Source organism: Epinephelus fuscoguttatus, linkage group LG18 (genome assembly GCF_011397635.1).
Source record: "Epinephelus fuscoguttatus linkage group LG18, E.fuscoguttatus.final_Chr_v1".
Taxonomy (NCBI): Eukaryota; Metazoa; Chordata; class Actinopteri; order Perciformes; family Serranidae; genus Epinephelus; species Epinephelus fuscoguttatus.
The window spans coordinates 27,278,401-27,350,489 of record NC_064769.1 but is presented as its reverse complement, the minus strand read 5'-3'; the positions used below and the strand labels follow the sequence as shown (position 1 = coordinate 27,350,489).

The 72,089-nt window shown below is 40.9% G+C and overlaps 2 protein-coding genes and 1 long non-coding RNA gene across 3 annotated transcripts in view; 2 read left to right on the top strand and 1 right to left on the bottom strand.

Annotated features, from left to right (window-relative positions):
- The window catches only part of LOC125905953 (uncharacterized), a 9,564-nt gene extending 7,194 nt beyond the window's left edge, over positions 1 to 2,370 (top strand). The window contains exon 7 of the mRNA XM_049604289.1: positions 2,074 to 2,370. Coding sequence (XP_049460246.1) covers positions 2,074 to 2,321 — 248 coding nt within the window. The 3' untranslated portion in view covers positions 2,322 to 2,370. The remainder of the gene's footprint in view (positions 1 to 2,073) is intronic.
- A 13,794-nt stretch (positions 2,371 to 16,164) lies between these two features.
- Positions 16,165 to 20,273, bottom strand: LOC125905983 (uncharacterized). Its single transcript, XR_007451725.1, has 3 exons — positions 20,170 to 20,273; positions 18,099 to 18,187; positions 16,165 to 17,977 (listed from the first exon to the last, which is right to left on the bottom strand). It is a non-coding gene; the product is annotated as an uncharacterized LOC125905983 (long non-coding RNA).
- A 20,353-nt stretch (positions 20,274 to 40,626) lies between these two features.
- Positions 40,627 to 52,879, top strand: parm1 (prostate androgen-regulated mucin-like protein 1). The gene is made up of 4 exons (XM_049604634.1): positions 40,627 to 40,755; positions 43,180 to 43,839; positions 49,495 to 49,573; positions 50,120 to 52,879. Exons 1-4 carry the CDS (start codon positions 40,722 to 40,724, stop codon positions 50,199 to 50,201), a joined length of 855 nt encoding a protein of 284 aa, XP_049460591.1. The 5' UTR covers positions 40,627 to 40,721; the 3' UTR covers positions 50,202 to 52,879.
- The last annotated feature ends 19,210 nt before the right edge of the window (positions 52,880 to 72,089 follow it).

The window sequence follows — 72,089 nt, the reverse complement described above, 5'->3', positions numbered from 1 at the left end:
AATCATGTCATTAAATACAAAGATTAAAAGTCACAATTATGACATGAAAATTATACATTTCAGGTAAAAATGCAAAATTTGATAAAATTATGAATTTATGAGGAGATGAGACTTTTATAATTCATGATTAAAAAGGTTTAATTACATGATTATATTTTGCTGTTTGTCTAGCCATGTACCTACTCTGGTTTGAAAACAAAGCTTCTAACAAGCAGAGAAGAGATTCCCACTCACATAATAACTTATCCCCTGTATGGATCTGCCATGAGCTTTGTTGAAATCTCAGCTGAGATTCTGTAGCTCTTTGATTTTGATTTAGGCAACACAACTGCAGACTTCAATGACATAGCCACAACAATACTCAATCTCATATTTAAATGATATTGATATTATTCAGCCCCTGAACTTAAACTTAAAATGTTTCATGAGGGCATCAGCGCTTACCTGAGAGTCTACAGCTCAACAGCTGTCGGTGTTGCTAAGGCTGTAGCTGGGAGGATTTTCAAAATAAAACAAAGCCTGGCATTAAACAAAACAGTTGACATGCTGTGGCCTATTAAACTTTTAAATAACGCATATGTCTCAATAACCCATATGCAGTAACAACTCTGCTCTTGATCCACTCCCCACAGAGGAGGAATAATGAATATTTGTCATACTTATTTCAAAGAGGATCGATTTTGGATTGATTACAGAACCTTATTATCTTAGCTCAGCTATTAGGTTTAATTTTTTTTTCTTTAATAGGAGCCTGCTGTCTTTATCCGCTGTTTGCTCAGCAAATAAGCACTTAAACAGTATAATTTTAATGTAATTACTGATATTAATTTAAAGCATAGATACTTATCATTACTGATTCACCATCAAACTTAACAACCTCCACTGCTGCTACTTCAGGGCTGCAGTTCGTCAACAGGGCTTAATGCAGTTGGAGGTTATGAGTTGCCAAATCATGGTCAAGAATCCCTTCATCCAAGATGATAACTCTTCATCATCAGAATCAACATTTGGCAGAAAACACTGAATTCACTTCAAATGGCTTTATATCCATGTTGTAAACACCGTTTTAAGAAAGACTGAGTTTAACCTCTCTAACTCCGTTCAGACACCGGCGTTCGCCCTCCCTCTCTCCTCTGTTAAATGGTATCTCCTAGGCGCACTATGTCATCAAACCATGTGATGTTTGTTGTCACCGGAAACAGGAAGCTCTCTGCTTTCTGAATCCGGCATCATTTTTCTTTTATTCCTTATGGTTTTTGCATCAGAGCAGCCTAAATACACGAAGTCCAAAAATCGCAGTGAGTGGTGACAAGTCATGTCATGCCGTTTTTCGAGAGAAAATGTTAAAGGATTACTCGCGATCTCATGTGGAGCGGCGAGTGGAGACTTAGATCTTTTATAAAAGGTAAGAGTCTCACTCCTAACCCTATTTTTGGCTGAGATACACTGTCTAGAAAGTGGGATCATAACTTTCACGTTTCATATGGCTTTATTTGGCGATATTTTATGGTGTTTCTGTCATAAACAACATCAGCTATCATAATCACACCTGATTTTCAATAAGGTACAATGTTTGAAGCTGGCTGAGTGTTGTTTGATCACTGACAGTACTGTTTTGAAGCAGAATGACCAACTTGTCATTTGGGGCTCTGCCTGGATCTTTTCATGGAAAAAACACTGTAGAATGGTCATACTTTGAGCAATTTTCTTCAAACTTGAAACAAATGTTCACTGATGAATGTTCACTCAGATGAAGCCACAGACAGTTATTCATCCTGAAAATGATTTTTTATTTTATTTTAGGCAAAATCTTCAACTTTTTACTGACTTCAGAGGCCCATTACTCTGTCTCTGTATCACCTAGTGTGTTTCTGACACTTTCACAAGAAACTTCAGGGAGTTTTCTTTCTGGCAAGACCTCATGCATGCATGTAGTCAGAGCGGTTCAGAAGCTACACAGTCATTTTAATTTGGGTATGTCATTTTAGGTGTTTTCGCTACAAAATGGGGGTGGAGTCAAGAGGTTAAAATAGTGAACCTACCCAACAGTTAACCCTGTTTTCTTATTTTTAGGTGTTCCAAAAGTGCGAACAAGGCGACGCTGGTCTTTTGAGGAGAGGACTGCAGTCCAGCGAAGGATGGCACGGTTTGTTGCTCTCAGGAAAGTACCAGCAAAGAATGACTGCCTGCTCTGCATCGAGAAAGAGTCTCCAGTGCTTAGCACCAGAACATGGAAGGATGTTAAATACTGTGTCTATAACGAAATTCTTAAAGTGGAGAAAATGCTGGGGGTCTATGACTCATGTTTCTCTAGTGTTTAGAGATTTGATGCAGATATGTTCTTTAAGATCCAGTCTGCTGGCTACAAGCTGCCAGTGTTCAAATTTTGTATTGAGTTGGCAGTAATAAGTACCATGTTTCTATTGATCAATTTACCAACAGTTTGTTGAGTTTTTCATTGCAATTTTTGCAATAAAATTAACAGTTATGTGCTTGCTTACACTAGCTGTGTTTCTGTCTTTGACAAATAATCTTCCATTTTCCTGTTCATAAAGATTCAGCAGTCAAATAGCAACAAGACCCTCTGTTGTATTTGCCTCCTTACATAATAAATTTATGAATAATAAAAATGGCTATTCAGAATTGCAGAGTCTAAAATTAAACATTTCATTATTGCATATTCAGTATGCAACTTTACTATCACTAAATGAAGTTAAAATGTGTAAAAGAGAGTATCATAGTATGCAATTATGCTAAACTTGGCCTCAATAAACCTGTAGTAAGCATATCTCAGTTAATATTCCCAGTGAAATACTTTAAGTTTCCAGTCCTCACTTTGTTGGTTAAAAACTTTTTCTGAAAACTTTGTGTTTCTCAAAACCTGAAGGGGTGTATAGGGTAAGGGTGCCACCTACTGTCCAGAAATGCTATTTTCATGTTGATAGGTAAAGCAGAAAGGCCGGTCCTCACTTTGTCAGTCGATTTACTCGGTCCTCACTAAGCAGCAAGTACAAGAATGTGTGTGTGTGTGTGTGTGTGTGTGTGTGTCAGCACTTGTGAACCAGTAGGAGATTTGTTACTGCGTTCAAGTCCTGGGGAGGATTCAGTCAATTAAAAGTAATCCATTAAAGGTAATTGGGTTAGACTGCAATGACAATATGGGACCTTAATTAAATATCAGATACTATCTCTGATAAAGATAATGATATTCTAAACAATTTTATAGCTACAGATAAAATAGGATTCTCATTAGCATAATGGAGGTCAAATTAATGAACATGCAGCACAAAACAAAACTATGTACACTTTAAATTAGATCCAAAGACAGCGGCAATTTTACACAGTGATCACACTATAGAGCGGCGACAGCGTCTCTGTTTCTGTGTAAAGATGCAAAGGCAGCATAAAGAAAACAACTCCAATGTGTCATTTGTAGAAAGCATGCCGACATCACAGAAGCAAGAGGCGTGACGGGTATGGCATGTAACACAACAGTGTTGGCCTCTAGTGTGACATAACACATGCATTGGCAGCGCTTTATAAACAATAACAATGGCATTAACATGGCAATAACAGTCATTTACCTTCTCTGTTATATGGTGGCAGATCTCATCCTCAGCTCAGAGGGTAAGGAGCTCCTAGACTGCTAACTGTTAACTGCTACTTTTCTGCATTGGTGGGTTGTTGCACGGATAACATGTTGTCAAAACGTCACACCCACATGATCCCAAACTGCCAGGCGTCCCTCTTAGGGGGTGATCACACAGAAATGAGACGCTAGAGACGCGGACGCTTCAAAGACGCTTGAAACACTGGAAGCGCTTATTCAACGCGCGCTAGCTACTGGCATCTGACGCTGAAAAGTTAAAAATATTTACTTTTCAGCGTCTATGCACGTCTAGAAACACGCGTCTAAAAAGACGCTGGAAAAACGGCCGTTTAAAAAGACACTTGAACGCCGGTCAGATGTGCCGTATCATAGGAAAACAATGGTTTTACTGGCGTCGCGTTTCTTGCGTTTCATCTCAGTGTGATCGCTCCCTTAAGCTCTGTTTCCACCCTATGGTTTCCACCGAACAGTACGGTTCAGTTCAGTTCAGTACATTTTTTTTCTTTTGCTTCCACTGTGAAAAGTTGTGGATGGTACCAATGGAACCGTTCCCTACGGTCCCCATTTTTGGTCCCCCCTCTGTTGGGCTACCTAGCACACAGATCTGGTACTAAAAGGTGGAGCTGTGAACACCGCAGTCTGTTGATTGGTCAATAGAGGACAGTCACTCTGCTCAGGGCTGAGTTGTGGCTGGTTTTGAGGCTCATGTAACCACTGTTTTATACACTAGTAAACTGTACTGCTGTAATGCTACTCTATGTATGAGTTGACGACATGAATCAATCAACACATCTTAAATTTCAATGTGACAACGTGACCATTACTTTAGTTTTTTATTCTCTCTCTTGGATGACATACATTTTTACTAATGAGTTCAAGCATTTAAAAATATTAATTTCGATCGCATTCTGTGAACGGCATATATCCCAATCCTCACTCTGAGGGGAAAAAAGGGCATCACGGGGCATTGTTCCTGTGGGCTCCAGCAACACTAAACCCCTGAGCTTGCCTGAGAAGGACTAAATGCACAAATCTGCGAATTCTAACTTTCCCATGGAGAGAGAGACTCTCACTGCAGCCTGTTCTAGTTTGTTATGAAAATGTCAGCGTGCAGCCCCGTTTTGTGGACGATAAACGAGGTGCAGACTGATATATGAGGAAATACAGTGAGTGCTGGACGGAGCAGTGAGTGACAACAACCCTGCCCACATAAAATTGTACTAGGGTCTTGGTACCATGTCTGAAGGGTTACTTTTCGTTGCAAAGACACTGTACAGAAAGTGTTTTGTGGAAATGGGGCTAGGCGGCATCATGGCATAAAGTTCCCATCTTAACAAGGCAATTTAAAAGGGGCTAATGGTGGAGAATATTCGTCACAAGCATTTACAGTTTATACAGTTTAAATTTGATGACATTTAAAAGTCTTATCTGCCTTTGTTTTTGTTGCTGTATCCTGTCTGGTTTGTGTCTAAAAAAATGTGTTGCAAATAAATTGTATAACAACAATAATAATAAGAAGAATCACTATTACATTTTTTTAATGATGTGTGTGTAAGTGTTGACTATCTTAGTGTGTTACAATGCTAATATATGCTAATTAGCGCTCAACAACAAGTGCAGCTCAGGCTGATGGGACTGTCATTACTGTTACATCACAATAATTACAATTCATTCTGAGGGGAAAATTAATGTCTGCACCAAATTGTTATGGAAATCCATCTTATAGTTGTCGAGACATTTCACTCAACTGTACATTTGGTGAAGTAGAGGAAAATCCAGCGCATCAGTAAAGTGTTTTAGATACATTATATGTCCAGGAATGATCAATGTCTGTACAAAAGTTTGTGCTGGTCCATTTAGTGATGGTAGTTTAGTAGATGCATGAAATCTTAATGCTGCCTGGCTACCACATTCCCTCATGTGGATTTCCAGTGGTTTTTTTGTGGAGTAAGTCAGCCTTTAAAAGCGTTTAGTTAGCCCAGGTCAACCTCTGAGAGCTCCTGATGGCTTGTGTGATGTTTTGCTGCCACAGAGGAAATAAATCCCTGACAAGCGAGTCAAAAATGTCTCCCGATGTCTCCGCTGTAAGCGGACCGGGGACTGAATCATCTGTCAAGCAGGTAAGAATTAGCAGTGTCACAGTGTCGTGACAGGAGGGCGTGTAAGTGTGTGACTGAAGAATTAGCTGCACTTGGACAAGCTACACCGATTGGATTTATAGTATGCTTTAATGGAGGTCACTTTTCCCTATGACAGGAAAAAATTCAAGGTTGAGGATAACTCCTCCTTTGAACTAACAGTAAAGCAGAGACACTTTTCCAAGAGGCCCACTCTGCAAGTTTAAGTGTAAATGTGACTCTCTTTTAGCTCTGCTTTAGGAAGCCCGGTCACCAAAAGAACATGTTGGTATTGTACGTTTCTGTTGGTATTGTACGTTTCTGCAAACCACAGACGGCTCTGTATTCCCTGTGCTGTTGTCCCTTTTTCCTTTTCTTCACAGGTGTGCTGCATTGCCTAACAAGCGAGGAGCACCTGGCCTGGGAGGGAGGGGCTTAAGAGCTCCTGTGCCAGCAGCAGAGAGGAGAGGCATCGGGCATGGGGACTGCTGGTCCTGCCGCCTCTCAGCCCTAAATTTTCCTGTCTTGTTTGCATGTCATGTGGATTTTATTGTTTAAAAGCTGTCTAATGTGGTTAATTTGGACCAGTGGTGAAGTGTTATTCAACCCAGGGCTGCCCAACGGTGGGACGTTACACATCATATCAACAGTTTCATAGAGGGAGGTGGAGGAGTGGCAGATGGCGGATGGCGTGTCACCCAAGCAAAACAAAACTGCAGACCACTGTCTGAGACTCACAAAAAAACAAAGCAGTTGTTTTTTATTAAGCTGTTTTTGAGTTTCCAGCTGCTTTTTGGACAACAAATGTGATTGTTTTTGAGCAACCTGTTGCTGTGATTCCACCGGGGATAGTGTCACGAATAGCAGTTCCGAGAGAGTGCCATGCAAAGCGGTGTTTTTTGGGTTTTTTTACAGAGCCATCGTTGCATTTTCTCCCAGGATAGTAACACCAAAAGCGGGTATTTCCCAACCATAACGTGGGGGTTTTTGTGCCAAAACTTAACCACATTGTAACCACATATCTTTTACATAATAATGTACATATCCTTGGTTTGCAGAAATGTACAATGCCAACATTTATTTTGGAGATTGGGTTGGATTTTGGTCTCTACCAACTCCTGAGGGAAATATCTCGCTCTTTAGTTGCTAAGTGATAAGCGACACTATGTTCACCAGCTAGTCTCTGACACTGTGTGTGTCTGCTGTTTGGTGCTGAGCAGCTAGCGTACAATGAGTTTTTAAAGCCTTTAAAGCTGCCTGCTGCGGCTGATAACGAGACCATGAAAGTGATGAAAGAGAACCAAAACAGTAAAGTTGCTGAAACTCACTTTAAAGCTCCTTAAAGCCAAAAGTAGCTGCAGATACAAACGAGTGACCTCTTGGACACTGTCACATTGTTTTCACATTGTCATTTGATACATTATTATAGAAATAGCAACTATATCTGCTTGAAGAACTCCCTGCGTTATTGCTCTTATTGGTTGAGGTGCTGTGTCACTTATCAAAACCCTTTTTTTGTGTTTGTTATTAGCAGTGTTAGAAAGAGCAAAACTCTTCAATAATGCCCCTGCACTCTCTCATATTGGTTTCTTCTCCCAGCAGCTATTGATTGATCATTGCCATCGACCCCAATCTCCACGACGACCTTTGGGACTTCATCAGAAAAATGTGTGAAACAGGGAAAAAAGTCGTCTGCTGTCAGCTTGGCTGGGGAGACCAAAAGGTGCCCAGATGATCCAATATGTCATTTTATCTGACTGTGTCCAGGCTGCAGCCGCTGCAACCACCACTGCATCAATCAACACATTCCTCCCGTCAATATAAATGCAAATCATACAATCTGGTAAGGCCGTGTGGATTATGACTTAGCAGTAGACTGTCTGTGCAAAACGATGCTGTGAAAGGTCACTGGCTCATTAAGTTCGGGCGATTGCCAGGACTGGAACAGCAAGCATAAGGGGATGAGCTGACTCGTCTGTACACTGTAAAGAGCAACAATATTGCCGGGCCTTTTTAAGATGTTCAGAGCTGGGACTGCTGCATCGGGTAGCAGCTGTATGATGTGTCAAATCACTTGCAGTGAGGCAAACCTGCACAGGGGAACTGTGTGACCTTTTGTCATTTGATTCAGTATACTGGAAATTTAGCTTATTCTCCATCTTGTTTTATCATTAGCATGACTTTCTTTATATTAACTTCTTGACTTTATGTCTGCCGTTAACGCACGATGCCTCATTACCTTGGTTTCAAGAAAATCCCAAATCAGGTGATAAGAATTCAAGAGAGGAAAACTGTTGGGAATGATTTTACAGGGAACATAACATTTTTTGCATAATAAAAAGCACATGACTTGAATGACTAATATCCAAAAATACCCACTGCATATATTCAGGAGTCCCGTTGGCCAGATTACATATTGAAAATTAATATTTCACCACATGACTGGGCTGTGGATAAGTCCCCTGGTGATGCAGTGAGGCACACACACATAAACACACATGCACTCATATCAGGACGGTTCTGATTGACCCACTTTCCATTTTAATTATGAATTTTTTTAGTACTTGGGATGTGTGTTTGGTAGTCTTTGTTAAAAGGAAATGACCACTTTAGAATGAAAATACAGACAGTACTTACTGACCCTCATGCCGACAAGAAGTCCAGTGTAGTTTTTTAATCCACAAAACTCGTTCGGGGTATCAGAGGATAACAACTAGCCGGATTTTTCCATACACTTGAAGTGCATGGAACCCACGTCCAAAATCATTTTGAAAATGTAATAAACCTCCGCTAATGCATTTCAAAAACGTCAAAACAGCTCGTCCATCATAATCTAAGTGCCCTGAAGCCACAGTATGCAAAATTTGAGAACATTCAGATACGTTCTTGTTCTCGAGTCTTGCAAGTTGCCATGTAAACACAGAACACCTGCGGGCTAACTGACCACGGTGAGAAATTATGCTATAATATGTCTATATTTTCATTCTAAAGTGGCCATTTCCTTTAAAGCCCTAGATTTCATTTAGCAGAACTGAGAAGGAACCATAAATCCTGCACTTTGTTGCTCACTTGCACTCACTTATCAAATAGACCATAATGTAACTATTACCCCTTATACCACCAACATTAGTACGTGTATGCAGGTTTTTCAAATGTGAGAAAACAGAAGACGAGAACCTCCTTTTTTTTTTCCCTGGTGTGTCATGTTCTTCATCAAGGATGTGCCAGAAAACGGGGTTAGTAAACAGTAAAAAGCAGCATGGACGCCAGTTAAAACATTATAGTGGTTATTTCTTTTTCATGTCTCTTCCTTATTCTATCTCTGTTCCAAACTAGACTAAATTTTTAACAATGTTTGAGCACTACTTAGAGAGACAGTATTTTCATGGTGGCGCGTCACTGCATCTAACCAACCTGGGTGTCTAAAGCCCAGCTCAGACCAGTGATTTGCGAGGAGACGAAACCATTTTAGAACGTTGCAGAGAAAAGTTGCAGTGGTGTGAACTGGCTGTCTGAGCTCTACTCAGGCCTGCTGATGGTATCACCTGAAGCTCAGCACAAAATATTGTGCCAGTTTTTTCCAGAAGATGAATCGAAATGAAAAGTTTCACTCAGGTTAGGCCATATTCTAGATTCGAGGATACTGAAATTTAGTGTGGGCGGCACGATGGTGTCGTGGTTAGCACTGTCGCCTCACAGCAAGAGGGTTCGATCCTGGGTTACTCCAGCTTCCTCCCACAGTCCAAAGACATGCAGGTTAATTGGTGACTCTAAATTGTCCGTTGGTGTGAATGTGAGTGTGAATGGTTGTTTGTCTCTATGTGTCAGCCCTGTGATAGTCTGGTGACCTGTCCAGGGTGTACCCCTCATCTCACCCAATGTCAGCTGGGATAGGCTCCAGCCCCCCCGTAACCCTCAAGAGGATAAGCAGTTAGAAAATGGATGGATGGATGGATGAAATTTAGTGGGAAAATTCTCCTGAGATTCACTCAGCACATTCAGGCTCCAAGGAGAATGATCTCTTTTGATTTTTTTTGAAGACCCTGGGACCTTTATTCTAGAGCCACCTTTAGCAAAACACAATGTTTGTCCAGTCCGACTCTTCCATAACTGTTAGTATACATACACACAAGAACAGACAGAGGCGCACACACACGCACACACAGATGGACACCTCCTGGACTTAATCTAGTGGTGGCTAAACTCCAGCCTCAATCAAACAGTCCATTTAAATCGCAGACCTTTCTCCACTCCATGGATAATTACCCCCATTATTCTATTGATGAAGTGGCACCTGAAAAATCCCTTTAATGTTTTACCCTCTTTGTATTTTGCAGCAGCAACACGCCTCCTGTGCTGCATAAAGCAAAAAGTTCTTTAAAAAAAAAGGTTGTAATGACTGTGTGGGCGCTGGTTCAACCTCCAGAAAAACCAAATGTCCACCTGTGTCAAGCTGTGCTAAAGGAACACTAAACTCACCTGCTGCGGCTCTGTTGCATGTGTCTTTTGAAAGCACAAGTCCTCATCCTCTCTTGTACCTTCTGTGACCATCGATATAAAGCACAGAAAGAAATATGAAGTTATTGCTCAAACATTAGAGAAGTATAGGTCTTGTTATTCATTCATGCCAGCTCCTCTTTCACTGCCCTTCCCCACAGAGGTTTCAGTGGCACGGCAGCCGTCCTCATTTGTTTTGCAAACTAATTCAGGGCTATCAGCAGCCAGACCGATTAATTAGGCAATCGGTCGGGAGCGGAGGGAGTTTGTCACAGCGAGGTCACTGCATGAGGTGTCCATTATTCCCATCTCCCACTGAGGTGTATGTAAACCTCCCACTGCTGGCCTTTATCAGGGAAAACAATACTAACTCACAGCAGAAATGTCTTAACATTACTGTGCATTTATGGACTTTAGTGCAGGTGTTATCCATAATGGTTCCAGGTTCTCACTTTTAACAGCTGGAACTAGCCTGAGTGTCAGACTGAAGCTCCCAGAACCTTCAGTCTGACATGGCTTCCACTGAAGGCGATTTACAAGGGGGAGGGAATTTGATTTTTTCCCTAACCAATCAGTAGAGATCAATGACTCACCCAGAATCTGACGTCATTAGTATCCATGCCTCGGGGGTGCCGAAAACAAGCGAGCATTGCCCGTTTAAAATGTCTCCGTTGTCATGCACGCCCAGCTGCATCGCCATTAAATCCAGTTTAGCAGCTTCCTAAATTTGGTCCTCCATTAACACGAGTAGTGGCGAAATACCTCGATAGCATCGTTAATGTGGTCTGTAGGATCTGTAGCGGTCACCATTGTTGCTATCCTCACCAGTTACCCACCGGCGTACAGCTTGACATCAGCGTGGCGCTGATTGGCTAATCGCTAGACCCGCCCCCACCCCCGGCGTTCATTGGTCCGTCTATCGTTTGGACAAGATAAATCGCAAATTCATTGAAGTATGCCAGACCAGAGATGCAAGCCTGCTCAGTTGAGTGGGCGGAGTCTATGGTCTGGAATCCACTATCCACATTCACACTGTTAAAATAGCTGATTATTTTCTGTCCTGACTTGTTGGTCCGTAAACAAATGTTTCAGCACTTAGGAATACTTATTCACAGAATCCTCTGATGCACATGCAAAGCAAAAGGCAAACACAGTCAGTTTGACATGCAGATAGAAAACCTGTTTTAAGACATCTGAGACAGGGGGGGTTAAGGGGTTAACAACTTTATAAAACAACAGGAAGTTGCTTATTGGGTTTGGCCGCCTGATTCAGCCCTCTTACCAACATGGTCAGCAGTTGCAGCAGCAGCAGCAGCAGCAGCTGTGCAACACTTTTCATGGTGGAAATCCAGGTACTTTAAAATTTTAATTAATTTAATTTAATTTCTGTATACTACTTTTTTTGGAGGGCTGCGATCATGTGACTAATGTGCTGATGGGACGAAAGAAGTAATACCGAGCAATCCAATAGGGAGGCAGGTTGGGGTGGTGGATGCAGTGTTAATTTTAGATTCAGTCTTAGTCTTGTGATGAAAATGCTTATTAGTTTTAGTCACCTTAATAGTTTTAGTCAACGAAAATTCACGACATTTTAGCCAACTTTTAGTCATTATGTTTTTAAATCTTTAAACTAATCCATTTAGGCTAATTCATGTATTAGAATCACGGTCACAGGTTGTATCAAAATGTCATTTAGACCATTTTTTCTACAATTACAAATTATTTATGCACACTTTCATTTCTGGCAGGTTTTGAGCGGTGACTAAAGAGCACACACTTATCATCATATTTATGGTCTCAAAAACTTTGACACCACAAATAACTAATCTGAGACAACTGTGATCTGTAACCAGGTTCATTGTAAACTCTGACTTATTGATCTCACTGTTAAGAAGCAGAAAAATATCACAATCAAAGCTTAAATTCTTTCTTCATCTGCAATATGTTCATCTGGAGGTTTAAACTCATGTCCTCATACATAGACGGTCATTAAACTTTATCTCTGTCAGCAAAAACTCAGCTGAGTTCAGACTGTTTACATCAGTTACACTCACAGATAACTGAGCTTCTTACCTGCCTGTCAGACAGCATCAACCCATAAACCTTCTTCTGAGTGGTCCTGCGGGGATCAGCTGGGAAGTCTGGCGGCCAGTGGCTGCTTGCTCCGCTGCCACCACAGCAACTAACAAACTCCACAAGTCCATTCAACAGCTCCACCATCCACAGTCAGACACACATGGCTGATTATTTACTGCTGAATTACAGCTAATAACTCGCAACAACGGCTGATGCTGCTCCGGTGTGAGTGTTTTTGGCTAAGGAAACATCCTGGTGCAGACTATTTACTGGAGTTTCCCAGTCTGTTGCTCACGTGGCATTTAAAGGTAATTACAAGCATGACCGTTCTCAGCTTTCAATGTCCAATAGTCCATCTTTCTCGATCATTTTTATCAGGTCTCATCTTGTCAACAAATGAAGCATAGATTTCGTTTCTTTATTAAGATCTATTTTTAAGCTCGTCATTGCTTTGTTTTCATCATGGAAAAAAGACCACGGACAAAAAATATTGTCAGTTTTTGTTAGCCGAGTTAAGACTGGGGGGTTGGGTCAGAAAAAAACAGGACTCGCCCCAGGAGACCAGAGTCTGGAATTGTGTTACTTTGAGTCATTTGAGTTACAGTGTCACCATGTTTAATTTCCCGAAACCTAACCACAGTAACTTTGTTTGTCTAAACCTAACCTCCATAACTGTTAATTGCATGATTTAACTAATAAGGACGTAACATCATTCGTGGGGCACAGATTCGTAGGACATCATACAAACCATTCACCAGCAAAAGTAAAATCCAACCCCAGATGATGGTGTTGGTGTTGGTGTTTTGCCTCTCTCTCTTTGCATTTTTTTTTTGGTGCTGTGTCTCTTGGATACCTGCTGCTTATGGTCTGGCCATGACTTCACCTGCAGGGGTACTCATCCATAAACATCCTGTACATAGACAAGAAGAAAATACAGAAAGGGCAGAATATCTGCAGAAAAATACACCGTCACACCCTTAGTGGGTCATACGTGATAACTGAGGGGGACTACTTCTGTATGAGTGTACACATTGTTTTGTTTTTTAAAGGAAAATTATGTTAAAAACACAATCTGTTAAAAAATGTTTGCTGTTTTAGATTAGTAGTATGTTAATGTATTGCTCAGGGGATAGACTCGTCAATGTTTTCTTCTATGATGATGGCAGGCCTCATCCATAAACACAGATAAATATTGAAATGCACTTTGTTTCTGTAATTGGTCAGTGGTGATGTATGATTTTATGTGTTCCTGTGTGTACTTTTACTATAATAAAGGTATACTGGGGCAAAATCTATATATAGCATTATTACAAAATAGTTTTTAATCGTTGGCATTCCTATGATATTCCTAGCATAAAATGTAGGCACCCAATACAGACAAAGAACAGTACAGAGGTGTTTTTAAGCTCCAGTGGTTGACTTCAATGGTTTTGAAATGACAGGCCACACTATAAATGAATCTGCTGCTCTCTTGTGGCTTAAAATATGAACTACAGATACTTTTGAAAGCAGCTAGATCATTTATTTAATCAGTACATGTAATATGAAAACAGTTCAAGCATTTCAAACTGAGCATTAAATAAAAAACACAAATGGTGAATCCAGACCTCCAGCAGCAAAATCTGAAGTATGCCAGACTGATGAATCCTTTGCAGTCATTTCTCATGACCAAGTGACCACACTGAAATCAAAATGCAAAGGAAAAATGAGAAAATCAAAAAACATCCCTTACAACACATTTAAATGATGTAACATGTAGTAGGCATGGATCTATGCACATAGTAAATTTAAGAAGTCAAGCTGCTGAACAAGCTGCTGCCTCATAGCTCATCAAGCCTGGATTCCCCCAAAATCATCATAACTTGTAATGCTGCTGTTACATGGGGGTGCATTAACTGGCCCGTTTTTTTTGTTTTTCAGTTAAAATCGACGTATCGTTCGTTGACTTTGAGGTGGTCTCTCATCTTCTCTTTACTTAAATCTGCATTCACAGTGTTGCCTCTCCCTCTTTTCAGGTCTCAGCTATATGCGAGTTTCATTCAGAAGCTTAAAATCAAATTTGAAGTCTCACTTCAGCATGTCTTCATCACTTACCTGTTGATTTCAGGGCGAATTTTCAGGGTCAACTGACGCTCATTCGGAGGTAGTCAGTGGAGTGAAAAGCCCACTGTCATAAAAGTGGGGAGAGAAGTTCAAACCCTGATTCCCTTCTCACCTCTGGAGAGGGGTTTCAAAAGTAGGCCATCTGACAGATTTAAGCTTGAAGGCATCACGTAATCTTATCTTTACGTCAGACCTTTTAGTCACCTGAGTGTAAGTGTAACCTCAGCTGTCTAGAATTCTGCCTCCTGTTAGAGTCCTCCATAGAGACAGGGCTGTTAAAACCAGGGTCTTTGCACTTAAGCATGACCTGCCTGGTGAGCTAAAGACCAGTCATTTCGAGTCAAACTGGAAATAATGTCCCAGCTAGTATTGATTGACGAGACGGTGAGACTAAACCCTGTCATTAGCCAGTGGAGGTGACTTTTGGGACATTGTCAGACCAAGTGTTTGGAGTCAGAAATATTCTCTCTGGTGCAAACGCTGGCACACTTTGAAAGAAAAGGAAACAGATGCATCTTTTTTTTTCTTCTTCTAATGAGGGACAGGCATATTGGAAAAACCATCCAGGAAAAAATAAGATCCATGTTGGACCACAACAATGTGTTTGTCGATAAAAATTTCTAGCTGTGAGCTACAGACAACTTCAGATCCATTCTGATCTTTTGTCTGGATGAAAGTCAGATTAAACAACCTTCAAGTTCTCTAACAGTATTGGTTTTTTTTGTTGTTGTTTTTTACATTTTTCAGTTAAACTTTCAGCTCCCTAATGAAAGAAGGCATCTCTAATTCCATCTGAGGAAGGACACAGCTGCATGATATTTGGGGAAATACACAGTGAAGACTGTCAGCCAGCAAACTCCGCCATGCACCCTGAAGTCTGTCTCTGTGGTACTGTGAAAGTACCACAAAGCAACACAACAGTAGAATTTAAAGTCTATGACAACACATCTGAAGAGGTGATGGGGGAATCCTCAGCAGCATTACCAGCTAAAACTGTCCAGTCCTCACATAGCCACCCTGCCTTGTCACCATGTAGCCGCTACAAATTCAGCTCAGTCCACCAATGCTGCTAGTAGCAGCATCGATTCAAATGAGCAAATGAACTCTACTGGCAGTAATCCACAGTTTGTTGGTCACCTTTACCTTATTGTTTAGACACAAGGAAAGTCCAGCTCATTCAGCTTCAATCTTTAACCACATAATTAGCTCAAATATGTTAATCCTTTCTCCAGTCGCCAGAAAATAAAATACTGGCACATTTCAGCCTGCCATGGATACATTACATAATTATGTGGCGGCTATGTTGAAACATTTATTTTTCTTGGCACTATCCCTGCTGGAAAAACAGTGAAACGTTGCCGAAAAACAACCACCTTTGGTACGCCTAAAAAAAAAAACTCTGTAAAAACAGTGAAATATAACCAGGTTTGTTGTTTGTGGGTCTCAAACAGTGGTGTGTAGCTTTGCAGCAATTGGCAGGCATCTCGTGTAGGTGTCAAGCCATCCACCCTCCCCTCCACCTCCTGATGACAAAGACAGCTCACAGCCAGACTACATCTCAAAATTAAGTCAATTCCCTATGAATAAAACTAGGTAAAATTCTCATGTATTAAGCAAAACCTTTATTATAGAAAAAGCAAAAGCCATCATCATAAAAGTTGATACATTCAGTTAGTACAAAACTTATAAAATAAGCAAAATCCTTAACTAAAAAAAGAATACAAAAAATCTTTTTAATACAAATCAATTAAATTCCTCAAGCACAAAATAAAACAAAATTCTTATGGAATAAGCAAAATCCTTCATTACAAAATTAAGCAAAATTCTTGAGACAGAAGAAAAATCCTTAATTACAAATGAAATGCTCATGATATTAAGAAATCCCTTAAGTACAGAAGTAAGTGAAATTCTTATGAAATAGCAAACTCCTAAACAAGCATATTCCTCAAAAGGACAGTTCACCCCAAAACTACAATATTGCTAGCACCACTGAGCTAGCTAGCGTTACAGCCCAGCCAAGGATGATGCAAATATTGTTTACATCTCTTGCTGTCATGATGCTCTCATTAATGAGTAGTTACGTGCTGCCTTCTGCACAGTGATAAGGTTGGCGGGTGTTGTTCTTTAGAAAGGTACAGCAGTACAGGTAAGAGGAAAATATTGATTTTTAGGGTGAAATGCCCCTTTAATTACAAAAATAAGCAAATTCCTTAAGCACAAAAATTAAGCAACATTGTTATGGAGTAAGCAAAATCCTTAATTATAAAAATGAGCAAATCTGTTAATTACAAAATCAAGCAAGATTCTTATGAAATACATAAAATTCTGAAAGACATGTATGCCACATTCAGATATTAAGAAATTACAGCTATATCTATTTGCTATGTACAGATGGAGTGGAGTAATGGCATCCTGACCAGAGAATGAATTCAAGCCCTTCATCATTATGTGTGTTGTCTGAGCTTCTCTGTCTTTTGTTTTGGTGGCCGGGCTGGCCACATGTGCATGTGTGTCCCTTTCTTCATGTCCCATTGGGTAGCTAGTTGGGGCTACTCTGCACTGTGCTCATACTGCACTTACCGCTGATAATGTAATGTTATAGAGAGAATATATGCCAATGTTACACATTCATTTTGATTTAATACATAACATTCAGCCAACATTGTTCTTGATCGGCCCGGGTTGGTTTATATATATCTGCTTGGTGCAGGTATTTGGTTTCAAGTCTAGTTTCCAACAGCGTTTGTGAGGCGTTTGTCAAAGATTTACGTGTTCAATAGGAACCAATGGGCTTGGAGCTAACAGTCAGACAGGAAGTCAGAAAGTATAAAGAGCCTAACACCTTGACGGTTTGGTCTTTCCATGATAAAAGTAAGGGCTCATTTAGGCTTAACGTTAAATATATATAGACACAATTGGAGTCTTCTGTCTGTACTCTGTGCTCGTATCTTTTGTATTTGTGCATGTTTTCTAAGAGCTTATGAATACAGACGAAATGGAGCTGTATTATCACCTGAAATTTTGGGGGCAGTGTAGTCAAGTGAGACACAGACATAGGATATAAAAAGACATTTTAAATGGCAGTGTGGAATGAACTGCTAATCCAGTGAAAATGATTCTCCGTCTGCATGTCACAATGTAATAAATGGTCTCACAGTAACGCTGCCTCCATTGAAAGTTGCATTATTACAACTTCCTATGCCATCGTCATGTTGTCTGAAACTTTTGACCCTCTAGTGGATGTACCTATACCAACATGAAGGAATGTAAAATGTGGACAGTGATGGTTACGTTTGAAATGAACTTTCTATTTTTGTACGTAAATACAGTATAAATGAGCCTTAAGAGAAATTCCAGCCTTTTTTAAGGGAACATGCACATAAAACTGAGCTGATGGTGGGTTGTGTGTCAGCTGTTAAATTCAACTGTGTATGAGATGAGCTCCCTGGAGGTGCAACTCAGCTCCCTGTGCACCTTTCTCTTAAATCGGCCCTCCTTCAGCTGCAGAACCACCCTGGTTACAATAATCCAGCTCAATGTTCTCTTGTGTGGCCGCCCTCTGCCTCCTGCTGGCCTGGAGAGACATGACAGCACACAGATTTGACTTTCTGCATCACTCATCCCTTTGGTTCAGTAAACACAGACTGGGTGGTTCATTTCAGTCAGTCCTATAAACAATGGCCATGTGTCAGTACCTTACAATAGATACAAATGGCAGCGTTCACCAACACCATAGTCAGCAACAGGACGACCGCTCTGATGATAAAAGGTGTTGGATCTGATACTGAAACACAAGGACAGTCATCACATCACATTACATATGAGAATAACAGCTTACACACAAACTGTGGTGACCTGAAATCTCAAATTTTACACTAAATATTTAGTTAATATTAAATGTATTTTATATCTTCATTGACTTTGTTCATATGTAACTATTATCCTGCTGATCAAGATCCTCCTGATAGTTCTCCTTTTTATGCCTCCGCACAGGCATAATTTTTTCTGTTGGTCCATCTCTATGTGTATATTCTCGTGAACACAGTATCTTAAGAACGCATGGAGGGAATTTGTTCAAATTTGGCACAAACGTCCACTTGAATGCCAGGAAACTTTATTAGATTTGGTGGTCAAAGATCAAAGTCACTCTGGCCCTGTTCGTCTCATTCTTGTGAACATCTCACGAAGGCCTTGAGGGAATATCCTCAAATTTTGGCACAAACATCCACTTGGACTGATGGGTGAATTGATAAGCATTTGGTAGTCAAAGATCTGTCTCATTCTTGTAAACGCTGTATCTCAAGATGGTCTTTCCTCAAATGTGGCACAGACATCTACTTGGCCTCAAGGATGAACTGACTGTCACTCTCATGAATGCAATATATGAAGAATGCCTTTAAAGAAAGGAATCAAACATCCACTTGGACTCAAACAAAATTTCACACAAATATCCGATAGAATCATATAATGAAGTAATGACATTTCATATCGAAAAGGTCAAAAGTCAGTTTCACTGAGACATCATGATGTCATACAAAAACACTTTTTTGGCCATTATTCAACATAAGTTAGAAACAGAACAGGAGACATTTGGTCAGATGTTAAATTGGTCACACTAATCTTGGGTTTCCACCTCAAAACTGTGCTGAGTGTACAGATCTACTGTAATGTCAGATTAAATGTAGCTTCTTCGCAGCAACATCCGTTTCTGAAGCATTGTTAACTGTCTATGAGTCTGTAACTGCAACTTCACTGGTGTGTGGAGGCATACAACCCCAAGGCGGTAATTCTAGTTTCTTGTTAAAGTCATTTTTTGTGGAGTTCATATTCATCTGATAAAGGCACCGAGGATGAGATGAGTACTCTGTTGTACAGGTTGAAATGAAACCGCCATGACTTTTGAGACTTCTATGTGTGGACCAAAATGGTGTGACAACAACTAGAATATCTGGATCTCTTTTGAACCTCACTCATTACCTCTGCATTGAAAGCAGCTTCTAGTGTGACCAATCACAGAAACGCCACCACGTCAATCAGGGACAGGGGTAATAGAGCATAGACCAGGCCCCTAGGAGGTGCGCCGGGTTTTCAAAGCAATTTTCATAATGGCCAATTTTTCACATGGTCCCCTGTGGGGAAAAAAAACTTTTCCCATTGAACATGGCAAAAGAGACATCTGTAAATCAGTGGATTAATTTCTTTGACCGCCACAACCTCCACAAAATAATTTGTTTCACTATCAGAATTTGATCAAACTGGTCCAATAACATTTGGAAGAGCCGCACCATTGAATCATGTTATTCCTATTCAAGTTAGCGCTAAACTGGTAATAGCTGGCTTGACCAGCAGTTGACCTTTTTTGGCTTCATGTACAGCTGAGCAACATTTATTCACCTCAATCACTGTAGTCAGTTTTCTTTAAACATCCATGGCGTAGGGGTTAGTGGTTTGAGCCTTCTGGTCACACGTTGACGTGTCATTGGGCAAGAAATTAAACCCCCAAACTGCCCCAGCAGCCTGCATGGTAGCACGCTGCCATCAGTGTGTGAATGCAAATGGAAGCCAAACTGTAAGGTGTTTTAAATAAAATTGCTATATGCAGTCCAATAACTAACCAATAGCTAACAAACTTAATGCATCAAGTTAGCAGCATAACATGCATTGGACATTGTTGTCAGCTAATCATTTTCAGACAGTTTGGAAGGACTCATTTTTTCAAACCTGCATGTAAACAGTTAGTAACATTTCAGTTTCCCTGTAGCTTACCTGAGATGGTGAGAGAGAGCAACTGGCTTTCAAATAAGATGTCATGAGACAAAACATAGACACAGCTGTAGTTTCCTTGGTGGGCAGACTCTGCAGAAGGGAACAGGAAATGGCTAGAGTGATTGACAGCTGGCTGGGTGTAGTTGCGTGTTGAGTTGGAAGAAGTGAAAGTAAGCAGGAAGGAGCCTCCTGGGTACTCTGGCTGGATGGAGCAGCTGATGGTGAAATCTGAGCCCTTAAACACCTGAAACCCCTGCTGCTGGGCCTGGGAGATCCCATCCATGTTGGACGACACAGAGATGTTAGGCTGCAACAGCAGGTCTGTGAACGCAGAGAGATGATGAGAGGTCACACTCAGCCTCTGTTCACCAAATGGCACCTGAAAAAGGAAGTGATTTCACAGATCTGATAAAATGACAGGACACACTTGGAGGAACCTGTTTGTCTGTCTGTCTGGTAAAGCTTAGCAATCTAGTGGGTTTGAAGCTTCAAGAAACAAACCGATTTCTCATTACTTTTAGGAAGTCATTGTCCTGGAGTAAAGCATTTTTACTATCTGAGCTGTTATTTTGTTCATGTGATGGCTGATAAAACAGATTTATCAAAAAATGTGTTACTTCTGCTCTGATGCCACCACCTCTCGCATAGCTTATCAGCACTGAAGGCTGCCCTGCCACAGAGATGAATGCAGCCTCGAGCAATATCAGAGCTAATCTGATGTTGCAAAAACAGAGTCTGAGGTGTATAAGTATGAGAACTGCAAGGAGAGGACGACAGAGTGACACAGCACCTGAATGCATGTCTAGCAAAAGACAGTTGTTTTTGTCTGCGAACCTTGTGAGTTTAAATAGAGCCAAATTAGTACTTTTTTTTTTTTTTTTTTTTTTACAATATTGTTGCTATTAAGGCATGTTTTATGTGTGATTTAGGTGTGTTAGTTGAATCATCAAACTGTAGTGCACTTCAGAAAACTCAACACAGTGGCACAGAAACCCCATCACTGACTAACGATTTGGAGGTGTAATTACAGAGAAACGCATATACACAGTATAAATGCTCACAAAGGCATAGGTCACTTGTGTAGGCTACGGCGTCAACTCTGCATAGATGCTGCATGTGCTCCTCGGGTGGTCCCAAATTCTAAACTGTGAAATAACTCATCTGACATTGGTGTGTTCATGAGCTTTAAGTTGCAATATGTAAACATTACAAAGAATATTTGTCACGTTTTATATAGTGTGCATGACCTGACATGACTCTGACCAAATGTGAGTAGGTGAGGAGAAGCAGCTGGTCCCAGGACTGGTTATCAGAATTACAGAAAACAGCAGCTTAAGTGACAGGAAACACTTTTAATTCTAAGTATTGTTTGTCAGACACTATAAATTGTCAAGATGTACCAATTCTTGGCTTTCTCATAAGTAAACCCTCAAATGTCCAATCCTATGTGTTTTGAATCTCTTAATTCCACAACATTCATTGGTCAGAAAATGGTGATACTCAATTGAAGCTTTAAATTACAAAGTTATATACCACTGTGCTGTACCAGCACATCCCCCTAAAACTAGGCCTACTGAAATACCTGAATAATACTAACATAATTTTTAAACTAATCTAGGTTGCTCTGTGTGGTTGCTCCATGTTGGCATTGTGGAGTTTGTGTTGTGCTTAATTTTGACACATATTTTCATTTTTGCTGCAAATGTATGTCATTTCCAAAAATCAGTTTGTGGTCTCCTGGATGGTAATAATCAGTATCAGGATCTGCCCTGAAAAAAACATACTGGTCAGTCCCTATCATGAATAACTTAACAGTTCAATACCAAAGCACTGACTGTCACTGTGACAGAGGAAAAAACATACTGGAAACAAAACTGTCATAAATAATGTTACAGATGATGTCACTGATGGGATTACCTGAGCAGGTGAGATTCAGGTTTAGGAGAGAGTAATTTATTGTTTTACAGTATCTTCGAGGAGATCCAAACGAAACACAGTCAGCGTGTGTCCTCACCGCAGATGTGATGTATAACCTCTCTCTATGTCCTACAGAAACAGCAGAGCCACAGTACAGCGCTCTGCAGGCAATGTCTGCTTCCTTCAGGGTCCAGCCAAGGTCACTCACTCCTTTCCAGTCTCCCTGTTTCACCTCCAGGTAACCTGCACAGCGACTGTCTCCTCCCACCAACCTGACAGGATCTGAACAGAATCAAGAGACTCATCAGTCACAAAATAAAGTGAGTTTCATTTGAATAGAAATTAACCACATCAAAAAGCCCTTTTACACTGCCTAATCAACGTGGAAATTTCATGTTGTTAGGCCGCCTCACCATTCTGTATAAAAGGTACAGTCAAAGAATGGGGGGCAGAGTTGTCTGGCCTCTGAGCCGGGAACAGAGGTAGTAACAGTGTCAAAATGATGTCTGTATAAACGGGACATCAACAGGACAAGATCATGGGCAGAAAGGGTGTGATGTTTTGAAGACGTATTTTGTGTGTGACCCACCGCGGGAGATTTAAAAAGTAGCTGCTGGCTGCTAGCTGTTAGCAATGAGCAGCAAACTAAAAGAAGGAGAACAACAGCCAAAAATGTAAGCAAATTGGGAAAACATGAGGTCTGGGGGCTCTTTACCCTCCATGCAGAGGATGAGATCAGCCGCCATATAACAGAGATGGTAAATGGCTGTTATGATGCCGACGTTGTTTGCTCTGTGTAAAAATGCAAAGGCATTATGAAGAAGGGACTTTGTAGCATCCCTAAAGTGTGATCCCTGTGTAAAAAGGCTTCTACCTAAGCAGGTGAGTCCAACAGCGTTGCCAGGTGAGCAGGTGTTTCTAGCTGGGCCTGAGCTTCCACAATCCAGAAGAGCAGACTCATGACCCCCACACTGGAACTCTTTGGTCCACACTGGATCCTCCTCTTCTCCATAGAGCGCCCCCTGGAAGAATAAAGGAGACCCACAGCCAAGCTCCCTACAGACCACCTCTGCATCCTGCTGGTCAAAGTCAGCCTCACACACTGAGGACCACTGCTGGTTTGACTTCACCTCCAGTCTGCCTGAGCACAGATTAGGCCCTTTCACCAGCCTGACAGATTCTGCAAAAAAAAAAAACAAACCACCAGACACAAAATAAAAAGATTGTGGCCAGAGCCTGCTGCCAGATAACTCTGCCTGACTGAGATAAGGACAGTTGATTGTTTTAACCCTTGTGCTGCTTCCCCAGACATTTTTAAAAAAAAACATTTTTACATGGGCCTTTTATATTTTTTTATAACTACTGCTTGTTTTTAGTAAATAGTAGTTTAGTGGTTAAACTTATTTGTCTTTTAGAGTCTTATCTACAACACCAGTGAGTTTTTAGAACTGTAACTATTTTAATTTTTGTAATGAATTATTTTTCTAACTTGAACTAGACTCCTTGGTTATTTCAGTTTTGCTCGACACCCAATTTAAAAATCTACTAGGCAGTTCATACAACTCTGTCAAGGCTGTCACAGAAATCCTGCTACCATTCTAGCTAGTGCATGTGAGACATACTGTCATAAATTATGTCATGGATGACGTCTCTGATGGGCTTACCTGAGCAGGTGAGATGTACATTGATGTAACAAGAATTTGCAATTGCACACTCCCTGAGAGGAGATCCTGACTGAACACAGTCAGGATCGATGACCCACACAGATCTTTCTAAGTCCCCCTTTCCCCGTCTTACAGAAACAGCAGAGCCACAGTTCAGGTCTTTGCAGGCAACATCTGTTTCCCTCAGGGTCAATTCATCCACTAGTCTCCAGACTCCATCATGCTTCACCTGAAGGTCACCTTCACAGTGACTGGCTCCTCCATCCAACCTGACAGGATCTAAACAAAAACAAGAAACTCAACAGTAACAGAATATAGCAAGTTTCATTTCAACAGAAATGAACCAAATCAAAGCTCGTACTCTTCTTCTACCTAAGCAGGTGAGTCCAACAGCGTTGCCAGGTGAGCAGGTGCTCCTAGCTGGGCCTGAGCTTCCACAGTCCAGAAGAACAGACTCATGACCCCCACACTGGAACTCTTTGGTCCACACTGGAGCCTCTGCCTCTCCATAGAGCGCCCCCTGGAAGAAAAAAGGAGACCCACAGCCAAGCTCCCTACAGACCACCTCTGCATCCTGCTGGTCAAAGTCAGCTTCACACACTGAGGACCACTGCTGGTTTGACTTCACCTCCACTCTGCCTGAGCACAGATGAGACCCATTCACCAGCCTGACAGAATCTGCAGAGATAATAGGATATAAAATAGAGAGATAAAAAAACACCATACACAAAATAAAAAGATTTCATAAAACAACAATTCAGTGAATCAAACTTGACTCAGCACATGAGACTTGACATGAGATTATCATTAACATCAGAACACGTCTGAGCCTTGGCAGACCAAGCCATCGATCTGCCATGAGTGGCCATCAGTGAGCATCTAATCTTGGTATGTCCCGCACCTTTTGGCACTAGTCGGCCCTTGTCAACTTTTTTAGCTGATAATGCATGTTGAATCTGAGAAGGCAGGGCCCATCAGTGAATAAAATTACTCTGGTTGACATCTCAGTTCAGAGCATGAGAAGAGTAACAGATCTAAATAAACCTGTTATATTAGGTAAGACTATGTTTTTATCCATTGAGCTCTTCAGCATCAGCAATGGTTTGTAACAGTTAATCTGCTAGCACACAGTAAATATCCTTTGCTCTTTCAACATCAGGTTGTGTTGTCAATGTGCTAACTGGCTTATGAGCATCTTGAATCCATTCTGTCGGTCTAACGGTTTCCCTTATGACTAATACAGATTACCACTGCCTGCTGCTATTGAGAGTTATTTCCTCTCATACAAGTGTGGCGTACCTGAAATAGTGTGACCACATTTGTATGGTGGAAATGGGAGTGTAATTGCCACTTTAATAATTTTATTTTATTATACACATTTATGTCCATATGAATATTCATCTGTTGAAAGTATTGTGGTCCAAGCTAATTGTTATGGCACTAATGGTGTGAAGAATACTTTTTTTTTTTTTTTTTGGCAGAAGTGAGGCAGAACTTTTGTGTTTGTATTTGTTGTTCCGGGAACCTGTTTTTGTTTTTGTTTGTTTTTTAAACATATTTTATTGAACATGTTGCACATCATGTACAAATGCACACAGTAGCCATCGTGCAAATTCAGAGTGCATTCAATAACATAAGCCAGGGGGTCATGACACAGAAAGGATTTAAAAAAAAAAAAAAAAAGAATAAATAAATAAATAAAATAGAAAATAAAAGGAAAAACAAGTATTCAAGGCATATTCAGACCAAAGTCAGGCAGTCAGTCCTAGCATCAGATCAAGCATCATATCACAATCCAGCACCACATAAACTGTGTTCAAATACAGATTTTAAGTTTGACACAAATTAATTGCTTGTAAGGCCTTATTATTGGTAGAGGATTTAAGCAATCTGGAAGGAAATGCAGCGCACCTTGTCCTCATTGCCTCTGTTCTACCTGCTTCCTACAGGTCGGTAAACTGTTAATTAACCACAAATACTTCCGTTAAAATGTCAGGCTTTATTTTCGTGACTGTTTGGATGTAAGTAACCCGCAATGTGCGGAGGTTGTCAGATGCGGGCGCTGTAACTTGTGTGAATAATACCTGGGCGAAGTGCCTGGAAGCTTTATGTACCTCCCTACCTCTCTTCCTCTTTCGGCTCCTCGCAGTATCAGCGGTCCTCCAGAAAAGCTGTGAGTTGACATTTATTTGTGCCTTTGTTGAAATTTGTCTGTTGTTTATTGTTTGTTAAATCTCCTGATTAACTGGTGTTTCATTTTGTGTCGGCTAGCAATAGTGCCCGAAATGGCAGATTGACTGGAGGAAAGAGGATGCTAGATAAGGTTTGCACTCTTGGTGAGTAGAGTGAGGTGTGTTCATGAGTTTAACTCTTGATAAATGTATGATTAAAAGAAGTGAATAATGGTTGTAAGTGATTGATTTGTTTAGCTGCTGTGTGGAGCAGTTTTTATATTGTGTATTGATTCATGATGAACAGGGTTTAACTGACTGTGTTCGTTTCTTTTTATTTTCACGGTGTAAATGGTGAGGACGGAAAATAAAAATCCACTGTTGCACCCATAAAGGAGACTCTCTGCGTGTTTCATAAAGCCAAGGGCAGCTACAGTGGAAGAAAGGAGTGTTTGTAGCAACTTTTACATGCATAAAAGAGCCATGAAAACAGCTCGTTTAGGAGTTTCGGGGTGACGCCATTTTGTGCCACAAGCGTGGCGGGAGATATTAAGTGTGTAAGAACTCACCGGGCGCACCGTGAATATTAAAAAAAAATTATTGTTTGCAATTAATAGCCTATGCACTTTACTTAATGTGGACTTGGTTAAAATTTAAAGATTAAAACAGTTCATTGAATGTTGATTGTTTATGATATGGTGAAGTGTGTGTCCTGCTAAAATACACTGGTAAAACATGTAGGCTAACACAAGAATTTCATAATTCATTCATTTCAGTGGCCTGTAATTATTACAGAAGTTTAATGAAAGGTACAGCAGACTGTATTAAAGGGGGCATTTCATGTCATTGTGTTACATTAATGTGAAGAATAATTCAAGCAGTAGTATACTGCGAGGAATGTACTTTTAATTTAAAGGTCAACAGTTTGTGTTTATCACAGCATTTGTAAATGGCTGCTTTAGTGAAGCTGTAAGAATTGTGAGATACTGAAAGTGATGGACTGAACATAGAGAAGAGACTGAAAAGAACAAAAGAAACTGAATTGCATAGAGCTGAAACCTGTTGTTTACATGTGACTTCTTAATAAAACAACCAGGAGAAACAATCTGGAAGCAAACGCAGCGCACCTTGTCCTCATTGCCTCTGTTCTACCTGCTTCATACAGGTTTACATATTTGTTACCGTGGCACTCATTCCTGAGACCCGTAACACAAGCAAGGAACACATGCACCAGCTGGCCATTGGCTTTAGTCTTTGCAGTGTTTTCATTTGCAACTTTTTGGCCACTAGTTCTTTGATGTCAGTTTGGTGTGTCTGGGCCTTAACACCACAGACTACAGCAATTTTATTATTAATGTGAAGATGGCACCAAAGATAGCTGTCGTATCTCAAGCTCTGTTTTTTTCTTGCTCTATTTTCTTATTCATTTTTGAGTCCTTTCATAACTTTTGCACATCAGATGGTTGGTGGAGAGCACTTTTTCACCATAACCAATGAACAATAGGGAACATCCAAGGCTTGGATTACCTGTTGCCATAGAACACGGAGGAGACAAAGGAAACAAGGGTCAGGGATCAGTCTGAGGAAGTCTGAGTCTTTTTTGCAGAAAATAGATGGATAGATGGATAGATGGATGGATAGATGGATAGATAGATAGATGGCACCAATGCACATAATGATGTAGTGCGCTAGTGTATCGATAGAGAGAGAGAGAGATTCCATGAGCATGAAGATGAGCATGAACATGAGCTCCTGAATATTTTTGCTTTTTTGGATGTTTTAAAGTGAGATAAACTACTATTCTTCTAAGAGCTGGAAGAAAACAGAAGAGAAAACTGTTGTTTTTAAAAAAAAAAAAAAAATTCTACCAAGAAGGAAAAAAACCCAGCAAAAACCTCAGAAAACAGTGATAGACTGGAAAACAACAGAACCAACTGCCAAACTGACAGTTAGCCTAACTGTCCAACCAGCAACAAAAAAAAGGTCAAGCAAAGAGGAGGAAAACAGCTGAAGACGCAAGTGAGTGAAACCATCAGAAAGAAAATATAACATTTAAAAAGAGGAAACAAAAAATTGCTGAACACTAAATAAACTTAAGCTAGCATAACACAGCTAGCTGTAAACAAGACCCTTAGCAACTGTTGCCAAGGAATTTAAATAGCAGCAGTTCAACAGCAGCAGAGCCTGATGGAGTCCACCAAAGGCTGTACAGAGGCTGTTCCTCTCCTCTATCCTCCTGATGTAACCAATGAGACTGCCAGGAAGGCATTTAAACAAAAACTGCTAAAAGAAAGACCAGAAACCCTGTTTTCTGATCTTTACAAGACCGGGGAGGTCAGCAACCTGATCCTCTTCACAGACCAGCCGCTAGCATGGCACTCTGCCATCAGTGCCCACTACCCTCTGTCAAAAAGAGGGGATCTGTAACGGCTCTGGAAAATAAAAATAAAAGAAGCAGAGGATTCAGATACTTTCATGATGACAGTAAACTTATACAAGAATGGGACTATCATAGTGCAGGGGAACCTCAAACTGTTTGAGATGGACTTCCTCCTTATAAAGGAAAGAGCCCAGCAGGAGAGATCTAGCTCCACTGACAGTTCCCAGGTCCCAGCTCCCAGCTGCCTAACTACTGAGCAGCCCCCTGAAGAGAAGGAGCCCACCAGCCCAGAGCAGGTCCAGGACCCCCAGCTGACCCGCCCCATCACCGAACGGAAGGGGAAATTCACAGAGCTGGCGAGAGCTGATCAGCCAACAGCCATGCCAGCCCACCACAGCTCAGCCTGAACCCTGTACCATCAGCACAGAGCTGGGCATGCTGAGGCAGGACAGGGACAGCTGCAGGAGAGAGCTGAGCCTGCTCAGGACTGAAATCAGAGAGCTGCATCAGGACAGAGAGCAGCGTCTAGCAGCACTGACAGCTCTGACAGAGGAGGTGAAGGAGCTCAGAGGAGAGAGAGAGGAGCACAGGAGAGAACTTACCTCTCTGTCAAAGGAGGTGGAGGAGCTCAGAGGAGAGAGAGAGGAGCACAGGAGAGAACTTACCTCTCTCTCAAAGGAGGTGGAGGAGCTCAGAGGAGAGAGGAGCACAGCAGAGCACTCACCACTCTGTCAGAACAGCCTCAGGAGAGGTGGAGCTACACAGGACCTGGATGAAAAACTAGACCACAACCAGGACCCTGTGAGCAGCCAGGACCCACCAATCCAAGAACCTACCCCCACCCCAGCTCCACATCCAGCCCACAGACCAGCACCTCCTCATTCCACCAGACCAGCACAACAGAGAGAAGACAGACATTGTCCTCCTCATCGACTCCAATGGAAAATTCCTTAATGAAAAGAAACTTTTCCCCACCCACAAAGTGGCTAAAATCTGCTGTCCAAACACCCACCATGCCATAGACCTGCTGTCAGAGGAGCGGCTTGGATCTCCGAGTCACATCATCATCCACACTGGCACCAATGATCTGCGGAGCCAGCAGGAGAGGGTGTCAGAGTCACTCAAGAGAGTGACAGAGAAAGCCTCCACCACCTTCCCCAACAGCAGAGTGGTCATATCCACTCTGCTCCCAAGGAAAGACTTCCACCCTGACACCATCCACAGGATCAACAGCAGCCTGTCCAGAGACTGTGCACAGAGACCCAATGTCCACCTAGCCCACCACCCCACCCTAGACATCAGCTGTCTCTACGACCACGTCCATCTGTTTAAAAGCACAGTCCCCATCTTCGCCCAAACACTGAAAAGCGTCGCTCTCAACAGAGACCAATCCACGGCCCGCAGAAGGAGCACATCAGCCCACAACCCCCACAGAACACCAAGACATCCTCAACCAACATCCAGACCAACACAATGGAGACAAGACCATCCTCAGCCCCACCCACATCATGTCCAAATCAGACCCCACAAAGGCAACCATGATCCCCCTCAAGCCAGACCACAGTCACTCCTGTCCCTAGGGGCCCCACCCCAACCACAGCGACAAGAGCCACACCCTGGCCCACTGAGTTATGCCCAGGTGGTCCGGAGAGCAGCAGAACCAACCTTAACCACCCCCCCACACAATGAACTGAGGGACATTCAGCAGATGCTCAGCCTGCTTTGCTCTCATCTGATTGGACAGGTACCACAATAGACACTGTATGAATTATTATTATTAGAGTATTTCTTGTGCTCATACAGTTTAAAAAAAAAAAAGGACATTTACACTGTACATAAGTATTGATTATTTAATATACCAGTTATTGATTTGTTACCTTTTATAATATGTCATGTAGATACTCTTAAATTATTTTCTTTGACTTAGTAGTTTATCTCATTTTGATCACCAAATGCAGCCTTTTGAGTTTTAAATGAAATCTAAATCTTTTGTCATCTCTTGTTTGAATGTTCAGGGTCTGAGATCTTCTGCTCTTGGCCTTAAGAGCAGGACCTCAGACTTTATTAGAGAGTTAGAAAATGCAGATGTGTTTATATTGCAAGAGACTTGGTGTAGAGGAGATGTCTCCACTGGTTGTCCCTCAGGCTACATAGAGATAATGTCCCCTCCACCAAGCTAAAGGGAGTAACACAAGGAAGGGATTCAGGGGAATGTTGATCTGGTACAAGGCAAACCTTGTACAATACATTGAATTAATCAAAAAGGAGAATTTTCAATTTGGCTCAAAATCAAAAAGACCTTATCACCACAGATAAAGATGTATTCCTGTGTGCAGCATATATCCCCCCATCACAATCCCCTTATTTTAATGAAGACAGTTTCTCCATTCTCGAAGATGAGATTAGTTACTTCCAGGCCCAGGGAAGTGTACTGATCTGTGGAGACCTGAATGCCAGGACTGGTACAGAACCAGACTTTATCAGCACACAGAGAGACAAACATATACCTGGTCAAGTCAGCATCCCCCTCCCTTCACACCCCGCAGAAACAACTTTGACAAAACTGTCAATAAAAGTGGGCAGCAACTGTTGCAGTTCTGCCGAACATTGGGTCTGTACATGGTTAACAGTCGACTTTGAGGGGACTCATTCGGTCTTTACACTCATAGCTCTCCTCTTGGCAACAGCACAGTAGACTATGGCATCACCGACCTAGACCCCTTCTACCTGAGAGCATTTACAGTCAGCCCCTTAACACCCTTATCAGACCATAGTAAAATCACACTCTACATTAAAACGACAGCAAACGACCCTCACACAGTAGAACCCTGCAATCTGACCTACAGAAAACAACCTTATAAATGGACAAACAAAAGCAAAGACGAATACCAGACAGCAATCAAAAATCCAGTCTTTCAATCCCATTTAGACTGTTTTCTTTCCACCTCGTATCCCCTCAATCAGGACGGCCTCAGACAGGCTGTACAGGACATCTACAACATATTTGACCATGTGGCAGACTTGTCCAGTCTGAAAAAGCGCCAGCACCACAGACCAAAAGACCCGACTAATGACAGTGGTTTGACACAGAATGCAGACAACTGAGAAAAACTCTCAGAAATGTGTCAAATCAAAAACACAGACAACCTGACAACCCTGAGCTCCGCCTCCAGTACTGGGAAACACTGAGAGTATACAGAAAAACACTCAGAACTAAAAAAGAACAGCATGTGAGGCATCAGTTACAAATAATTGAAGAGTCCATTGACTCGAGTGACTTCTGGAAGAAATGGCACTCTTTCAGCAAACCACAAAAAGAAGAATTGGCTATTCAAAATGGTGACATCTGGAAAAATCACTTTGAAAGTCTGTATACTGCTGTTCCCTGAATTCGGCCCAAAACAATCTCCTCAACAAATTACAAATTTTAGAATCAGTCATTAAAGACAACCAGAACCCCCTAGACTACCAAATTACTGAAGCAGAGCTGCTGGCTAAAATCCAGGCACTGCAGCCAAAGAAAGCCAGCGGTCCTGATGGCATTTTAAATGAAATGCTAAAATTTGATGACCATAAATTTAACATTGCCATATTAAAATTATTTAACCTTATTCTGGGTGTCGGACATTTCCTGACCTCTGGAGTGAAGGAATCATCACACCAATCTTTAAAAGTGGAAACAAATTCGACCCAAACAATTACCGAGGCATCTGTGTCAGCAGCAATCTGGGGAAGTTGTTCTGCAGTATCCTAAACAGCCGACTGCAAGACTTCCTCAGAGAACATGATGTCCTGAGCAAGAGCCAGATAGGATTCACACCCAAACATAGAACAACAGACCATATCTACACCCTTCACCCTCATTAATAAAGACGTCCAGCAAAACAAGAGGAAAATCTTCTCTTGTTTTGTAGACTTCAAAAAAGCATTCGACTCAATTTGGCATGATGGACTGTTCTTAAAATTAATTGAGAAGGGTGTAGGGGGGAAGGTCTATGACATCATCAAAACCATGTACAGTCATATGAAATGTGCTGTTAAAATTAACAACATGGAAACAGATTTCTTCCCCCAGAGTAGAGGAGTAAAACAGGGCTGCAGTCTCAGTCCCACCCTCTTCAACATCTAGATCGATGAATTGGCCAAATCACTAGAACTATCTGACATCCCTGGTCTCACTCTGTCTGACACACAGGTTAAATGCCTACTGTTTGCAGATGATCTCATATTGCTGGCTCCATCACATGAAGCACTACAACAGCAACTGGATCATCTGCAAACCTTCTGTCAGACCTGGGCCCTGACAGTTAATCTGGACAAAACCAAAATTATGATATTCCAGAAACGACCCAGGGTCAGGAGACCAAACCAGGTTTTTCCTGGGCTCTCATGAGGTGGAGCACACACGACTACACATACTTAGGACTACACATCTCCACGGGAAACTTTAACCTGGCTGTTGATGATCTCAGAGAGAAAGGAAGAAGGGCTTTCTATGCTATAAAGAAATCTTCAAACATTAATATGCCCATTAGAATCTGGCTCAAAATATTCAAATCTATAATTGAACCAATTATTCTATATGGTAGTGAGGTGTGGGGTCCTCTTGCAAATCAAGATTTTGAAAAATGGGACAAACACCCCATGGAAATCCTGCATACAGAGATTTGCAAGAGCATCCTCAGAGTACACAGGAACACCCCCAACAACGGGTGCCGAGCTGAGCTAGGCCAATTCCCCCTTTTAATTAGAATTCAAAAAAGAGCCATCAAATTTTATAAACACCTTAAAACAAGTGACCCCAACTCCTACCACTACAAAGCTCTGCAATGCCAAGAGGAGAACATGGAGAAGAGCCCCCTCAGCCAGCTAGTCCTGAGGCTCAGCTCCTCTAACACAAGACCTCAGGACAGCCCTCACACAATCTGGACCCACCAAATTATAGAGAAACAAAAAGAACTTTACATTAACTATTGGACATCGACCACAAAAACGCAAAGCAAACTTCAGTGTTATTTGGCTCTAAATAGACAGTACACGGTGGAAGAATATCTGAGCACCGTGACTGATGAGAAACTGAGGAAGACTTTGACCATGTACAGACTCAGTGACCACAGCTTGGCCATAGAGACGGGCAGACACAGGCAGACCTGGCTGCCCAGAGAGGACAGGTTGTGTGAGCTCTGTCCACACAGACAAGTGGAGACAGAGACACACTTCCTGTTGCACTGCAGCAAGTATGAACACATCAGAGCCGACTTCCTCTCAAAAATAAAACATAAAGTCACTGACTTTGATTCTCTGCCTGATCAAACTAAAATGCAACACATCCTTGGAGAGAACAGAGTCAGCAGCTTAGCAGCAGCAACATATGTCAGGTTATGCCACAGCCTGAGGGACAACCATCACAACACCTGACACACCTGTCTATATTTACAGTCCTCGTAACTCACAATCTACATTTTTCTTTATTCATTTTTTTTTCTATATTATATATTGGTGTATTGTATTGTAGATTGGTGTATTTTGTATTATATATCATATATTTAATCTTTTTTTTATAGTTTTCTGACTTACTTTTATTATTGTACTTTATTTGTAAATTTTAATGTCTTTGGCAATATTGTTAATCTACAGTCATGCCAATAAAGCTTATTGAATTGAATTGAGAGAGAGAGAGAGAGAGATAGAGAGATAGAGAGATAGATGGCACCAATGCACATAATGATGTAGTGCGCTAGTGTATCTATAGATAGATAGATAGATAGATGGCACCAATGCACATAATGATGTAGTGCGCTAGTGTATCTAGAGAGAGATAGAGAGATAGAGAGAGAGAGAGAGAGAGAGAGAGAGAGAGAGAGAGAGAGAGATAGATAGATAGATAGATAGATAGATAGATAGATAGATAGATAGATAGATAGATAGATAGATAGATAGATATAGATATAGATATAGATAGATAGAGATAGATATAGATAGATAGATAGATAGATAGATAGATATATATATATTTTGGTTCATCCTCCAGCAGTCATAACAGCTACCAGACAATGCACATAATGATGTAGTGCGCTAGTGTATATATAGTATCCTATGCTAGTGATGTAGGTGAGGTGTCATGTGACGTTACAGTATGTTGGTAACAGAGTAATTTTTAGCCTAACCACGGAATTGTGTAGCTTAAATCTAAGGACTTTTTTGTTTGTTTATTTTGAAAAGAGTCTGTATACATTTAACGAGTAGAAACTGTACACATTGTGTGAAACCAGAAAAAAGTGTGAAAAATGTATTTCAAAAAGACCCAATGCACATAACAAACATAAATTGACGCACAGTCCCTCAGCGCCCGAAAGAGACACTGGAGGGGTACTGGAGCGTCAGTATTTGATGAGTTGGGAGTCAGAATGTGTCAGCTCACCTGAGCAGTTGAGATCCACGGAGGAGGAAGAGATCAATGATATTTTACAATCACTCAGAGCAAAACCAGAACGAACACAGTCAGAGCCAATCACCCACACAGATTCCATTGAGGACAACTTTCGCGATCTCATAGAAATAACAGAGCCACAGTCCATCTCACTACACATAATATCCGCTTCCCTGAGGGTCCACTGAAAGCCAGTTTTAATGTCACTCACTGGTCTCCATTCACCCTTATGTTTCACCTCCAGCGTTCCTGCACAGTGACTCTTTCCTCCCACCAACCTGACAGACTCTAAACAAAAACAAGACAGTCATCAGTAAAAAAAAATAGTGGCTTTAATCAAGAAAAGCTTAAACTTATTTTACTTTTCCTTCTCTGTTTACCTGTTGAGTTGTGATTTTCTTTAGCCTGGAGTCCTGAGGAGAAAATCAGACGATAAACATCAGTATAAAGTAGCATTTTCTTTGGAGCACAGCCATGGACAGAACAAACACACTCAGGTTGTTTTGAAAAGAATTTTCAAACAGCTCTGAAACACCTCAGGGAATTTACTCTGGAGTCATTTTTACTGGTTTACTATAGGTGAGATGAACCTGTGACTATTCAGAGCACATCTCAGTTTATATAGAGTTAAAGGAATAATCAACACTTTATAAAATTTGTTTATTCATTTCAGTTTATCATAGTGCAACATCCTAAAAGGAGTCTCTGCTCATGTTAGAGATTAAAAGAAAGGTTTTGATAACAACTATTAAGTAACTAAGGTAACTGGTTGCCAAGCAGAAATCAGTTCCTATACCCACCTGTGAACCTCATTCTCTCATCAGTAACTACAGTACTTTATACTGTTAATTGTGTCAGTTCCCAGTTTTAATGGTCCTGTCGGCTGTTCGAGCTTAAACCAGTTATGGCTAAACTGAACCAGCACTACAACACATTCTGGCAAATTAAAAAGTAGCCTACGTTAGCACCCTATGCTGATGCCGCCACAGCGCTAAATCCAACTCATAAAGCATTAGTAAGTTTAAGCTATGTTTGTTTACGTGAAAGTTCACGTTTTTGAGGAGACAAGAGGAGATATGGTAGTTAGTCTCTCAAGAAAACTTTGCCACTGTGACAACATTTTGGATTTGTAGCCAATGACAGCAGTGTCCAAAGTGGATGCAAACGCAATTTTGAGCTTAACTTTTGTTGTTTCTTTTTATTTCTGTCACTCGCCTTTATAGCAATGCAATTAATGAGGAACGGCTGTCTCATGAAGTTACAATGAGGAATTATCTATATGAAACTTCCTGATTTTACTACAGAAACTTAATAAGGTGGCAGCTGGCTAGAGGGAGATCGCCAGGGAGCTGAAAGTTTCTGGTAAGGTTAATGACTATTGCTAATACAAAGCTAGGCTACTTGATGTTAAATTGTATGTCCTTTGCAGTAAATATGAAAATATAAAACATTTATTTTTTTGTTCTAAAAGTAAGGTTACAAATGTAGAAAGATGGCAAGTAGGCTAGTAGACAAGTAGGCTGATCTGGAATGCATAGCTAATAGCTATGTGGGTTTTTTTTTACAGACATAACAGAAGAAGATATTCATGAATTTAAAGTGGACAGGGATGCTATGAAATAGTCAGACCCTTGTTTTCTGTTGGAACAAAATGTCATTATGTTCCACTCCAGGGCTGCTGCTGAGTCAGGTGGAAGGTTAACTATTGCAAAATATTTATGTGAGTTACTAATGACTTACTTTGTCACTTTTTGACCTATCCACCCAACACCTGTGATATCTGCTAGTAAGCTTACCTGAATCCATCCGACACAGGGTTGTAGGTTGACCCACACATCACTAGTTCACCAGGTTTTGGCCAGCCTATCACAGTTCCTGTGCCTCAGAACACCTCTGTCCAACTATCCCTTCCCTTGGGTGACCTCTCTGCACTTCCTCTTACACAACACTCATAACCATATATATTAACCACATTAGCAGCAGCTCCTGGTTGTCTTGTATCTCTCTGTCATTTCCCTTCCCTTTGTTAAATTGATCCTTTAAAGATGATACAGTCTGTGGACTGCAGTTAAATTCTCTGAGCTGCATTTTGTGGAACACTCTAGCAGCTTCTTATCAGATTAAAGTTAACTTATCATAGGTCAAAGGACTGTGGTGTATGTGACCATGACAACCAGGGCAGGCTGAGCTATTACTATCAGATGAATGCTGTCAATGTCTAATTATTTCTGACAGATGTGTTAACATCAGCAGAGCATCATTCAGAGGAACCTGAATTACAGCTGCAACTAGCAATTACGTTCACCCTTGATTTAGCTACCATTTATGTTTTTCAAGTAATAAATCACTGAGTCTATAAAACATCAGTAAAGAGTGAAATATTTGCAGTCCATGTTATCAGAGTCCAAGGTGACATCTTTGAAATGTCTTGTTCTATCGGACCAACAGTTCAAAGATAGAGATATTCAACTGATATGAATCTCTGCAGACAGCTCAGAGCTGTCGATTCCTTTTAAATTCCTTCTTACTTCTGAATTGCTGTGTGTGTGTGTGTGTGTGTGTGTGTGTGCGTCGTCCTATGGATTTCAATGCACTCTATTTTCTTGTACCGTTTCAGTCTGTCTTTTTATATGTCTCTTTGTAATATTTTAATTTTTCTTTTGTTATTTCTTCTTTTGCCTGCCTCAGGGACTGCAGATGGAAACTAGCTAAAAAGCTATAATCTGGTGCAGTGCATCTTTACTCTGTTGAGTTCAATGTTCTCTGTACATGGTCCCTGATTTAAAAAAAAAAAAAAAAAAAAAAAGAATCCAAACATCACCCCTAAAACTTGCAGGAAAATGATCATCGGAAATGTGTTTCAGTATGTTGTCTCTTTGTGAGGTTTGTACTTGAACCCATTGGTCCATCTGAGATCATTACTGAATGTAAATGCATCAACTGGATGTTTCAGGAACAATAATTTTGTAAAAATACAATCATATCTGAAAGATTATAACTCGAATGTTACCAAATTTTCAATGTCCATTCTTGCTTTTTGTCTTTTCTTCCTGCAAGGCTTTCATATGATGTATGTGCATGGGTGATGGTGCTGTGTGTGAGCAGTGTGGTCTCTGATTTACTCAAAGATCAATATTTGAATAATCACACATCATCTTTAAAGTCCTACCTGAGCTCCACAGCAACAGCAGCAGCATCAACAAGTGATCCATGTCAGGGTAGACAGTCTTTCTGCCCATCTGTCCATCTGTCTGTTAGTCTGCTCTCTGCTCTCTCCTCTGACAATCACATAAGCTCATCCTCAGTGTCTATTTGAATACAGGAAAAGGTGGAGCCCATGACTATATTACACCAGTTTTAGCTTCACTGGCTCCGGATTTATGTCAGGTCAAATTTTAATGGGCTTCTGATGACTTACAAAACTGTAAATGGGAACACCCCCTCACACCTGTCTGACCTCCTTAAACCTTCACTCCTTTGGACTTTCCTTTCCTCTGGACTAACCTCCCTATGGACATCAGAAAGTCTTTAAATTGAAACTTAAAAACAAGTGTTAATATTGGCAGCTATTTTTGATTTTAGTCTTAGACTTTAGACAAAAAAAATCCTTTTTAGTTTTAGTGTCATTTTTAGCCTTCATAGTTTTAGTATAGTTTCAGTCAATGAAAAACTCAAATCTTTTTGAGTCTTTTTAAGGTGCCCACAACTGCGGCATGGATGTACTAAAGCAGCAAGATGATAACACTAAATATTTGTTGTGCTGTGCTGTTGGTCAAATGATAGATATGAGCTGATAGATATCATAACTGACAGCCACTGACGGTGACAACAGGAAATGGTGGTCATTGTCATATGCGTGAGGAGTGTATGACAGATGGTATGATAAATAAATTACAGACCTAAGCATGCAAAAGTATACTTGTTCTGGCTGAACATCACTTTTGTTCTTTTTCTTCTTTTCTCTTTAAATTAATTTTATTATGCTGATACAGGTATTAGAAATAGGAATGAAGGCGACAGGTTGTATTAAATCTTGAAATCTCATTTAGACTTATTTTTCCTACACATTTACAAAATTGCAATTCTCCAGCAGAGTTTTTGACAGGTTTAAAGGATGATTTATGAGCACACACTTACTGATCATCATTTCAAAAGCCCAAAATCCTAAACTTTGAGACCATAAATAACTAACTTGAGACAACTATACAGCTTACTTTGTACTTGAGCACACTGTAAACTCTGACTTATCAATCTCACTTTTAAGAAACGGAAAAATTACCCCTCACAGAGTCGGTGGTTAATACTGGATTTGTAGCTCTGTCAGAGAAAACTCCACCACTCTTGTGCCGGATTATTGTGTAGAGAGAGCTGACCCGGAAGGGGTTTGATTTACTGGTCCAACTACGTCCCAACCCTCGCCAATGGTCATGAGCTCTGGGTAATGATGGAAAGCATGAGTTTGCAGATTCTAGCTGCCAAAATGAGTTTCCTCACCAGGGTGGTTGGGTTCAGCCTTAGAGATCTCGGACATCCGGAGGGAGCTCGGAGTAGAGCCGCTGCTCCTTTGCGTCAAATGGGGTCAGCTGAGGTGGTATGGGCATCTGATCAGGATGCTTCCTGGGCGCCTCCCATTGGAGTAGTTCCTGGCACGTCCCACTGGTAGGAGGCCCCGGGGCAGACCCAGAACACGCTGGAGGGATTAAATATCTCATCTGGCCTGGGAACGCCTCAGGGTCCCCCAGGAGGAGCTGGAAAGTGTTGCTGGGGAGAGGGGGGTATGGTTATTTTGCTTGGCCTGTTGCCCCCATGACCCGACTTCGGTTGAGCGGATGGATGGATGGACAGACGGACGGACGGATGGATGGATGGATGGATGGAGTGTGTTGTCTCCCTGTTAACTGCAGTCTGTTTGTAACTGCTAGTTGTTTGCACGTTTATTTATGATAAACAAACAAGAGCTTCAACACAAAACAACTTCTAATGAACAATACTAAGAAATAAACAATAAAAAGATAAATGCAAACAACACCATTAGACTGATCCCTGCCATTAACCTGTTTACATTTTTATGGTCCATAGTGTTTAGCCTAATTATACTGTATATATTTTGGATTTGCACCTTTTTCTTTTTTGCTTTCTTAAACTTTTATATTTACATTCTTTATATTTACACTCCTCCCACTTCGTATTGTAACTGCAGCTCCAACCAACACTGCCTGAAGTGACTCTGGCCAGAGCAGTATTGTGATCTATTTTGGTGTAAAACAGTTAAACAGATCATTAATTCATTCATACTTTTATCGATGTTTATTGCATTTCAAGGACTCTGTTTTCAACTGTGAGTTGTGATGCTTTTTATGTTTAAAATCTCGTTCCTGGTTGGGAAGTCACATTCTCTGTGTATGTGCTGCACTCTGCTGGCGTGTAGTGCACATGACAGAAGTACAATATTACTGATTTATAATTTAATCAATCACATGAAACAACATATTTAAAAAAGAACAGAATAAATATTAAAAATAGACCATATGTATGCATATAGAAAAGAGCTGTATTTGATGATACATTTTATTGCAATTATTTTACTTGTTGTATAGCACATTATAAGCACCTATAGAAATATCTGTGAAACCATACTGAACACTATTAATATGCTTCAATAAACTCACTGATACTTAACTTTAAAGCAAGACAAGATTGACATCACACTTTATATCATTCTATAAATATACTACTAATACAGTTTGCCACTTACAACTCAACTTCCTGTGGTCTTCAGTTTTTATCAGGCTACAACAGCTTCATACTATGACCAGGCCGCTCTTTTTTTAAACATGACTCAGTCATCATGTAGCCTCGCCCCCAGGCTCTTATAACCAGTCACCTCCAGTCACAAGCAGCCACACACACTACAGCCGTCCACAGGGAGCACAGAGCACAGAGCTGCAGCTACACAAGTGTTTGCGGAGATATACAGTGACAAGAGCACAATGATGAGGATCAGCCTGCAAACTCTGACAACATGTGAGTACATTCTGACATCAGTGCATGCTGTTTGATGTGGTAACTACCCTGAAAATCTGATGTATGTGTTCAGTGTCTTGTGCAAGTCGTGATATGAGGATGATCATATTTTACTATGTTAAAAGTTGACAAGCCACCTCTACTACCATGTGAACTCTGTTTAATATTCAGGCTCCAGTGTAAAAATGTCTGATCTGATATGGCTCTAAACCTGTGGACCAAAAAATATGTCCACATTTTATTTAAGTGGATGTTTGGGTGAGATAATTTCCTGTCTACACTACGTCAGACTTATTTCAAGACATTTTCACAAGTCAAGTCGCAGCATCTCTTGAGAACAGCCTGTTTCACTGGTTGTAAGATGCCATAACAAGATATTTTTTAAGTGGAAAAAAGGCTCTCACTAATGGGGGTTCCCATATAATCTGACGGGTGAGACAAGTACATTAGATATTTCCACTCTTCATAACTAAACAACTTTGTGATGATTAAACAATTCTGTGTAGGAGGCACTTAAGCTCACATGAAGGAAATATTTTTTTATCCTCAACTCTGTGAGGAAACACTGCTGTTTTGAAATCTGTGGTTAGTAATGCAGGTCTTACATCACAAGATAATGTGTTATCAGTTAGAGTATTCCTGACTTTCTGTCACGGGATGACACTGACAAAACGTCACTTATTTCCAGTAGAGTTGTGATGTGAGTGTCTCTTATATTTCTATATAAAAACAAAGACTACATTTAAAACACCAGTGACTAACCAGAGTACTTAGCAGACGGGAAATCTTAAGTGCATCATACCTGGTCTCTGCCCCGACTTCCTGTTTGTTAAAACACAGATGACAAAACTCAGGTCTCCTTCTAAAGAACTACACAGCCCTGTTCCAAAGAACAGTTCTGCCATGACTGTGATGTGAGCCTCTAAAGTTGTTAAATTGAATGTTGGAGAAGCTGTGTTTCAAAATCCCAGCGGCTGAAATACCTAAACACAATGCACTGTTAAAGGACAAGGCTGGCATTGTGCTATATTTTTTATTATGGTCAGCAACTCCCCCATAAAAGATCTGTTAAAGAAATCTTTATAAAAACTCACAAATATATAATTTTATTTTCGTAAAGGTTCAGTAATTTTCTAAACAGCTGGTCACTGTAGTTTTTAACAAACAGAACTCAAAAGGAAGAAATTCTACATTTGCTGGGGATTATTTTCAGCAGTGGATTAATACACATTTAGTGGTCTGGTGGGTGTTTACGGCAGCAGAATCAACTCACTGGTGTTTTTGTCTTTTCCTGGGATTTGATGACAACAAGAAAAAGATAGAAACATTAAATTTGTTTTACTGTATGCCATGTATACATGATTATACTAGGAATATTCATTCATTTTCCATAACAGCATATCCTGTTGGGGGTCTCAGAAGGGTTGAAGCCTATCCCAGCTGACACTGGGCGAGAGGCTCTAAATTGGCCATAGTAGTAAATATACGTGAAGGGTTGTCTGCATGTGTCAGCGCTGTGATCATTACCAATTAACCTGCATGTCTTTGGATTGTGGGAGGAAGCCGGAGTACCTGGAGAAAACCCTCGCTGACATGGGAGGAACATGCAAACTCCGCACAAAAAAAAACACCCTGGGTTAGAATCAGGAACCCTCTTGCTGTGAGGCGACAATACTAACCACTGCACCACCATGCTGCCCACTGTTGGGACTGTTTTCAGCAGTGCATTAATACATATTTGGTAGTCTAATGAGTGTTTACATCGACATAATCATTTTTGTCTTTTCATGGGATTTGTTGACAATAAGAAAAATATAAGGAAAATTAAATATGGATGGATGGATGGATGGATGGATGGATGGATGGATGGATGGATGGATGGATACAGCATTGTTTGTGTACCATAAGATTCTAAAGCTAAACCTTGTGCTTTTTTTCCTAAACCTAACCACTTGCTTTTGTTGCCTAAACCTAACCATGTGTGTTTGTTGTTGAAGGAAACCAATGTAGTGTGTTTATTTTGAAAGAGACTGTATGTAAACGGTAAATTTCCTGTGAAAACAGAAGTGTATCTTGAAAGAAGACAATGCATGTAACAGGCAGAACTTGTCAGTGTCCCAGAATGTCAACAGTCACGTCATATGTGGACGTGGAAAGTCCATGCACGTCAATATGTGACGAGGTCGGAGTGAGAATGTGTCGAGTTGGGGGACTCATATTGACGGCATCATCATTAGAACTGAATGTGTAATGATTACTATCTAAATCAATGTATTTTACATTGATTTAGATAGTAATCATTCCACTGTGGTGTCCTCACAGACTGTGGGGCCATAACAACAACAATAGCTGGTGTTTCTTATACATGTTGAAATATGTTGCTGCAGAGATGTCATTCATACAATCTTTTTCCTTAAATTGCAGGTCTACTGTTGTGCGGTGCAGTAACAGCACAGTCAGCAAATTCAACCGTCCCAACATTTTCTCCATCACCCTCCCCGACAAATAACCTCCTTCCCACCACTCCACCGAGCCTTGGGACCACACTGACCACCGTCATTTCCTCACCCACAACTGTGAATTCATCAACTACGCAACCTGCCGCAGCAACTGAAAATTCCACCAATACAACTTCTTCCATCAACGGTACAGCTTCCACTCCACTGACTGTCACCGCTGAGATAAACACTCCAAACTCGACAACGCCACTAACAGTACAAACCTTGCCCACGTCCTCTTCATCTTCTTCCTCATCCCCATCACCTCCATCGACCACAAATAGCACCCAGGAGACTAGCACCAATAGCACCGGCCCTGGCACTGGCACTGGCACCACCGGCCCTGGCACCGGCACCACCGGCCCTGGCACTGGCACCACCGGCACCGGCACCACCGGCCCTGGCACCACCGGCACCAGCACCACCGGCCCTGGCACCATCGGCCCTGGCACCACCGGCCGCACTACACAACTCACCAGCACCACCGCCAAACCCCAACCCCCCATCACAAGTAGTAGTACCACCACCACCACCAAAACCACCACACTGGTAGTAGAAGGACACAAGTCCGAGGCTCTGAGCTCAGGTACGCAGCAACGAAAAGTTCTTTGTTTTTATATTTGCTCTAACTGTGTAAAAACAATGTAAACTATGTTGTGCAACAGGTTTATACACAACAAATTATATTCTCATTCAATATTTATTTCAAACTCTGTAATAGCCCTCTTTTAAGTTACATTTTTATACTAAAACATATCTAAAGAAAGAAGACAGCCATGCTAGCAGCTGTGTGGAGCTACACTGGCAGTGTGGTAGTTTGAGCTAAATGCTCACATCAACATTAACTTCTGGGGACCATGAGGGTCTGTAGGCCTACTAGATTTCAAGATAATTCATCCAATATTTAAGATATTTCAGTAACAGCTAAAAATGTCACACACCCGGTGGCACGAGAGGAAAAGTCAAAGGATCATCAACATTGTCAGGATTCACTGTGTGGGGATTATGAATGTCTACATCAAATTTTGTGCCAAGCCATTAAGCACATATAGGCTACACCCTAAGTTGTGTTTCCATAAACATATTTTTATGCACATTTTGAAGTATCAGTTTAGAAAAGCTGTATGGAAACAGCAAAATTTAATACAACTTTCTTCAAATTTCTGAAGACCTCTCAGTATTTCTCCCATAGATGGGTTAGGTGGCCAAGGCGATTTGTTCTGTTTCTGGTTCGCAACTTCAGACAAAACTACACTTTGCAAAGCAATTTATTTGCTCCAGACCAGTTGATGGCGATGTTTTGTATTTGCATTTCTTTTTTACAACTTGTCAAAGATTCACTTGTAATTGACTTGACAATTTAATGGATGTACAGCTACAAAGATATATTTCAGAGTAAGTGAAAACTTTGACCTGCTGTTGCCTCTAGAATTCATCCTCTAGGGACCGTGAATATATGTAGCAAATTTCATGGCAATCCATCCAAAAGTTGTAAAGATACTTTGCTCATAACTATAAATATTAATCTCATTGTAGTGCTAGAGGAAAAGTCAGGGGTCAGAATAATCAGTTCAGAAATTCAAATTGGTAAATTATAGGAAATAATACATCAAATTACAGGTGAATAACTGTAATTTGAAGGAAGTGCGGTGAAAAACAGCTCATAAAATTGGCAAAATGCAGGAAAAAACAAAGCAGAATAGGGTGTCACCTATGTGAAAAGATTTTTGTGAAATTATTGACTCCAGAAAAGAAAACAAATCTTCTACACATCATTGTTCAGGATCAAAAATGTTTTTATTTCTTTACTGGTCACATGCTGGCATTATACTTGGACCAAAAAGAAGAGTTAAAAACTATGAATCTATATATAAACTTTCCAACAAATCACTCATCACTCATCCCATACTAAATTGGGCAGGCTTGTTATGGGGTCGTATCATGAACTTTGGTTGTTATGGTTCCTTTCAGACATAAAAAGAAATGCATTAAAAACACAAGGGGCTGTATTTGTGTGGCTACAGGTACTGGTGAGAAATAAAACCCCTCTGGAATACATGTTGGCACTGTACAGGTCTACAAACAGCAAATTACATTTGTATGGTATTATGTAGTGGGAGAAGTCGAAACATGTCTCATGTTATGAGATTGCGTTTTGGGTTAAAATGCCCAGTTTTAGTGGGCCTTTAAAAAGAGAGACCTGTTTTTGTGGCACTATCCCGGCAGCAAACGCAGAGATGGCTCTGTAAAAAACAACCATTTGATGCGGCAATATCCGCAGTGGAAAAACACCCACGTTTAGTGACTAAAAAGCTGCTGATAGTGTAGTGATGAAAAACCTGTGCTGCTGTTTGTTGATTTCACACAGCGGTCTGCAGCTTGGCAGGTGTTTCGCCCAGCTGTTACGCCATCCACCATCCCCTTCACCTTTCTTCTGCTGACTGGGCTGGAAAATTAATTAGATCAAGGATTTCCACTTTGTGTAATTTTTGTCTGAATGCAGGCTCGCTGTTTATCACTGGACTCAACTTTACAAACCAACTCCAGCTGTGCATCATTGACAGCCTTTGTTGGGCCAGTTACTTAACATCTTTATGATGGCATAGTCAACATATGTTGCCAGTAAGCTGCATGTTATCTCCCAAAACCACCTGTTTCTGGCGTTAGAATGTGTCTCTGAATGTGTCAGACTCTTACATTGCCTAACACAGAACAGAGTCCATGCATCAGATTATCCGTTCCTCCTCCTTGACCTCCTTCAGTACTGTATCAATTTGTGGTTAATATGTGAACACAACATTTTCCTCTTGTTTACTTTGCAGTTGAGGCTTTATAGTTGAATGAGTGAAAACGAACGGCAGCCCTTTGAAGAGAAAAGGCTGTCTGCCAATTCTTTCCCTACGTGTTTTATCATTCACACAACTGTTCAGCCACTGACCTGATTTTTCATGACCTGCAGTCATTGCCACCATTTCGTTCATTGTGGCAGCACAAGTCACTCATTATAGATCTGTTAGTAAATGCTACAACTTATACAGGCAACCCTGGCATGGAAAATTTAAAAGCTTGACATACACAAATTCTGTGAGTTTTCCTTGTTTTTCAAGCTATATATTCAGCTATGTTCTATATTCTGGTCTGTTTTTTCATATTCCCTTCATCTTTGCAAAGACAGCTTATATACCCCTTACAGATCAATTGATTCTTACTACCTCTTACAGTATGTATTAACCCTGTGTACGTGCTCTTTAGCCAAGTACTGACGCCCCAGCAACTCCATATTTTAGGTGTTGTCCTGTAGTTTGAACTCTGTCCCTCAAAGGCAGAAATGAGGAAAGAACTTCTTTCCCGTCATTAGCAACCACTGAATCTGATAATGCATCTGACTCACAACTTTTATGGTGTCTCTTCAGGGCGGCGGTTTTTGAACTTGAGTGTTTCTAGGCTAGGTGTCCCATTAAAGGTGTTAAGTACTATGAGTCACCCAGTGTCCAGGAATAGCCCCAGAAACTTAAGTCAGAAAGTAAATCTGTGAATATTTCTCTGCAGGTGTACACTTTAGCAGAACCAAAGGGCCAAAACTAAAAGTTTCTGTTTGCATTCCCATCACATCTGGAGAACCATGAAAATTAGGCAAATTACACTGACCAAAATTTAAACAGCAATGGTTTCTGGTCCTGAATCAGTGCATACCCCTGGAGCAGAAACTTTAAGGGGAACAGAAAGTAACTTCATACCATGGTTCCTCCAACTAAATTTAAGGTAAAGGCGCCTGAGCTCTTTGGATTTCTGGAAGCTTTCTAGAAGAGTAGACCAGTGGTGTAGGACTTTGATCCCCTGACTTGTCCTCGGGCACCACCATGAGATTGACATTTTGGTTTTTAATGAAATATCATCAACTATTGGGTGTGTTTTCATGAAATTTGGTACAGATATTTTTATAATGACGGGATTATGGGTCATACAGCTTGAGGATATTTCTAGACCTTAACAACTAGTCTCTCCTCATCCATTCTGACAGCATGACTCCTGAGGCTACAGGTCAGGCGCGGGGATGTACAAGCAAGTGGGGGAAAAAATGTGTTTAAGGAGTGGCGAGGCTGGCAATAGGACAGTGTCATAAAGCCTGGCAAGATGATGCATTCTCAAGCATCTGCGAGTCTCTAGCCACCGCCAATGTGGGGTTGTACACATCGCGTTATGGCCTTGATATCATGAACACTGCAAACATTGTACCTGCTAAACACCAGCATGTAGGCATTGTCACTAAAAATTTTAGCTTGTGATGTTAGCATTTAGCTCAAAGCACCACTGTGCTCAATACCAGCCTCATAGAGCTGCATGGCTGACTCTTATTTTGTTATACATATTGAGAAAGATTTCTGATCTCTGGTCACATTTTGAAACGTTATTATTGCCCGTTTTATGCCTTTATTTGACAGTGACAGTAGAGACATGATGATGATGGAGAAATAGCTGAGACATTGTGGTCCATGGTCGCGGCCTTGACCTAACATCTAGATCTCCAGGGTGTCACCTTTGACTGGTTTAACTGATTTAAATTTAGGCGCTCACAGCATCTTGCATTGTTTTGTACTGGCCTGTAAAAGTCTAAAATGCTGGCAAACTGGACTCAGAGACTGGAAAATAGGGTATGACAGTGCCTAAATCACCAATGTTATGCCTTATGGGGGACCAAACAGAATTACAGAATGTACAAAAACATGACCTTATTGAGATAAATACAGAGGTTGTCACAGCTGCTTGAGTGATCCTCAGATTCTAGAAGAATACATCACCTCCAGATTTTGAAAAATAGAAGGAGTCTTTGTGAGAAATTGTGCCATAAGAACACATGCTAGCTATTTTTTCAGATGCAAAAGTTTATCATGAAATATTTCTTTTCTGATGTCACTTATAAGCAGTTGGTTTCGGTGTCATTTGGAATAGGAATGAATTTTCAGTTTCCATCTCCTTGATTGTGTTGCCGAAACCTATCTTACGCTCCACCCACCCAACACCAAGTGTGTTCAAAGATCAGACAGCTTTGTTCCTTGATGAGTTGAGGACTGGCTGTCTACAGTAAACAGACAAAAATCAAACAGAGCCCCCAGATCCTTAGAATATCCTCTTGGGAGTTCCCCAAGATAGTGTTTAATGATTGAATTCTGCTCCTGGATAAAACAGTGATTTGGGGTGTGGCAGCTGTCTGAATATTTGTCTGGCCTTCAGTACCATCTCACACAAACAAACAGATCTTCAGCAATGCGCTTGATACAGTTTACCTCAATGAGATTACTCATTATTGCTCAAGCTCAAAGGTCAGAGTTGCCTGCTGGAAAAGAATTATCTTAAGGTCATGGTACATTGTGAGACAAAGTAGCCATCATGTCTTACCTGATACAGAGTTAGAGATTTACCACGTGACGACTGAAATCAGTCACAAAGTATAATCAGTTGAGGCCAGCGAAATACCAATCAGGGAACTGTGAGTGCTTAGATGATGGCATAACCTCATGAAACCTCTGGATTTCATAAACACAGTTTTAAGTCTCAAATTCATTTTGAAACCAGATTTTTCTAATGTCATGGCTCCATGGATGGCAACGTCAGTCTTTCTATTGGTCATTCGATCAATCCATTTCAGTTCAGAGTGAAATATGTCAAAAAACATTCAATGGATTGCCATGAGCCAGACATGCTTGGTTCCCAGAGGATCGATCATAATGATTTTGGTGATCACCTCACTTTTCATTGAGCCCCACTGTGAACAAACTGTAGCTTCACCTACTTTCTAACATAAAGGTTTGTCATGAAGTAATTGACTAGATGTTAGCTAGCATCCCTGTACCCTGTGTTGTTGGAGGAATGCAAATGGAAGAGGAAGTATCTTTCAGCAATGCAATAGCAGCCTTGTCTGACAATGCGTATAACAGGAAGAACTTGACACATCATCCCAGAAGGTCAGCAACCAACGCACCCAGGGTACCTTTCACACCATTTGCCCTCACGCCCTTAATCTTTAATACCACTTACAATATCCTACCTACCCATGTAGCTGCAGGGGAATTTGCACAACACTGGTGATAAGAAAGCTGAAGATGTAGGGTTTAAATTATGAAGTACAGAAGGTGGAAAGGAAGGAAAAAAAGTTAGGATGGATCATTACTTTATTACAGGACTAAAACTTTGTTATCAACAATGTATATTATATTGTCTCTCTCTTTCTCCCTCTTTCCAGGAAGTATTGCAGCCATTGTATGTGTGTTCATCATCATTGTCACCTTAGTGTTATTTGGGCTGTACCACTACAAGATCCGGTGAGTCCAGAGCTCAAACAAATCTCTTACGAAGTGCATTAACATGGTACTGTTCATTCAGTTTGTGGGAAGTGTCACCTCGTGTAGATTTAATTCAAACTGAGCTAACTGCAAATTATTATTATTATTATTCTTATCATTTCAATGTTCTGAGCCTCACAGAGTACAGTCAGTGAGTTTTGGCTCAATCCTTTAAAGGCAGAGTTCACCCAAATCACAAACATCGTTTGCAGATAGGTTTTAGACATCTGTCTCTGAGATTTCTGCCTCTATAATAAAGATGAACCAAATCTGTTTGGGGTTTTTTAAGAAATCGAACACATTGTGAACAGAATTCACATGGACTGTTCTTACAGAAGATAAAAGAAGCCTGTTCACAACCAAATTTTATTAGAATAATGAGCCAAAAGAGCAGTTTCATGTGTCTTTATTTCCCATTATCCTTTGTAAATAAGACTACTCTTATTTGATCTCTGTAAATACAGTTAATGTTATATTTATTTCCCTTTTCTCCCCTCTATTTTCCTCACTTCCTCTACATTCCAGACGTACATCCTATGGCCCTCTTCTGGAAAACAACGAACGCAGCACTTTGGGAAACTTCAGCAACCCCATGTATGACCCTTGAATCTTACCTTTTGACCTCCGACTCCAGAAGTGACCCCCTAAACCGAAAGTCCTCAGTTTGCATAAGTAGACATTCTGATCAGAGTGTTTGTAGTGTGACAAAAGTCGCACATTTCATAACTGTGACATGCAGCCTGATCACTTGATTGCAAAATGCAAAACAAATGTGATGTTTCTATTGATCTTTGTTCAGGTAGCCTTGTTTTTTATAGGTACAGTTAACTTGGCAATAAGTTGCAGTTTTTTCTCAGGTGGCTTTGCAAACAGCTCTGGCTGCATAGACACAGTTCTTAATCATATTGGAAATAATGTGAAGAAATCAATTTAAAGTCTAAATTGCAGTGAAAACAAGCTTCATCTGGGGCATCGTGAATCCCAAAGGGTTCTTTAACGAAAAAGTTTTCAGCCAATAGGAACTGATTATTTGAACTCAATCAGGAAGTTTTTCACAGTAAATACGGATACAAAATTTTACTCTACGAATTTGTAAAAAGAGTGTCAATAAATGAGGAAGATATGACAGTGACAATTTTCCGCTGTCCGGAAGTAGCAGTGGAAACTGTGTGACACACAAAGTTACGAAAGGCCTGAATTTAAGCATGAAGTTAAAACAATATAAATGAACATCATGGCACAAAATATTTTTATTTATCATGGACTCTTCCTTTAAGTACCCGCTGAGATACTTTTTCCTTAGTTAAATTGGGAAATCATGAAATATCTGTCACAAAAGTCGATAAATGTTCAGATTTTCATGTAGCTGGATAGACTAAGTTCAAAGCTTAGACAGCACTGATCTACAAGTGACCTGCTATTACATGTATGTTTAGATTCTGTAGATCAGGAGGAGGTGTACCATTTGAAGGAAATGGAAATTCTGAGAAAGCACTGAAAAGGACTGTGATGACATAACTTTTAGCAAGTGGTTTGACAACGAGTGGAGGTATGGAAATAACTTTTGACAGACAAACAGGAAAACAGAAAACAGAAAAAATGCATCAAAGCGACTTAATGATCCTGAATCTTTTCTATTACCTTTATCAGAACCAATAATTAGGACCATTTCGACTCCGAGCAGAAAAGTAGGTGCTAATGCTTTCAAGACTTTTGAGGATTTGTCCTGAAAGCTGTGTAGTACAGACATGTTTAGGCAACACAGAGGGGCAACGTCAGCGTTAGTAGCAGAAACAACAATCTAGAAAGGAGACTATAACTTGAGGAAAGTGATTGAGGTTTCATTCATTCATTTTCAAATGGAGTGATTCTCCATCCAAGGATTTACATCACATGCAGTCCTTTTAAATGAATACTTCAACTTTCAAATGACCATTTGTATATCAAATGCTCATCCGGCGTTACGTTGAATTTGTGAGGGAAAACTTTGCTTTACCTCCACGGTTAACGAAGAATCCAAAAAATGGAGAAAACTCTTGATGAATTGAAGTCACGGGCAAAACAGACAAGACTTTCACACAACTCGTGCAGTATAATCCAAGTCCCATTTATCCAGTCGTTTGCTCAGTACTTCCCAAACAGACAGCCCTTTCTGACGAGGACTGAAGTGAAGTTGAATATTCTCTCTGCTCATTTCAGAGCCAAACTCCATTGATAAAAACTGTTATTTTACCTCACTGAACTCAGGAGCTGTTGATCTACCACTGCTGTGATTAGTTAATAAGTTTGTGCTTTTGTGAGACTTTGGAGTTTTAAATGGGTAGTTTGGATTCACCAGAGTCACACAATTACACAAACAAACGACCAATCCAGGCAGTAGCATAGCAGCACCTGTTGTGTTCAGTGAGGTAAAATTACTGTTTTTGTTAATGGAGCCTGGCTTTGAAAAAAGCATAAATACATTTCAATTTTAGTTCAATTCCCTGTCAGAAAGGGTTGTTTCTTTGGGAGGTACTGAACATGTGACTGGATAAATGAGACATGGCTTATGCATGAGTTGTGTAAGAGTTTGTAAACAGATGTTTTGATGTAGTTTTGCTGCTGTGAAACATGGTTGCCTATGACTTTAATTCATCAGGATTTTTTTCCAGTTTTGGATTCTTCGTTCACCAGAGGCACGCAAGGAACACAACATTTTGTCCACAAATTCGGTCATTTGGAGGAGAGTATTCCTTTAAAATGAATATGAATTGTTTTCGAATCATATCACAAACCCAATGGTGCAGAGACAGAGAGAGACAATCCCTGGATTAAGCCCCTTGCATTCATTCTGCTGAAGTGTCCTTGGGCACAACACTGAATCCCCTCCTTCTTCATGTGCCAGTCTGCTGAGCCTGTCTCTGTGAAGAACCCAAAACACACCAATCATTTTAAAATGGAAAACAGGAGTTCTTAGAAAAACAGAAAAGGTTATTTACATTAAATGTGGCCTTAATAAAACAGAGCAGGGAATTGCGTCCCTCTCCTACCTGATCAATTTCAACCACTATTTACAAGTGAGTATTGTTATTATTGAATGTTATTAGTGTGAAGTTTTTTCATGTTTATGTGTGATTTTGCTTTGCTCAGCAGCTCACCCAGGCTGCATTTCTGATTGTAATTTTATTTCTTTCAGTATTTGATATAGTATTATTTGTCTGCGTTCAGATGAAGAATAATGTGACAATATTTTATTGTGTGATATGATTGTGTTAAATTGTTTGTGCAATAAAAGTGTTAAAGGAATACTGAGTCCCTGTGATGGTCGTGTAAAGGAAACAAGCAGTGCTGAAAATATTAGTCTCTAAGTTGATTTATCAAATTACAAATTCTGGAGTTACAAAACCAAAGTAACAATGACGTCAGAGGACAGAAAAGGTTCGGATCTTCAGAGCCTCTGTTGCAATCTCAACACAAAAACATGATAGCTGTTTCAAAAACACACGAAACGACTGAAGTGATATGACAACACACAGATGCAAAGGTTCAGCACAATGTCTTGGTCTCTGCTCCTCAATGGGCTGCAGAGCATTTATTAGTGGAAGCTTTAATAGTGGTCCTGTCATCACTGCCCTCCCATCGTAACTGCTTCCATTCTTCCTCTTTCTCAAGCCCTTTCCCATGAAATCCTCCTCTCCTGCCCACGCTCGGCTTCTCTCTCACTACTTCACCCCACGCCAGCTTCCTCGCGTTGTTTTTCTAACCTCCCATCTTCAGTCCTTCTTTCCTCATCTCCATCAAGATTCTAAAATTGTCTTTGGAATTGGTTGATACATTGCGAGGAGCTAAACAATTTATTGTTGTTTTTTTGCAACAACCTTCATGGTTCCATATCGCTAAGATAGTGGAGTGTAACCAGTATTGCCTGGTTGACATCAGCAGTGTGCAGGAAAAACCTGACTGTCACCAGATATGTTCATCGCTTTCCTAATCTGCCTTTGAGGTTAACACTCTCGCTAAAGTCTCAGGTTAACCTCCTGCTGTTTTCTCAAGATCCAAATAAAAGTCTTCTAATTCACATCTTAAACTCATGTTCACATCCTTTACTTTAGATAAAAGTACAGACAGCATAATGTAAAAATGCTTCATTTCAACAAGTCTTGCATTCAGATCTTTACTTACACAGAAGCATTGAAAACAATTGTGTAAAATATTTAAGTGTCATCAGAGGGAGGTAAACTGCCTGAAGTGTCGTCACTTCAGGCAGTTTATCCGATTTTGGAAGGTAAGTTGGGGATGTGTATCTGAAGATCTGAAAATTAAAAATGATATAAAACAATAAACTTCATGCTGTTACTTGTTTTGCCCTCTCACCCACCTCTGTACTCCTATTTAATGCACATTTGTATGTGTGTGCTTGTGAGTTTGTGTCTGTGTGTTTGCCTGTTTTATGTATAACAACCTTTTTGTGTGTGTGTGTGTGTGTGTGTGTGTGTGTGTGTGTGTGTGTGTGTGTGTGTGTATTGTATATGGTACTTGTTTGGGGGAATTGGTGAACATGCTAATGGCATGTCTGAATTGGCGGCCAAAGGGAGGTCTTGCCATGACTATGTGACCCCCAGATATGTATATGTGTACTGTCTTGTGTGTTGCTATGTGTTGTGTATGTTATTTGTTTTAATAATAAAAAGAAAAGAAAAAAAGTAGTGTGTTTAACAGACCTCTGCAGCCCACTGCTCATCTCCTCTTGAGATTAGGCTACATTAGCCGAGGATACATTAGCTGCTACCAGCAACACACTAAAAACTTTGATCTTCAGCAACTGAGTTGCTTTGTTAAACAGCTTTAATGGTCTAGGGTGTAGGATTTAGAGGCATCTAGCAGTGAGGTTACAGATTGCAACCAACTGAACCTTCTCCCATGTTCCAAGCATGTAGGAGACTGCGGCTGACAAGAAAATGCAGAAACAGGAATGGCCTTATCGAGAGCCAGTGTTTGGTTTGTCCATTCTGGGCCATTGTAGAACAACATGGCAGACTCAGCGGCACACACTCCATGTGTAGATGAGCTCATGCTAAGGTAACAAACACAATTCTTATTTTAAGGTGATTAAGGTGAGGTGCAACAGGCATTAAGCTGCAGGGTCGTCAGCTGGGAGCCAGCCTTCACAGATGTTTCACCCCTTGAATCCCAGAACATCTCAAGGTGGTGGGGCAGCAGCAGGGAAATCTCCCTAGATCTCCCTGCGGCTCACCCTAGGATCCTTGGTTCCCCAACTTTTGGTCTTTTCCTCTGAGCCACAGCCAGAAGCTCTTTATATGAATTATGAGAACTATTGAGTCAAGTCAATTTTACTTACATAGCACATTTCATATGAAAAGCATAAACTCAATGTGCTTAACATACATCATACATGACAAACAAGAAATATCATATAAGATGATAAAGTGTTACATATATAAAGCAGGACATGATAACATCAAACAAAATAAGAAGGTATTATTATCATTAAAACCTAACTTAACACTTGTGAAAACAAAGATATGTGTTTAGTTTGCTTTTAAAAGAGAACACTGTTGTAGCAGCCCATAGTTCATGTGGAAGAGAATTCCAGAGATTAGAACCATAATGACTAAAAGCACCATGAGCTGATTGAGAGTTGAGGACATATTTATGAATATTATGTACCATGTCTGTCAATAGATGACCCTAAATCTTACACACTGGACAAAAATGACTTGGTACAATGAGAATTTAACGCAAGGCTGTATCACGTCGGGCGGCACGGTGGTGTGGTGGTTGCACTCTCGCCTCACAGCAAGAGGGTTGCCGATTCGATCCCGGGCGTGGGAGCCCTTCTGTGCGGAGTTTGCATGTTCTCCCCGTGTCAGCGTGGGTTCTCTCCGGGCACACACAGACATGCAGATTGGGGACTAGGTTAATTGATAACTCTAAATTGTCCGTAGGTGTGAATGTGAGTGTGAATGGTTGTCTGTCTCTATGTGTCAGCCCTGTGATAGTCTGGCAACCTGTCCAGGGTGTACCCTGCCTCTCGCCCGATGTTGGCTGGGATAGGCTCCAGCCCCCCCGCGACCCTCAAGAGGATGAAGCGGTTAGAAGATGAACGAATGAATGAATGTATCACGTCTGCTGAACAGTGTCCCCTGTGGCCACAAGTAGCAATTACAGGATGACACTGAACTTTATTTCATTTCCCAAGAAAACTTGAGGCACTTTCTTCTTTTGCTTTAACAATAATTGAAGCATTTATCTCTTGCATGTTATGAACATAAGTTAATACTAACACAAGCAGATAAGAGTCAAAAACCTCAACAAGTGAGCCTACAGCAGGGAATCCCCTCAGTGTACTGAAACGAGTAAGGGTGCCTTTTATTGCTTCTGAATTCAGCTTGATACGTGCAGTTTGTGCAAGTTCAAGTACCTCAAAAATGTGCAAAGCCATAGTAGCGTAAATGTACGTTGTTACTTTCCACCACTGGTACATCGCCTCTCTATTTGTCGTCATACTGGGCAGCAGCAGTAATAATAGAGAGAGCAGCTCTCTGTGATGCACTGTTATTATCAGGCCTTAAATACCCTGAAGAGTGTGGCTGCGCGTGTGTATGTGTTTCTTTATAATTACACTGAGGGAAGGGCGGACCATGTTTTACATTACAAGCATCTGGATGGCAGAATTGGGCAGAAAATGATACATCACACAAGGACTTACTATCTGAATATAAATATGTAACAAATACAGTCCCTAGAATAAGCCACTGTCTGTCACTGTCACTTTTATTGACAGATATGACTGTACAGTGCAGTAACTGAAAATATATAAAGAGTCAAATTCAGTCCAATTGTACTTTCTCTGTGTTGTATTTTCCTCCTGACTGGATAACAGGTGAAATAGCACAGAAAAAAATGATAAGAGAAGTCTGACAGGCTGGTGGTGATTCTCAGAGAAAAATACTAGACAGTAAGTGTGAAGTATGGTGAATAATCAGGTGGATTTTCTTCAGCTCATCCGCTGCCCTCATTATACAGAGATGGTGTCAGACTTTGAGAAACAGGAAGAGGCCTTTTCCTCTCTCAATCTTCACTTGCTCAGAGCTGCTGGAAACCGCAGTCTTACATCATGCAGAATAACCACAGCAGCAGAGAGGTGGCTTACATGCTGCAGACATTCAACATATTTTACTAAGACACTTACTCCTTAAATGAGTTGCTTTTACAAGACTGAGAATAAACCATTTAAACGGACAAACTGATATATTAAATAATAATCACATGATCTCAATGTGCTGCTGTGGTCAGACATACAGCCTGCCCCAGTTCTGTGTGTGTGTGTGTGTGTGTGTGTGTGTGTGTGTGTGTGTGTGTGACACCTGCTTCACAGTAGCAGACAAAAGCAGAGCTGTGTTTTAAAATAACTCCCTGATCAGGGTCATTACTGCATCAGACCTGCTGTACATAATAAATGAATTGTGTTTTACTTTCAGTGCTAAAAGAAGGCATGCGGAAGCTGCTTTTCTGTCTGTGGTTCAAAACGTTGACATATTGTACATGCATGCAACCTGCTCCACTTTACATAGCCTTGTTTGCATGTACCATCTCTGTTTTATTACAAATGCAAAGTCCCGTACTCATCACTGCAGTCTTTATGATTTGGTGGGTTGGACATCAGTGACCACTAGCAGACAACATCTCTGATATATTTCTGTCTGTAAAGCAGTATTGGGGAAACTTCCAGCCTACCTCTGCACCCCTCTGTGTGTCAGCTCTGGTAGTTCCCAGCTACGCTCCTCCAAGTGGATGCTTTTTAATGTACCCCTTGAATATACTGGAACTAGATGGCACTCAGCTTGTGGTGCTCAAAGTGCCAAAAAATACATTTGAAACACTCAACAGCAATGTTTCTTTCCAGAAATCATGACCCAGTTACTTTAGATAACCCACAGACCTTGTTGTGAGCAGTTTCATATAGGAACTACTTTCTCTCTACCGAACTGCACCTGCCAACTGTAACACTGCACAGAAGGAAGCATGCATCTACTGTTAGCGCTCATAGCACCATTAAGCAAGCTAATGTAATAGCTCAGCAGAGTGGGACGCCATACATTTCATGCTATCAGTTCAAGATCACTAGCAGGTATAATGTTTACTGTGTTCACCTTCTTAATTAAGCATGTAGCATGCTAGCATTTGCTAATTAGCATCAGCAGGGGCTGATGTCATTAGTTGTGTAGGTGTTAAGTCATAAATCAAGTTATTCATCCATTCACTTTCAACCTCTTATCTGAAACGGGGTTACTGGGGCAACAGGCTGAGCAAAGCACCCCAGACGTCTCTCTCCCCAGCAATGCTTTCCAGCTCCTCCTGGGGGACCCCGAGGCGTTCCCAGGCCAGACGAGATATGTAATCCCTCCAGCGTGTTCTGGGTCTGCCCCGGGGCCCCCTATGTATAGGAGCAGTGGCTCTACTCCGAGCTCCCTCCAGATGTCCGAGCTCCTTACCCTGTCTCTGAGGATGAGCCCGACACCCTTCTGAGAGGACTAATTTCAGTCACTTGTATCTGTGATCTCATTCTTTCGGTCACTACCCAGAGCTCATGACCATAGGTGGGAGTTGGGACGTAGATGGACCAGTAAAGCCCCCCCCCCCCCCACACACACACACACACACACATTTTCACCCCCCACACATTTTCCAAAGGTAAACCCGTTTGCCCACCCTGGCAGTGCACCAGCATACAAAAATGGAGCGCACCTCACCCCCATTATGCTGCATGAAAAGGCATTGGTCAAATTGAACGGACATTCACCCAATCACAGACTGTTGTCCGCGACCGGCCAGAGCCCGTGAAATTTGAAGTTACGTCAGTTGGGGGTTTTGTCACTCACCGATGGCTGACATTGAACAACACTGACACACAACAGAGAGAAGAAGGAGGCAGAGATGCCAAAAAGGAAGAGGCAGCAGCAGAAAATTGACTTCTTTTTCAAGTCAAGTTGTCATGTAAGTGAATGCAGAGGAAACCGGCTCTCCGCCACCCCCTCAAATCAACATCATCTCTCTGTCGGCGGAGACCCTGCTCTCCCCTGCAGCCCGCACCACACCACACAAAGAAACTTCATGGGGAAAATTGTGATCAGAAGCTTTCTCTTTTGGCGATCGACGGTGGGCTCAGGACAATCTTTTCGAGAAAGTTTTCAATACAGCCGTTAAGTGCAGAGGTTTTTTTTTCTCTCCCAAGAACCTCGTAGCCTAGGCTACAGTAAATCCACCGTGATAACTCCGCGATAGTAATTAAATATTACATTTTGTGATTAAAAACGTGTAAATTATGATACCGGACCTCCATTGTGAGGACAGTCTATGGGCTTGACGTAAACGATGACGACTTCTGGTCAGTCTCTCGACTCATCATTAAATAATGTCACATGAATGAATATGTATGCTGAAATTTTCAGCATACATATTCTGATTTTCCAAGTTGTCCTGAAAAAGAGAGATATTCATTACTTGACTGTACTTTATGTGTGGATGTCTTGTCTCAGTTCTCAGGTAGCCTACAATGATATGGTTTGGTATATGTTCATATTAAAAATTGATAACAGATTAAGTTTGTTTTAATAAATATGCATGTTCATAATGAATGACTCTCAGTTCATAATGACCGACTCTATGTTGGAAGAACCTCTGAATACTGTCTGGGAGCATTAACTTTGGAGAGGGAAACAGCCAAAGGCAGGCAGGATGTGGTGCTCATGTGCCACCCCTGGATCACCCCCACATTTAAAATCACTGCTCCACCCCTGGTCCCACAAGTTATTATTGTTCATCCCTGTGGCACCGGACATGTGTACCAAATTTCATGGTAATCCATATGATAACAGTGAAGATATTTCAGATTGGATGTGGTGGAAACACAGACTGACACTGCTGTCAAATCCCAAACTTTAAAATATTTGTGACACATTTATAAATTTAAAGAAGGGATTTTTGAAACATATTTGAATATATTTATCATTCATACTGGTAACCTGTTTGTGTCACTGTGCATATTGGTTTGCACCTATTTTCACTTTACTGTTAGCTATAGTTCTTATATTGTGCACCTCACTATTATCTAGTTTTATATTTGGTTTATACTGCGTTTGATATTTTCTGTTTTATTTTTATTTTGTTAGTCCTTGTATATTGCACTCTTTGTATCTGTGCTCCTCTAACTTTGTATTGCAACTGCTGCACAGCAATTTGCCTCAGGGTAAATATAGTTCTGTCTATGTTATCTTATCTTATCTCACCTCATAAAATGTTGCACAAACAGAAGTGTATCTGTTGCAACTGGAAACCTAAGCCATGAGGGCGGCAGTTGTAAAGGGCAATAAATCTTGGTCTGAAACACAGTACATTTGCCCACACATAGAGACCAGGTCTACTAACAGAACGGAAACCATTAGTGTTTCATTTACTTGGAAAAAACGGTTGCAGGTTTCACTTTCTGCCTTACAGACACTTAGGCTTCACAGCACTTTCTTCTAATTTTTACATGTTTTAATTTTAGGATTACTTCCTGTTGTAGAGTCTGAAAACACTTGGGTGTATACAGCATTTATAACCTGTTTGATAAACTCCAACCTGCACGTGGTAACGCTGAAAAAGAATAAGAGCGGGAGATTTTAAAACACCTGCATGAATCTTGGTTGCGGTTTTCCAATATAAAGTGTTAACTTCTTTTAGCAAGCAAACCACTGTAATCTCACTTCTGTCCAACTATTCAAAAATCAACCAAATATCAGTGGTGATGCTGTGGCAACTGAAGAGGGAAAACTGCAAAATACTCTGGGGGATTTTTTTTTTTATGAAGTGAAACTTTGCTGGTGTTCTTCTGATGTGATGTGTTCACTGCATTATCCAAGAGCAGTGCAGAGCTGTTTGACGTGCTGTAAATATCTAGAAATCACCTACAAAAGCTTCATAAACACAGTTCCTCTTTTGTAAAACCCTGTTCCTGTATTTGAGACTTCATTTTCTTGCCACATCAATAATGATGCTCTTGTGAGGATGTGAGGACATAGGAAATAATATTTTTGTACCATTTTGCCAAAAAGATGTATCTATATCATCTATAGTGTTACTAGTGCTTTGTGACCACATTGTGTATGCAATATATGGTGAGTATGAGTAGAGAGGTCTAGTAGAAGTCAAATAGTTAAATGCATCCTGTAATGCAAGCTTGGGGACCATAGGTCATTCATGAACTTTCTCCAGCTGGTTCAGTGTTGGGCGATCTTCTCTGCTTCCTTAGGATGTTCATGAGTCCGTGAGTTCTGCCTCGACAGACCTTCTCCAGGTGTTCTTTGGTCTTCCCGGCTTTGTTTTCCCCCGTGGGTTCCAGGATAAGGACTGTCTGGTCCTGTTGGAGGGAGGTTCCCTCAAGGTGTGCCCAGTCCAGCCCCATTTCCTGCGTTTGACTTGTGCTTCAAGTGGTTCTTGTTGTGTGGTTTGACAGAGCTCTTCGTTTGTTATTGTATTTGGCCAGTATATTCCCAAGATGTGTCTTAAGCATCTGTTTAGAAAGGCTTGCAGTTTGTTGGTGGTGACTTTTGTGGCTCTCCATGTTTCTGCCCCATAAAACAAGACGGACTTGACGTTTGAATTGAAAATGCAGAGTTTGTTTTTTGTGGAGACGCACTTTGAGTTTCAAATTGGTCTTGATTTGAGAAAGGATGATCTTGCTTTTCCTATTCTTGTTTGGATGTCTTTGTCACTGCCGCCGTCGTTCTCAACAATCTACTCCATCAATCCACCAGCAAAGCACTTGCTCCCAGGTCGTCCATCCTCAGTAGCGCAGCAGCTGGGTTATCGAGGTAACTGCGATGTTCCTGCAGCTTTCCTACAATGTCTGTCTGTTTGCAGACATTGTTCACTTGGTTTTTCATGAGATCAAATTAGGCTGTGTGTGACACATGGACTAAAATAAGTTTGACCCCCCTGCTGTAATGGGTATGTTCAAAATGAATATTGCCCCTCATACCAGACATGTTACATTAAGATCCAAAAACTGGAATTTTAGGCACTAAGGTCCTCTTTTCGTTCTGATGTTAGCGGTGTGAGGTGTTTCTGTTAATTTGTCAACCCTCTGAAGCTGTAGTTACTGCAGGATGCACATGTTTGATTTCACCAGTAGATGTCACTAATCACCAGGGTTTGTCATATACAAGCTGCAACAACGGAGCAGACTGTAACACAAGTGGGATCAAGTCATTGTTTTGCAAGACACATGAATCTCAAGTCCTTGCACTCAAGTTGCAATACAATTCAAGTTCAAAGTCAAGACTGACAAGTCCAAAGTCAAGTGCCGAGTCCTTAACGTTGGGTTTCAACAAGTCATAATGCTCTTTTTAACAAATATAATACCATTTTAATAATGGAGTTATAATGTATTGAATTAACAGACCATGAATGCTTTTAAAAATGTGTTTATTGTTAAAACAGCAAAGTGCGACTGAATTTATTTAATAAAATGTATAGTGCTGACATTGCAGTTCCATAACCACAACAGAATGAATTTTGAATGTTTCTGTCCTGTCTTGTTGTATTGAACTCATGTCATGTCATATTAGAAAAATGTCTATACATTTATCTCACCAAATTGGTATTGGAGAAGGTATCAAGTAATTTTAAATCAAACGGCTCAAGTCCAAGTGAAGTCACGAGGTTGGTGTGAAAGTCCAAGTTGAGGTGCAAGTCTTTTTATTTTGTTGAGTCCAAAATCATCAAATCTGTGACTTGAATGTGACTCGAAACCAAGTCACGTGACTCTCTGCAGCCCAGCGTAAATACAGCACAATCCAAAAAGAAACTCCTGTAATGCTTTTGACCCTCCAACATTTCAAATCTTAAGCACTATTCGGACGGGATTAGTTTTACATGGGCACGTGGGGTAATGTCATTTTACCACAGGACATCGGTAATATTAATGGCCAGTTCACACGGGATAAGAAATATCAGTAAAACTACCACAAGTGGGAGGGGTAAATCCATTCACGCACCGCCGTCCCCTCCTGTCGTCATGTGCGTATGACGTTGCTTCCTGTGCGTACCATACTCGAACACACTTGAATCGTGTTCTTCGTAGGCCCACAGTACCTGAGGTTTCACGCGTACTTGTCTGACTGTGAAGTGCAAAACTGAGTGCTTCTTCAAGAGCCTCCATGCTTGAAAATCCGCGAAAAACTACTGGTAAACAGGATATGATGAAATATCTACACACATATTTACTGCTGGTCTATTCGCACGGGATTGGTATTACCTGAGGTAATTTTCCGGGACCCTTTTACAGAAGGTAAGTCGCGGTAATCTTTACTGACATCGTGCGGTAATGATTACTGACATGGCACATTCCGATGGGACTAAAATCTCTGGCAATTATTACTTTACCCCACGTCCCTATGTAAAACTAATCCCGTCCGAATAGGGCTTAACTCTCACACCCTTCTTGTGTTCCTAAATGAGATTTATAACAGTAATCAACAGCTGATGCACTGAGACCAAAATTTCATCCATCACAATAAAGTTCATGACAATGTTGGGACTGATGCCATCTCATGTGCACCATGGAATGGCACCAGTATGGTTGCCATCTTAAGGGAGAGGATGTTACATGTCATTCTGTGTGCTGTTAGTGCTTTGTGTGTGTGTGTGTGTGTGTGTGTGTGTGTGTGTGTGTGTGTGTGTGTGTGAGTCTGATCTGTTTGTGTTCTAGGTGCAGCTGCACTGATTGACTTGCTGATGACAGATGACTGATTGAGGGCACCTGTGTGAAGGTGTGGGCTGGATCTATATGAGTGGCTCCTCATGCTGCCCACACTCTTCCAGACTCCCTGATATAAGACCCAACTCTTTTGTTTGTTCTCTTGTTTGCTCTTTTTTGACTATTTTTTTTTTTTTTGCATTTTACTCTTTTTACTCATTTACTCTACTCTACTTCTAGCATTATAAGGACCCATTACAGTTTTAGACCTTCAAAGTGAGGATATTTGGGTAAGTGGGGACATTTTATTACGTCCTCAGTACAAAGACTTAATCACTAACTGATTAAAATAAAGCTATCGTGTTTCTGGCTTTTGTTTTAAGATTTTTCAAGTATTTAAAGCTTGAAAATTAGGCCTAGTTGTAGGCCAATAAACTTGTTTTGAAGTTTGTGGTGCTTCTCTTGCATTAAATAATTCCAGTTGCTTATTCTTTTATGTCTCTTCGAGGTATTTTTATTTTAATTAATACATGTGTGAACACCCAACAGTAGGTTAAACTATGAGTTCAGACAATTAAAGCTATAGTGCGTAACTTCTGTCGCCTCCCAGCAGATAATGCGTTATTAAGCCGGCAGCACTTCCATGTACACAGAGTAACACTCGCTACACACCGTGTACACAGAGTAACACTCGTTTCACACCGTGTACACAACGCTACACAACATGGCGAACACCAGGCTGCTAACATTACATAACGTTCATAGCACCATTTCCAAGAAAATAATAAAGTACTAGGTCCAGTACATGTAACAGCAACACATACTACTCATAATATAATTATAAACCAAGTCACTTACTTACCCAACAGCAGCAATGCAACATCCGTGTCTTCCCTCAGCCCAATTACTTCCTTCAGGGCTCTCCACCAAGGAAAAGCGAAGCCAATACAAATCCTTGTTTGCATTCCCCGTCGGTCACTTTCCTTCTTTGCTAACAGACCTTCAGCCGAACGTCCAGGTTTTCTCTTTGTGGTAGGATCCACTTCTGAACTGTGTCTCGGCCGCTTCTCCACCGTGTTGCTTTCTCTTTCTACCTGCGCTCTACCTCTTGCTGTGACACTCTCCACTCGTCCTCCCCCTCCCTTCTTGTTGTGAGGAAGCATTTCCTGTGCGCCAGCGCGGGAATGTTGCCGGTCGACACGCAAACTAAAAATGATATATATTGAAAAATACCGCAAGATGTTAGAGGAGCCGATCGGCTTAATCAGCATTGTGTCATCTCCTCTAATAGTCTAGACATTTACGGACCTGTAGAAGTTACGCACTATAGCTTTAACCTTCTCAAGTAAAAATAGATAAATAAAAAAATAGTAGTGGCCTAATTATTATTACTATGGTTAAAACTGCTTTAATTCAAAATTTAAATTCATGTAACAATGAATAAAAAAAGGAGAGATGTGACACAATTTGGCAATAGTGGCCAGTAGGAGTCATGCTGGCTCTTTACAGAAGAGATGACTCTTTACAAAGATCGGAAACATATCTCAATGTCTAATGTGGGTGACAAAAAGAACTCTCAAATCTGAATTAAAAATGATCCATGTATTGAAGAGTTTAACATTTTCACCAGTGCACTGAGCCTTTGTCTCTGCTGATTCTGTATTAATTCATATGATCTTGTGCTCTGTTCAGTAAAGCCATTCTCTTGTTTGGGCTATTGAAAGGTGTTGTAAAATATAAAATGTAACCACAAGTAGAAACAAACATCATTAAATCACACACACACACACACACACACACACACACACACACACACACACACACACACACACATATTCAGACCACTAATTACACTTAATGAAAACCTTCCATTGAGCCAATTTTCACTTGCACTTCCCTCAGTTTTGGTTTTTATCTGCAGGTCCTGACAGCAGAGTCTCTTCATTCCAAAACAGAGGAATTTGGGGTTTCTTCACTCCCCCAGGGAGGTTATCTTTTCGGTTTGGTTGGTTTGTTTACATTAGCAGGATTATGAAAAAACTACTGGCCCAATTTTCATGAAAGGTGTTGCAAGGGTGTAGCGTGGGCCGAGATAGAACCCATTACATTTTTAAGCGGACTCAAATCCGGTGGCGAATACACACATTATTTTTCACTTTTGTTCACATTGTGAGACAGGGCATTTGGTTTTGGTTCATGTCCCCACTGAGTGCCTCTCTTAATTTGTTTTGGGAAAATTAGGCTTTCGCAAATGTGCATCCATCCGTCCATCCATTTTTATCTGCTTATTCAGGGCCGGGTTGCAGGGACAGCAGGCCAAGCGCAGCAACCCAGACGTCCGTACCAGATGAGCACCTCTGGAGCACGTACCAGTATCAGTTGGACACCTCTGGAATACGTACCAGTATCAGTTGGACACCTCTAGAACAGGTACCAGTATCAGTTGAACACCTCTGGAACACGTACCAGTATCAGTTGAACACCTCTAGAGGAGTTACCGGTATCACTTGGACACCTCTGGAACAGGTACCAATATCAGTTGGACACCTCTACAACATGTACCAGTATCAGTTTGACACCTCTAGAACACCTACCAGTATCAGTTAAATACATCTAGACCAAGTACCAGTATCAGTTGGACACCTCTGGAATACGTACCAGTATCAGTTGGACACCTCTAGAACAGGTACCAGTATCAGTTGAACACCTCTGGAACACAAACCAGTATCAGTTGGACACCTCTGAAACACGTAACAGTATCAGTTGGACACCTCTAGAACACCTACCAGTATCAGTTAAATACATCTAGACCAAGTACCAGTATCAGTTGAACATCTCTAAGAAACCATCAACTGACCCCATTTAACGCAAAGGATCAGTGGTTCTACTCTGAGCCTGTGCTCCTCACCCTATCTTTAAGGATGAGCTTAGACCCCCTTCAGCGGAAACTAATTTCGGCCATTTCCGTGACCTCACTCTTTCAGTCATTACCCATATCTCATAACCATAGGTAAGGGTTGGGACGTAGATGGACCAGTACATCGAAAGCTGTGCCTTCTTGCTCAGCTCCCTCTTCACCATAACGGCAGGGCACAGTGCCCACACCCCTGCCTACGCAGCACCAAACCGGAAATCCATCTCACGCTCCGTTCTACCCTCACTCGTGAACCCCCAGATACTTGAACTCCTTCACTTGAGGCAGTAATTCTCTCCCAGCCCAAATGTTCAGTTCTCTCTTAATCTCAGTTTGAAGGTTTCTCAGTCTCTTTCCTCCTCTGAGACAACAGATATTTGTAATTCTATTAGGTAAATGGATGTTGACATTAATTGTAATAAAATTCGAACTGTTCTATCTTGTATCAATGTCACATTTATTACAAACTGAACATTATCTCTCCAGCGTGTTTTACTCATTGGTAGAGTTGTGCTATGAGATGGAAAAAAACAGAGATATGATGCAAGCATTTGCAGAGAGAAAGCTGCCCTAGATGACGTCAAAAGATGACGCTGACTTTTATTTTGACACGTTCAAAAAGGGGTGCTGCAAGTCAAGGGGAGGGACCATTGAAAATATCAATAATAGCTTTTTTAATAACTGAAATATATGGTTCAACCCTTCTCTCCACCCCAATTATTCCCTTTACATTTGATGTTTCTCTACATAGGGATCAGTGTGTCATGGAAGAATAAGATAGGGTTCAAGTTTTGTCATTTAAACCAAAATAACTTTCTTGTCATGATGACATGTGCTGTAACCTCTTTCAGGAAATGTTGTCAAGCTGTCTGCAAGCAAGATACTTGCTTAATAATGCTCTGTAGCCAACAATCAGCCACAGCCTCCTTATATTTACTTTACATACTTTAATGAAGAGCGCAAGATGTCTTAAAATAATAGGCTCTATTCATGAAAACAAACAGAGGAAGTAGTCTGACATTAAACTATCACAGGGGAACACTGGCAGAGGAAGAGACTTTGACTGTCAACTCCTACGACCTTGGTTCAACTCTCAAATCATCAAGGTTTCTATTGTGATGAGCTTGTTCTTTTATTGTTTAACCATTAACAAAAGTTTAACTTTACTGTCAGTTGTCCGACTCCCACAGTATAGTTTACATACAAACTTAATTGAGCACTTCCTGTGTATGACGATACCCAACAAGACTGTGTTTGGATGATGGTAATAATTGACCCAAGTTGGATTTTCCCCTACATGGCTCAAGATGAAGTGTAATCAATGTGGTTGAAACTATTTCCAAAGCTGCGTCTGACTCAGAGCAAAATTACCGAACTGCTACAAAGACTTTTTCATGTGTTTACAGTAGGAAGTGGGTTCATGTCTCATAATGTTGGAGACATGCAATGTGTTGTGATGATGGAAACATTTTGGTGTGTGTGTGTGTCTGTGTTTTGCCACCAGTTTAGGAAGTTAAGGTAGATATCATGTGTTCAGATGAAAATGTTTTTCATGTCTTGTACTGTTCAACTGATGTCACACAACAGGAGGCTTTTTCATGATATGATGTGTTGATTTGCGCATGATTGTGTTATGGTCTAAACGTCATGTCAGCATATTACCACACTCACAATACGAGCTAGTGCTGGGTATAATCCAGGACCAAGAAGTATTGAAACTTCAAACAATATCTGCATTTGATCGTCCCTGCTCCGGGGGTCTGATCACAGGCAATCACAACTCTACACTGGATCTGCAAACTTTCTATTGCTGCCATCTCCAGCGGACGGTTAATGAACATCTACCCAGTTAGCACGAGCTATCACTGCAGTAGCAATTAACATCCAACACTAAGCCCATAAACAATAGTATTGCTAGTACTGGTACCTGTATTAGGGCTGCCCTATCTAAGAAATTTCCCAGTTGACAAGTAGTCATCATTAAGGGCCATTAGTCAACTGGTCGCCCACATGTTTGCGGCATTAAATGATATAATTTGGGCAGGGCAACACAATGGTTTGAGTTGAAGGTGTGAGAAAGAATAGTATCAGTAACATTGTTAACACTGTGCTACATTACAGAGAAATACAAACCGTACTAATGAACCTTCATTAATATAGGCCTATATTTTATCTACAAGTGCACGTCACACACTGAGCGAGCTGCCTGTTAATGACGCTGTAGGCTAATGGGCATGTAGCTACTTCCATGTTTCAGATGATACGTCATGTTTGTAGTCGACCAATGAAGACGAGTTTACATATCACCTTGGGTTCGTCCTTCACCTTTTCAAAATGATCCCACACTTTGGATTTCCTGCCCGACATGTTATTAACTAGCCTGGGGAATAACCGCAGGTACCAGCCCTGGAAATTAACGTGACTCCTGCTTTCTGGTCGACTAACATTTGGTCAATCATTTGGGAGCAGCCCTAACTGGTATCATTGTTTTTAAAATCCAGCCCTAATATTAACGTATGATATGATGATGTCTAGCAGGTATAATGTTTGAGATGGTCACCATCTTACACAAACATTTGCTAATTAGCATTGAACACAAATAACAGCTGAGGCTGATGGGTATGAAATTCTGACTTGATGGCGCTAAAGTTAAGAGCTCAACAAAGTTACAACAGCTCATCCTGAGGGGAATCACCCTGTTGTTTATACCACTTTTCATTGTAATCCAACAGTTTACCTTATGAATAGTTTACCCCAAAATCCCAAAAGTTAACCCCTATGGTGGTAAAGGAACCAGAAGGGGCAGAGCTGGCTCTTCTTTCTCCTGAAACTCTGGTTATTTAAAGTGTATAGTGACAGCAGCTACAGTGATCGGCTCATTTCCTTGTGTTGCAGGACTGAACGCTTCAGGAGATCCTTCGTCCCTACAGCCATTAGACCATAACACCTCAGTCAGTCGAAGTGACTCATGATCCCCCCCACATCCTACTACTCACGTCCAGTTAGTTAATAAACAGTCACTTCGGGACTCAGGCACTTTTTTTTTTCTTTTTGTTTTTTTTTTAAGATTTTTTTGGGGGGGCTTTTTGCCTTTAATGAACAGGACAGAGTGAAATAGGGTGAGAGAGAGAGTGGGGGTTGACATGCAGCAAATGGTTGCAAGCCGGAGTCAAGCCTGCAGCCACTGCAGCAGGGCATCACCTCTGTATATGGGGCGCCGGCACTTTCCACTACGCTACCGATGCCCCGGGACTCAGGGACTTTTTACTTTATTTATTTCTATTGGCACCTTATATATTGTTGTTGTGATTTTTAAGTGATTTTATGTGCTTATGTGTTCTTTATGTGATTGTATGTAAGTTACTGGATACCAGAATTTCAGGACAACCAGATAGACAGGAAAGGTGGGAGACAGCGAGGGGATGACATTTAGTACAGGGACACGGGTGGGAATTAAACATAGGCCACTGTAAATGCCAATAAGGGGCATGCACTCTACTAGGTGAGCTACAGGTGGCCCCTATATTACATAATTAAGTCACATTACACTACATTTGACCATTACCATCTCACTCCTTTTCGAATATCTCATTTACTTTCTGTTTTTCTGTGTTTTATTATTATTTAGCTTTCTCAGTTTTCTATATTATGTTGTGCAAAGCAATCGGGAAGCCTTGTATTATTTCCATATTCAGAATAAACAGTACAAACAAAAACAAACAAAACCCTGTGACAAACTTACTCATTTTAACCTAAAACATTTTTTTTCTAAATGTAACTAAGTAGTTGTGTTGCCTAAACCTAATCACAACCTTCCACAAAGTTAAGCACGTGTTACAACATGTTTTATGAGATGCTGAGAGGTATGTTGAAGCATTTGTGTTCATGGGAATGAATATGAGTTGACAGTACAGATGGTCAGAGACATTGAAACACCACAAAAAGGAGAAGTTATAGCACTTCTTACATCACCGGTTAAAGAGAAAATGCAAGAATGTCTTTACTTTGCACATGAGTGAATAGGGTTGTTTTGTTTTTTGAAACAGACATTTATTGTGCTGATTAATTACAATTAAATCCACAGTGGGTTTGATGCAACAAGGCATATCTCGTTCATTGTTCATTGTTAATGGTTCGTTGTTCGTTTGTGTTGGTTGGCAGGTTCCTCTGTCAGGTTTACATATTGTTCTGAGACAATGTTTTCTCTTAATTGTTTGTTGTGCTGATCAGTGTCCCTAAACATCTAATCCGAAACCTTTTCGTGATTCATCTTACTCATGATTCATCCTGAGGTGTGTTTGCAGGGAGAAGGGAGACGACGACAGGAGGGGAAAGTTTCAGAGCGATGAAGTAACACAGTGGTGTCACACACACACATGTCTGATAAAAGTGTGGCTCTGCTCTGATTTTACTGTAACATTCCACTGACTGCTCAATGCTCACAGACTCAGTCAGTGTGTCGGATCATTTTTGCTTTATCTTGTTTAAACTCCTGTTTCCATTTGTCATTTCTCAGCTGCCTACCGTCATCATGTCACATTGTTGTTCAGTCGTTGACGCAAATTTTCATCAAGGAGTGCCAAACCCATCCAGACAAGAACACTGATATCAGACAGCTCTGCAAAAACCCACATAATATCCATACCTAATGTTATTAAGTTTTTTCCCTCTACAATATGTGGACATATGATACAAATTTGTTAAAGATTGTGGTTACACTTTTAAAACAAATGCAAACATAAGGCTATTACATTAAATAAGATGTGCTATATCTACGTCTATTTAAAAAGTACACGTCTTCCTGCATTGGCACTGAAATTTGGGATTGGACATGAATCCTGAGTAGCTGCAATATACATTATGGACATAAGTAACTCTTTTGTAAAAGTTCATGTTGCTAAAAAAACATTGTTGTACCTAAATTGTGGCAGTATTTGTCTACATGCAGTAAACTCTCAGAGCAAATCCTCCTCTCCTCTCTTTTACATATATGCAGATGACACACTCATGATCATCATCATCAGGTAGGAATACTTTATTGCGTTGTACTTCAGTTGCTGTGTTAATTTTGACAAGAATTTTAAATTTAGTTAGTCTTAGGTCCCCAGAGCCAGTCCACGACGGCAGAGATCAGCACGCCCGGGGCCCCACCCCTGTCTGCCGCCCGGCACACAATGCACCAGACCCTGATTTCTGTCCCTGCCGGTGGTGGGCCCACAGGGCAGCAGCTCCATTTTGTTTCTTGGATTGAGCCCGACCGGGCCCCATGGCCTAAGGCCCGGCCACCAGATGCTCGCTGGTGAGCTTCTCCCCAGGTCTGGCTTCAGGGGACGCCATACCATGCGAGGTGCTCAAGGTCCGAAAAAGTGAATCGCTCTTAGTCTGGTCCCTCCCCTGGGACCACTTTGCCTTGAGAGACTCTATCAGGGGCTATTAGCCTCAGGTTCACAGGGCCACGCAATAAGGTGTCGATTCTCAGAGGAGACCTGGACACCTCCCGCCGGACGTGTTTCAGGCACGTCCCACTGGTAGGAGACCCCAAGCAGACCCAAAACACACTGGAGGAATTACATATCTCATCTAGCCTGGGAATGCCTTGGGGTCCCCCAGGAGGAGCTGGAAAGCTTTGCTGGGGAGAGGGACGTTTGGAGTGCTTTGCTCAGCCTGCTTTTGTTTTGTTTTTGTGTTTGTTGAGATTTATTCAGTGGAGCTTTCATAACTGTATTTTCATAGTCAGTGTTTAGTCATAATATCCTCAGGCAGTTTCATGACAGTGTATTGGATTTTGTCGAAGGATATTTCTCCTGGCTGTAGAAACTTCAGTAAGAAGTAAGCATACC

Excerpts from the sequence above, each read along its gene's own strand:
- parm1 (XM_049604634.1), top strand. The coding sequence starts at position 40,722 with ATGATGAGGATCAGCCTGCAAACTCTGACAACAT. Across the intron at positions 40,756-43,179 it reads CCTGCAAACTCTGACAACAT|GTCTACTGTTGTGCGGTGCA; the intron begins GTGAGTACATTC and ends CTTAAATTGCAG. Across the intron at positions 43,840-49,494 it reads GTCCGAGGCTCTGAGCTCAG|GAAGTATTGCAGCCATTGTA; the intron begins GTACGCAGCAAC and ends CCCTCTTTCCAG.